At 39.7% G+C, this 72,089-nt stretch overlaps 2 protein-coding genes across 5 annotated transcripts; both read right to left on the bottom strand.

Annotated features, from left to right (window-relative positions):
• Positions 1-22,714: 22,714 nt before the first annotated feature.
• Positions 22,715-64,750, bottom strand: LOC131949432 (midnolin homolog). Of its 4 annotated transcripts, XR_009388161.1 has the most exons (7): positions 64,560-64,750; positions 35,635-35,742; positions 32,877-33,081; positions 30,753-30,939; positions 29,534-29,720; positions 23,926-29,009; positions 22,715-23,733 (listed from the first exon to the last, which is right to left on the bottom strand). XR_009388161.1 is itself a non-coding variant. In XM_059311338.1 (6 exons), exons 3-6 carry the CDS (start codon positions 33,026-33,028, stop codon positions 27,868-27,870), a joined length of 1,668 nt encoding a protein of 555 aa, XP_059167321.1. In that variant the 5' UTR covers positions 33,029-33,081; positions 35,635-35,742; positions 64,560-64,750; the 3' UTR covers positions 22,715-27,867. The 4 variants fall into 4 exon arrangements, 3 of the variants coding, with proteins under 3 accessions (XP_059167321.1, XP_059167323.1, XP_059167324.1); XM_059311338.1 differs by having other exon boundaries at positions 22,715-29,009; XM_059311340.1 differs by lacking the exon at positions 64,560-64,750 and adding an exon at positions 51,596-51,682 and having other exon boundaries at positions 22,715-29,009.
• Positions 54,264-61,022, bottom strand: LOC131949429 (uncharacterized). Its single transcript, XM_059311335.1, has 2 exons — positions 61,004-61,022; positions 54,264-54,946 (listed from the first exon to the last, which is right to left on the bottom strand). The coding sequence occupies exons 1-2, from the start codon at positions 61,020-61,022 to the stop codon at positions 54,264-54,266; spliced, it is 702 nt and encodes a 233-aa protein (XP_059167318.1).
• Positions 64,751-72,089: the final 7,339 nt, after the last annotated feature.

Raw genomic sequence — 72,089 nt, 5'->3', positions numbered from 1 at the left:
TACCCCACCGTCCAGTAACGGGCTCAACCCAGAGGCGTAGCGACCCTTCACGGCGCCCGGGGACAAACTTTCAATTTGGCGCACATCTCGGTAGCAAATTTTTAATTTGCATCCCCCCCCCCCCCACCCCCCTCAAACTTTCGATTTGCACCCCCCCCCCCCCCTCAAGCAAAGTTGCAACTAAAATGACATTTTAATTTGTTTTTACAACCCATTTTGGCGCCCCCTAAGGTCGGCGCCCGGGGACATATGTACCCCCCTTCCCCCCCCCCCCATCGCTACGCCTCTGGCTCAACCGTAGGGCTAGTCCGGACCTAAAAAGTTTGAACCTGACCTTCCCTTCTCCCCTGGTACATCATACCGTCTGTTTCGCGAGGTCGTAACTAACCGTGACGCCAAGATTTGACTCGGGCCCAGTCGCAGTTTTACTTTCCATATCGTTAGAATGTGTAATATATTTCATGACTATTAAATCCCACTCAAAAAAGTTGTATAGTGGGTGAAAAGTGAGGGTGTGTGGGGGGGGGGGGAATTCGGAGACCACCGTCCTGTTCGTTTACAATGATGGTTTATTGTTTGAGTCCACCTATATAATTAATATAAATAAACCGGGAGTGATCTCCCCTAAGCTTTCTTGAATATTCTTATATAACACTACGTGGGGTTGCAACTCGGAATATAGACATGATTTTTAATTACTTAAACTTTTAAAAATAAAATAGAATCTCGTAGAAAAAAGAACAGCGCACCAAGCGAACGCCAAAACAAAATGTGCATAATATTGAGGAATATTATTAGTACTTTATAAATTTACATGCGTTTTTTTTTTTTGAGAAATCGGAAATAGCGTAAATTACTACTTCCGGTCAACGGAAATTACTCAAAATTTGATTGAAGGTAGAGGATTAGAACTTTAACTTACAAGTGAAATTTCATTTATCTATCTAAAATAGTACTCAAGTTATAGGCTTTTGAAAAATTCAAAGTAGAAAAAGTACAACTTCCGGTTATCAGAAATCGCTCAAAAGTTATATGGGTCTACGATTTTGATAAAATACTTATATCAACCTAGCTGTAACGGTGCTCAAGTTATCGTGTTTACAGACACACAGACACACATACAGACACACACAGACACACAGACACACACACACACACACAGACACACAGACATGTGGACAAGATTGCAAAAATATGTTTGTCCGACTAAGGGAGTTGTAAAACGTCGAGATTTGTAAAAATCTCGATTTTTTTTTTGCACGATTACAAGACTTGCTTTATACTTCGTATATACGAGAAAGTAAAAACGACGAATTAGAAGAAATATTTAACCATAATAAAATGGAAAAAAAAACATCACATTTTACTGTATTACTTTTCATGTTGTATTGCCACGGTGAGAGTTCTAAATTTAAACCGATGACGTTTTGTACTTTTAAACATATGTGAGCGGGTGAATGGATTATTTATTTTGTATTTATTTTATTTGTTGCGAATCTGGGAGTGCATGGTGGTCCAATGGGGAACGGCACGGAGTCCCCTTCCGTCCGAAGCGGTCAGTATAAATTGACCGCTCGGAGTGATTTTCTTCCTTTTTTTGACCCGCGGCGAGATGTAGGTCGGGTCAGGTTTCTGCGTGGCGCACCGCACGCGTGGAGGTATTTGTTTTTTTATACTTTATCTTTATGTGATTTGTATGAATGCGACTGTCGATGTTTCTCGTTTTCTTTCATTTTCGTCTAAAACGAGATAGTGAGCATCGGCATGTCTGGTATGCACGTGATGTGTTATTTTGAATTAAAATGTATTTTTGTGTTTTCTAAACCCGTGGCGTGTGTTTCGGACCACGTGGTTTAGGCCAGTGTGTTTAGGAGTGTTTCCTAAACTAGTGTGAATGCGTGTGTGCATTTACCTGATTGTTTTATGATGTGTTATTGACTAGGATTGGCTTAGTCAATAGTCAGTTGGTTAGACAGTAATTAGATTAGTATATTTTAGTTGCCTCGAGTTTTAGGTTGTTTAAAATTAATGTGTGTGCTGTTTCGTGCAACGTCGTATTGAGTATCGCTTGCTTTGTGTCTGCCTTCATTGGGGCCTTAGCGGAGTGTGTTAACTTTAATGTTATCAATATGGATATTGTTTAGGTAGACCAATGGCTTCGGGCTTCCTTGTGTAGGAAAGATTGGTTCTACGATGAATTTGTTTACACGTTATTTTTAAGTTGCTAGTTCTTCTTTAGACAGTGGTTAGTTTTGCTTTTGAGAATTGATTTTAGAATTGTATAGTAAGGATTAGTTTTACTCGAGGCTTTAGCTAGATAGTAGTAGTAGGTAGCATTTTGAACTTGTGTATATATTTATGTATATATCTGCCATTACCATGCACTTTTCTTATGTTTTCCTTTTCTTTTTCTCTTTCCCCCCCCCCCCCCCCCCATTCCAGTGAGGTTGCTTGTGCAACTTGGCTGGGTGTTTTGTTATATATGAATTGTTTTGTTTGGTGTAAAAAGTTTGTTGTGTACGTATTGTGTTCTACGTAATGTATTGTACGTAACGTATTGTACGTAGTGGTTTTACGTAGTGTTTTGTTTGGTGTGGACTTTTGGATGTCGAGAATGGATGAAGGGAGGTTTCTGTGTGTCAGGGCCTGGACCATCCTAGACATCATAAGTCGGCGCAACACCAGCAAATGGTCAAACGTAATGTTTTGTTTGATGTAAAAAGTTTGTTTCGTTGGTTCTGTTTTGTGTCAGTTTTTTTATCTATTCTTTTTTTATAACTATTGGTTCCATGAAATAAATTTTATTAAATTGTTAAAAGTTTTTTTCGTTTTTTAATTTAGACTAAGGTTAGGTTATTAACCACTGTGGGTTCTACCACGGTTGCACTGACCGGACAGATTAGTTAGTTAAGCCTAGAAGTGTAGATTTTAAGGTATCCCCCCCCCTAGCAGGGCTTACAAATTGGTAGCACGAGTGGGGTCAGTGCTTTAGTCTAGTTAAATTTTTGTTTTTTACTAGGGCTAGTGTAGCTTAGTTAAATTTTTTTGTTTTTGATAGGCCCTTTATGGAACCATATGTGTTTAGTTTTTGTTTAGTGTAGGAGTTGTTTGTTGTTTAAACACCCAGTCAGGTTGGCGGAGAGACGTGCCTCGACGAGCCTTCAGTGTGCGTGGCTGGACAAGGCACGGTGTGTGGCACTGGACCTGGCGTGTGATGAAGATGGCGGCCTCGTGTGGTCTAGACTGGACAACACACACGGGCGTGGCGCGGATCTGGTGTGTACGGCAGACCGGTGAACAACGAGAGGCCTATGACGTCAATTCCTTGACCCACAAAGAGGGCTACTGGACACCCGCCCCACAGGTGTGTCGAAGCGGAGGCACGATCATTGGGGGCGGGTAACAGTCGGAGAGCCAGTGGGGCAAGGCGGTTGCGTCACCACCTGTCCCAACCAAGCGGACGCTCCCCACCAACGAGAGGCCAATGAGGTCAATTCCTTGACCCACAAAGAGGGCTACTGGACACCCGCCCCACAGGTGTGTCGAAGCGGAGGCACGATCGTTGGGGGCGGGTAACAGTCGGAGAGCCAGTGGGTCAAGGCGGTTGCATCATCTCCGGACCAAACAAGCGGACGTTTTACCGGTGGTCTTACGCTGAGGCCAGAACCAGAACACGGTGTGTTGTGTAGTGGACCCAGGTGGACGGGATGGACAGGCAATGTGTGCCATTAGTAGCGGGCGGGTCTAGCCTGACCCTCCCCCCTCGCCCTTCCGGATGAACGACCGGCAGGACTAGTAGCGCGAATCAGCCCTCAGTGAAGGGAACACTATCTTGGTGCCTTGAGTTTTTTTAGGGAGCACAGACGCAAGATTAATGTTAATGGAAATTGTTTTTTTCTTGCCTTCAATGAGATGGGTGCATGTTTTATTTTAAGATTGTTTTATGCATTTTTTTGTCTTACAGGGACTGTAAGATTTTTAAAAGGGGTGAATGTGAGCGGGTGAATGGATTATTTATTTTGTATTTATTTTATTTGTTGCGAATCTGGGAGTGCATGGTGGTCCAATGGGGAACGGCACGGAGTCCCCTTCCGTCCGAAGCGGTCAGTATAAATTGACCGCTCGGAGTGATTTTCTTCCTTTTTTTGACCCGCGGCGAGATGTAGGTCGGGTCAGGTTTCTGCGTGGCGCACCGCACGCGTGGAGGTATTTGTTTTTTTATACTTTATCTTTATGTGATTTGTATGAATGCGACTGTCGATGTTTCTCGTTTTCTTTCATTTTCGTCTAAAACGAGATAGTGAGCATCGGCATGTCTGGTATGCACGTGATGTGTTATTTTGAATTAAAATGTATTTTTGTGTTTTCTAAACCCGTGGCGTGTGTTTCGGACCACGTGGTTTAGGCCAGTGTGTTTAGGAGTGTTTCCTAAACTAGTGTGAATGCGTGTGTGCATTTACCTGATTGTTTTATGATGTGTTATTGACTAGGATTGGCTTAGTCAATAGTCAGTTGGTTAGACAGTAATTAGATTAGTATATTTTAGTTGCCTCGAGTTTTAGGTTGTTTAAAATTAATGTGTGTGCTGTTTCGTGCAACGTCGTATTGAGTATCGCTTGCTTTGTGTCTGCCTTCATTGGGGCCTTAGCGGAGTGTGTTAACTTTAATGTTATCAATATGGATATTGTTTAGGTAGACCAATGGCTTCGGGCTTCCTTGTGTAGGAAAGATTGGTTCTACGATGAATTTGTTTACACGTTATTTTTAAGTTGCTAGTTCTTCTTTAGACAGTGGTTAGTTTTGCTTTTGAGAATTGATTTTAGAATTGTATAGTAAGGATTAGTTTTACTCGAGGCTTTAGCTAGATAGTAGTAGTAGGTAGCATTTTGAACTTGTGTATATATTTATGTATATATCTGCCATTACCATGCACTTTTCTTATGTTTTCCTTTTCTTTTTCTCTTCCCCCCCCCCCCCCCCCCATTCCAGTGAGGTTGCTTGTGCAACTTGGCTGGGTGTTTTGTTATATATGAATTGTTTTGTTTGGTGTAAAAAGTTTGTTGTGTACGTATTGTGTTCTACGTAATGTATTGTACGTAACGTATTGTACGTAGTGGTTTTACGTAGTGTTTTGTTTGGTGTGGACTTTTGGATGTCGAGAATGGATGAAGGGAGGTTTCTGTGTGTCAGGGCCTGGACCATCCTAGACATCATAAGTCGGCGCAACACCAGCAAATGGTCAAACGTAATGTTTTGTTTGATGTAAAAAGTTTGTTTCGTTGGTTCTGTTTTGTGTCAGTTTTTTTATCTATTCTTTTTTTATAACTATTGGTTCCATGAAATAAATTTTATTAAATTGTTAAAAGTTTTTTTCGTTTTTTAATTTAGACTAAGGTTAGGTTATTAACCACTGTGGGTTCTACCACGGTTGCACTGACCGGACAGATTAGTTAGTTAAGCCTAGAAGTGTAGATTTTAAGGTATCCCCCCCCCTAGCAGGGCTTACACATACACAGCTGTTCTTGAATGACTTCACTCGTTCAAATGTGAATACCGAGCATTATAGTGATAAACAACTAAGATATAGTAACCAAAAAGTGCAGCTATCAATAACTGTATACATTCAGTAGTAATATATTGATAGAATTGAAAATAGTAAACACTGCTAGGTGCAGTGTTAACCATACCACCCCTTCATACGCTGAAAAGAATAATGTACTACAGCAGCGGCCTTATTGATCATGAGGTCTGAAAGGGAACTTTCACTTTGATCTTTGTACTGTATATTTTTATGTAGGTCAATGGGAGATGTTGGCCAATGCGCATATAGGCCGACTTCACCGTGACATATATATATATATATATATATATATATATATATATATATATATATATATATATATATATATATATATATATATATATATATATATATATATATACATAGATATTTACTGCAATTGCACAACCTAGTGCACAACAAATCGCTGCAAGTATAAAAATAACAATGTAATTCCAAATAATAATCAACAAAGACTTAATTTTTATGATTATTACGGTACAAAAAAAAAATCTGCTCATGATCTTCTAATTCGGACTGGCCGGTCCACCATGGCCAGTCCGCGGATTGGCCGGCCAAAGGCCGAAATGAAGTAAAGTTTAGGACTTTGGCCGGTCAATGTGAGGCAATATTGGCCAATGCGCGCATTGGCCGACTTCGGGCTTTGACCTTAACATATAGGCCTATATATATATATATAGTAGGATCATGAAATTAAGTCTTTATTGATTATTAATTAAAGTAAATGACAGAAACATTCACATTTTTTATTGTACTATGGTCTCAATCAATCAATATTATCATTTGTTACAACAAGTTGAACTTTTATGGCATTTAGAATTACATAGCAGCTTGTTATTTTTACACTTGAAGCGATTTGTTGTACACTTGGTTGTGCAATTGCAGCGAGTGTAGCCTTGGCCCCCAGTCAATGATTGTGAAGATGCGATGAAGATGCGATGGTTCGTAGTGATTTTTCCTCAGTGCCAACTGACGACAATAAGAGCAGTTTTTCGTGAAGAATTGAAAACTCACTTCTAGCATACAGTTGTTTTAGAACACCATGTTCCGTTCCTAATTTGTAGAAACCGCCCTCGACGCTCATGACAAATGCAATCACGCTTCGGGGATCACCGCGACCTCTGTCAACATCTGGAACACGGATGCGTACATTGTCACCCACTTCACCATCTTTAAATTTTGTATTTGATGTTTTAAGCATCTTAGCACCTTGATTTTGCAAGCCAGTATGAGCTGCTGACCTGTGTTCCATGATGTCTTGTTTGTTGTGACACAATCTGCAGGTAATGTTCCCTCCGTACCCTTCGTCTGCTTCATTGGGTACTCCACAAATAGCATGGACATCTTTGCCACAGGATCCACAAGAATGAGCTGCACTACAATGTTTTTCACAAACTATACAGAATCTGTTGGCCACATTATTGTCACGCAACTGGTCTGGACGTTCCGCCACGGCAGTAGATGTGTTAGCTGAGGATGTAGTTGCATTTATGGCAACCTCCATTTCTTGTTCAATGTTCTCAAGATCTTCCTCAGTAACTATTTTATTGAGAGCCTCTCTTGGTAGATTTGAAGTGCTAAGTCCCACTTTTGCTTTGCATCCAAACAAGGCTTCGTATGGTGATTGTCGGATTCCTTGATGAAAAGAACGATTTTTCATAAATTGAATGAATTTGAGACTCTCAGCCCAATGAGCTGATTCATTTGTTTGCATCCATGTCATCATCTTTTTTTGAACATCTAGGAACGCGGAAAAGTCTTTTGAACGTTCCGTCTTGTTGCACGTGGTCGGTGACGCCGACTGTCTTTGATTTTGTTCTTTGATGATTGTCTCACCTCGTCATCATGGAGGAGGCTGTCACATACAGTTGTAGCCCATATATGGCAACTAACATGGATTTACATTTTTTTCTTTTGACAGCCATTTGCTATGTCTGTCTCATGGTCTGGCGGCCCTTTCGATCCATGTCGCCTTGCATATAGAATGCTATACAAACAAGAGCTAAACAATACGTTACTCACAATGAAACCGCACCCAGAATAATTAAAACGCGATCACAACTTAGTCTAGATACAACATTGGCCAGGACATCCCGGCCAATGCGCGCATTGGCCGGCCAATGTACAAAATATGCTGTCAAGTTTAAGTACTTCGGACTTTGGCCAGTACGTCCCGGCCAGTGCGCGCATTGGCCGGCCAATGTACGAAATACGATCTTAGTTCTAAGTTCTTCGGGCTTTGGCCAAGAGAGCCGGCCAATCCGCGCATTGGCCGGCCAATCCGGGGTTTGGCCGCACTTCGGGCTTTGACCGTAACATATATATATATATATATATATATATATATATATATATATATATATATATGAGTAGTGTATGTATTTGTGTTTGTGTATGAGTGGGGGTGAGGTATGGAGGGGTGGGATGACATGGAGTCGTGTAGGGCTCCCCCGTAGCATTAACATGAACCTATATTAATATTTATAAGTACGTTGTAGAAGCCAATATTAACAACAAATTCACTTTAAATCTAGAATTATTGAATTTTATATAGAGGACTTACATTTTTTTTATGAATGATAAAGGAAGTGCTTATTTTATCCTTGTTATCGAAGTTATGTAGGCCTATGTGAATCAATTTCAATGAAACTCTTTACACCAATGTGTTTTTAAATAGTAGGACTTCAATAAATTAGTTAACAAATCAGTATTAGCTAACATTGTTTAATCATGAGCGCAGGAATTGTCACAGTCAATAATCATGTATGACCGAAAGAACTATTTCAAAGAAAACTGGTTCAGTGACTTACTTAACAGGTCTGTGTCACGCTTAATCCAGGTTCGCTCACATACTCGCGCGCACATCGTTATTTGTGTAACATGCGGCCGTCTGTTGCCACATGCGTGAGTTTTACGGTACATTTGTCTATATAGGTTGGTTACACGCATATGTAACTAGGTCTGTGTTTTGGGAACTTTTTAAGATCATGTCTATATTATATAATTTGTTTGTGTGCGACCATATCTAAGTATATATATATATATATATATATATATATATATATATATATATATATATATATATATATATATATATATATATATATATATAGGCCTGTATTTATTTATTTATTTATTTATTGCGTCGCTAGGCCGGATGTCACCGAATCTGTTTCTATGTAAATTTTGCGGTTGGTGTCACCCTTTCTCCGTTATTAAGATACTCTTTATGTAACTAAGATACTCTTTAAACATTCATAGAACTGGAAAAAGCATATTTATTCTATATATTTTGCATTTTTTTTGTTTGGTTGTAGTTTTCTAATTCGGATGAGCCTAAAGCTGACCACATCCATCTAAACAAATGAGATGTCATTGAAACAGATGGACTCTACTTCCTCTGATCCATGTGTTTTATGCGCGAACATTTTTTTTTAAACATTTTAAAATGTAGTTATACGACATACTAAATTTAGAACTGAAAGCGTCAAATCGACACAATGGGACTGTCACAATTTACTTCAATTTAATAAAAGACCAACTTCGATTTTGTGGTCATTAGGGCGGTTCTATCCCACTCAAGCACTATCACAACGCCCTTTTTACGTAAGGATGACCGCACCTTTCAAATTTTTAAGTATTTTGTTTTTGTATTAGTCATGTGAGTGTTTTAATTCCAATTATTGTTGTTAATTATGTTAATCGTATGTAGTATTTCGAGGGTGTTAAAAGATTAATGCGATTTAGTGGTGGATTATAACATATATTATTTGTGTAATTTTTCGTTATATGACATCAGTTGTAATTAATTTTAAAATTTTGAAAATTGGTTTTACAAAAAATAAAAATTAATGTAATACGATCATTTTAGTCAACTAGTTCATTCGGTTAAATATTCATAATTAGGTAAAAATGCTAATACGAGTTTTCGATAAGTGACTATGTGTTTACTTAAAAGACGAAAAATGAAATTCTGGTCTTTAATTATAATTTCGGACGGTATATTATCTGTAACCTTATAATGCGTCATATGGACCGTAGATTCCGATGTCAACATGTTTTCATTTATATATATATATATATATATATATATATATATATATATATATATATATATATATATATATATATATATATATATATATATATATATCATCAGAGGAAAAAACAACAAGACAGCATTTGATTTTGGCGTTTTCTCTCCATTATATACATATAAATAAAAATTTATTATGCAATGCAAAACGATTATCAGACAAATAAATTTACCACATTCATATAAAGGCCTATAATCCTAGTGTAATCCATGGCACAATAAATTTAAAAAAAAAACAACAGAAAAATATAACTATGGGGTTATTTTATATAAGGCCATAACGTCTCATGTCATTGGGTTATTTAAACTCGTGTCATTAGCCGCAGCTCAATGATATGCATCATAGGGCATAGGTACTAAATAAATAGGTAGCCTACTTGTTTATTTTTTATCTAGCAATCGGATATTCAACTTCGTGAGTGGGTTTTATTATCCCTTTTAGAAGTAAGGTAAAAGTTCCCCTTCAAAATCGAACGGTTTTATGTAGCAGGTGGAGTAGAGTTCACCTGTTTTTGCGACCTCGGCGTATCAAAAGATAATGTGGTCAGCACTATGCCCAGCCGCCTTTACTTTCACTAACGTGATTTAGGTACACATCATAGCTGAGTAGATTCAAGGAACGGTCTACTGACTTGAACCCGCATTCGAACTCGAGACTTACAGGCTAGAAGTCTAGCTCTCTACCGTATGACCACTCAGTCCCTCTTCTAGATGGATTATCCCTATTTTTTTTTGTAATAATTCCCGTCACAAAAATAAACAGCCTACACAAAAATATCTAAGTTTACAATTATGTATTATTTGCGTGTTATAACTAAGTCCAGTATTGATGCTATTTCGTTATCTACCCCCCTCCCCACCTCCTCCCGTCCTAGCCTGCACACAGGGATGCATTGTGTCCCAGTTTTAGGTGTGGGGCGGGAGGGAGTGGGGAGGGGGTAGGTAACTAAATAGCATCAATACTAGACTTAGTTATAACATTGCGTATCTCTCGTATATGCTCACACTGTTTAAGCAATACTTATTAGCCATGTAGATTTGAACAGGGTGAAGAATCGCGTATTGCGTTCACCAATGTAAAATGTTACAACCATCTAGACCATATCCCTCCTCTCGTGCACGACACCATCTAGTTTGGAAACTAGGTGCAGATCAGTCATATCTGGGGACTGTGTTTCCGAACTCACTACTTAAGGGTTAGCCACCGTCTGCTCTAATGTTGACCACGCCCTTCCCATTATATATTTCTATCGGCGTGAGTGTATGATCTTATATTATAAAATAAACTAGATGCGAGTTCTATGATGTGACTTTAAACTTATGTCACGTTATCATCATCCTCTTTTTACGTTCGTGCCCAATACACTTTTGACAGGTGAAGTAGAGTTCATCTGTTTCAATGCTCTCGGGATTCTAGAAGAAAGTGTGGTCAGCTCTATGCCCAGCCGCCTTTGTTTCCCTAACGTGAGACAGGTACCTGTAGTAGACCAATGGACGCCCTACAGACTTAAACTCGGGGTCCAAACTCGAAAAATAAATTCTTATAAGTATTCGGGGTTGGGGGGGGGGGGGGGGGTACACTAAAGATTGGCTCCCGTTGTGGTATTACAACACCACCATAATTTGTCTAATACACCTATATAGATTTGAACCCGAACTAATGAAAGCTGTGGCATTTGGTTCTAACACCTGGCCATGTACTATAAAATAAATGAGATGCAGTTAATTAAAATTAATTAATTAATTAGGCAACATTTGGTGAGCATACTGTGAATGTTTAATTAGTGAAACCGTGGGGTTTAAGCTAATTAAAAGTTAATGTATAGCTGTTTGGAAGTTTATGGATAAATATAAGGTATACTCATCCCTGCATTAGTATAACATTTCCCCGACAATTTCTTCACTGTATCTCGACATTTCCCCGACAATTTCTTCACTGTATCTCGATATGTTCACACTCCTAAAAGTGTCACTTGTCTGTCACTTTGTGATGAGTCACCGGCTATAATACGGCTGTATGATGTCATGGCTATATATAGCTGTATTATGTCATGGTTTAACCGGCTATATATGGCTGTATTGTCATTGATTAACCGGCTATTATACGGCTGTATGATGTCATTGATTAACTGGTTATATACGGCTGTATTATGTTATGGCTTAACCGGCTATATATGACTATTTGATGTCGTGGCTTAACCAACCATATATGACTGTATTATGTTATTACTTAATCGGCTATATACGGCTGCATTATGTTATGATTTAACCAGCTAACCAATGATGTGTGTACATCTTAAGACTGAATCCAGATGATATAGCAGGAATGGCGCTAAATTGGACGACTCAAGGAAAAAGAATTTAAGGAATGCCAAGTAAGACGTGGAGGCGCAAGGCGGGTAAGCAGCTCGCAGAGGCGGGACTGTCATGGGGGACTGCCAGGAAGCAGCTGGCAGAGGCAGAACTGTCATGGGGGACTGCCAGGAAGCAGAGGAAGGACTGTCATAGGGCACTGCCAGGAAGCAGAGGAAGGACTGTCATGGGGCACTGCCAGGAAGCAGCTGGCAGAGGCAAGACTGTCATGGGGGACTGCCAGGAAGCAGCTGGCAGAGGCATGACTGTCATGGGGGACTGCCAGGAAGCAGAGGAAGGACTGTCATGGGGCACTGCCAGGAAGCAGCTGGCAGAGGCAAGACTGTCATGGGGGACTGCCAGGAAGCAGCTGGCAGAGGCATGACTGTCATGGGGGACTGCCAGGAAGCAGAGGAAGGACTGTCATGGGGCACTGCCAGGAAGCAGCTGGCAGAGGCAGGACTGTCATGGGGCACTGCCAGGAAGCAGCTGGCAGAGGCAGGACTATCATGGGGCACTGCCAGGAAGCAGCTGGCAGAGGCAGGACTGTCATGGGGGACTGCCAGGAAGCAGCTGGCAGAGGCGGGACTGTCATGGGGGACTGCCAGGAAGCAGAGGCAGGACTGTCATGGGGGACTGCCGGGAAAATTTCCGGAGACCGACACAAGTGAAGAGGAGCTTTCTGTGGCGGCCCCATGTGCCTTGTGCAAAAAAAGGGTAAAGATGATTACTAATGATGGGTGTTACTAATTAACCGGCTATTCAGTGATGTATGGTGTCAGGAATTAACCGGCTAACCCCGGCTATATGACATCATTGATTATCTTAACCTGCTATCTACGGCTGTATGATGGCATAGATGAACTTAACCGGCTATGTACAGCTTTATGATGTCAAGCCTTCTATGACAGGCTGTAGTTGTCCATTAATATTTTTAACGACCCCAACCAAGGCGAAGGGATGATTTAGATTTAGCTTGAGCTTTCCAAAAGTATGTGCCTCTATTCCCACATGAAGTGATTTAACTCTGTATGTTACAAAAGAAATGTAATATGACACTTTAACTCTTTGTAAATTAACCTTAACTTGATGGATATAATGGATACTAAACCATGTAAGATGGGACTTAACTCTCCATGAAGTGAAGTAATCCTGTATTAAACCGTGTATGATTTGATTCGTGGGTTGGGTTTTCTTGCCAGTTAGGATTTCCTATCTGTTACCAGTATATTTGATCTTCGTATGCTGCTTTTTAATAATACTATAACCTTTTTTTTTACTTTCTCGTATACCAAGTATAAAGAAAGTATTTTAGTTGTGCAAAACATCGAAATCGATATTTTCATAAATCTCGACGTTTTATACCTCCCGGAGGTATAAAACGCTTAGTTTTGCAATTTTGTCCCTATGTCTGTGTGTGTTTATGTGCTTGTGTATATCTGTGAACACGATAACTTGAGTACCGTTACAGCTAGGTTGAGGAAATCTTTTATATACATGTATCAAATGTGTAGTTCTGTATCTACTATTCAGGTTTTAGGTTTTTCAAAAGCCTATAACTTGAGTACTGTTTCAGATAGATAACGATATTTCACATATAAGTAAAAGATCTAATTCTCTACCTTCTATCAAATATTGAGTAATTTTCGTTGACCGGAAGTAGTACTTTACGCTATTTCCGATTTCTTAATAAACGCATTTGAAACTTTTAAATTGTACTTAAGTTTAATTTCAATTAAAAAAATAATGTTTATCTTAGAAAGGATAAAGTAAGAATATTTAAATACTTCGTTTGAGTAGGTTGTGTGATCAGCGGAATGCCCAGCCACCGTGGCTTTTCTGGGATCCGAACTCGGGACTTTCAGGAAGGCAGGTTAAAGCTCTACTATTCAACCACGACGCACCCTAAAGTAAATTGTAATAATACTAAGTTAAAAAGAAGCTGTTTATTTATCTAAAACGTCGTCTGTCTTTTATCAAGAAAATGGGAGATAACGAATGACTATCCCCTTCTTATATAAACGAACGTTCTGTGAGTTAGTCTGAGTAATTTATTATTATAAACAGCATAGACGACATGTCTTGTCTCTGGCGCTATCTGTAGTTAACTAACTCACAGGTACACATCAAATACACGGTAAACACAGAGTATTCAAGGGACGCAACTACAATAGTCAGTAATAAAACATAAAGTAACATAGATAACGTGATGTCGAGAGACTTAAAAAATATAAACTAAAAAGAAAACAAAACTGCAGATGCCATGGTACCACTGTAGTACCTATAAATGGTACTACTGTAGTACCTATAAGTACAAACCTAAGGGTCTAGTTCGAGCACCTTTTCCGTCGTGTTTTTTGTGGAAGGCGACCGTCTAATTGAGCATTCTGTCTAGTGGTAATCATTTTGTTGCTGTTTTACAACACTGATTACCAACCACCCCGAATCCTACCTTCCCCCCACCCCATCTTCAACCCAGGATCATTAAAAAATACGTTAACACCTAAATTAAACCTTTTTTTTTCTTATTTCTGTCGTATTAATAACATTATAATATATTAATTTCATAACTAAGCTTTTCGATATTTTGTTTAAAATATTTAAACTAATCCAAACCCGAATCACTTCTTAACCCATCGCCCCAATTTTGCCTGTTTCAAAAATTCAATAACTAAAAGTTTCATGTTCTAGAGTTACCAATTTACTTTTAGATTTCTTATCAGTTAACTGGCATTTGGCACTGATAAGATAGACAGGGTTGGACGAAAGCTTCCTGGTCTAGTTAGACACGATAGACGCTACAAATGGCTGCTAGACTGAACATCCTCGCATTTGTAGCTTTCGCTCTTGTGATTCTGCTTGGTCATGTCAGCCAAAATGGTAGGGATAATGTTTTTATTTTATTTGTGACATCTTTATTAATTATTGCAGTGGCGTCGCTAGGCCGGGTTTCACCCGGTGCGGCACCTAACTGTGTCACCCCCCCCACCCCCAAGAAAACAGTATCAGTGTTATATATATATATATATATATATATATATATATATATATATATATATATATATATATATATATATATATGTATGTATATATATATGTATGTATATATATATATATATATATATATATATATATATATATATATATATATATATATATATAGCTGCATGTAATATAATTAGCTGGTTTACGTCCATGTGTCACCTTTTACGCCTGGTCGGAATCGTTGATTTGCACTTAATACGACTATTAAACTCTAATCTTTAATTAAGCTGGCAAAAAAAAAAGCATTTTATTATATACATATTTCACTTTTTTTGTCTTGGTGTCACCCTTTTAAATGGTGTTACCCGGTGCGGTCCGCACCCCAGCACCCGCCTCGAGACGCCTCTGCATTATTGCTTTATAGTTTAACATTTACAGTATCTTTCATTTTTTTTTTAAAGTGGAAGTTCTCTTTTTTTTATTAAATTGACGGTAATTAAGTAAAGCCACAATTTCATGGGGGGCAAGTGAAGTAGAGTTCACGTGTTTCTCTAACCCAGTGGCGTAGCGAGATCGGGTGTCACCAGAGGCGTAGCGACACTTCCCGGAGACAAACTTTCAAGTTTTCGATTTGCACACCCCGCTCAAACTTTCGATTTGCACCCCCCTCAAATGTTCGATTTGCACCCCCCCCCCTCAAGTTTTTCTCTATATTTTGCTATTTTTTCCCTTGGTGTTACCCTCCTACGCCCTTGCTCTAACCTCCCCATATGCATTATGCCTAGTTGCGATTCCTTTTCCACGTGCAAGTCAGGTAGCTAAGGCGGACTAGTGAACGTCCTACGGATTCAAGCGCGGGATACAAACTCAAAATATTCATATAAGATGTCCAAGGTCCTGTCATCCGACCACGCCGTACCATACACCTGAATGTCAGTGGTGAAAATGACGTACAGTTTACCTGTTGTTTCTGTCGTTTTTTTGTTTGTTTTTTTTTTTGTAAACATGGCAAGTGAAGTAACGGTTTGCCTTCTTAACTTAACCTAATTTCAGGCCGCTACCCATTAGGGCTGAGTAGACTCAAGTACGAGAGAGACTTTCGTGAATCAAATTTAATAATATAAATCTTCATGGTTAGTCATTGTACGCGAGCCAGATTAAGCACTTCTACTCATAAGAGAGGGACGTTTATCCTAATGTTCGTATTGCAGAAGTTACCTTTACTTGTAAGAGATAAATCAAGAAATTGTTACATTTTTAAAGTGAAAAATACCTTCCGTCAATTAGAATCTGATGAAGTCCTCAATAAGGCGAAATCCAATAATTTAGTTTGTTAATGTGGTAGTATGATAAGGGGAAATAACCGGTATAATATTTTAACAAACTAATTGGTGATTTGACAGGCTTGTTAGTCGGCCTTGTCGAAAAGTAAAAATAGCTATTTTGAAATTGTTATATTGATTATGTGAGTTTTTATTATGATGTATTTGTTGTGAGTTACAAGAGTAATTTTAAATTAAAACTAAGATGATAGCACACACCATTACTTTATATGCCGAGGTCAGGAATCACATGCACTCAACTTCATCAAATGCTCGTTTGGTCCGTGTGGCAGTATTTATTTTAAAAATTATTATAAAAATGTTATATCAAAGTTACTCACTTACCGCTGCAGGGCTCGTTAGATCACAATACAGCAATTGAATACACATAGACTGGTCCACATACATATGTGACAACCAATCAAATGAATGTTTACATCATCGTCTTGTTGACGTTTCCTCTCAGCTGACGGGCAATTCAAACTGACAGATACGGTTCAAAGTTGGCACGTGGGTCAAGACATGAAGACAATGCAATCTGACATTAAATTTGACTCAATTGGATGCCTAATTATTTTTTTATGAATTAATTAAATTTTCTCCCAGCTGAAGCCGCAGAGTGTGCCACGATCTGCCCCATGAACTACATGCCCGTGTGTGGTTCAGACGGACGCACCTACAGCAACAGCTGCATGCTTAGTTCGGCCAACTGCGGCAGGCCTGCGGACAGTCAAATAACCCTGGCTCATTCGGGCATGTGTAGCGTTGCTAAGTGATGCGGGTTGCCAGATCAATTGCATGAAAACAAACTCAAAATATTATTTTTTTTGTTTAAATTGTGTACGAGTTTGTGTATTATCTAATAAATGAATCTGGACTAATGTTTTAAGGATATTTTATTCATCTTTTCTTGAAAGGTAATCTACATAATAGTCATTATATATGTAATTTATTATACCGCATCTTCAGTGCAGAGTTTCTTCCAGGAATCCAGAAAATTTAGTCCGCCCATCCCCCCCCCCCCCCACCGAAAATATTAAGTGAAACCTATTTCCTTCTGTGTGTGATGTTCACATAGCTCAATGTTTACTTCTGTGTCGAATGTATACGTTTTCTCTGTTTACACACTGCCTAATTAAGACACAAGACGGCCTTGTTCAACTGCCTAATTAAGGCACACTAAAAACTTTTTAAACTGCCTAATTAGGACACAGGCAAGCTTTCTTTAGGAGCCTCATTAAGAAACAAGATAACCTTATTCAACTGCCTAATTAGTGCACAAAACAGCATTGGTCAACACAGGCGTACATAGGCCTATATATATATATATATATATATATATATATATATATATATATATATATATATATATATATATATATATAGTTGTAATTGGTCTCACCTGGTGAAGGCACACGCAGGTAAATTAAGTGTAATAATTCAATTGTCATATTTTTTTCACAAAGAAATAATTGCTTTTCAAACGAGCACATCCATTTTTTTAAATTATAGTTTTTAGAGACAGCGTGACTTAAGTCTTAAGAACAACAATGAACAAGTGAAGACCAGCCTTATTTGTGTTGACACAAATATTGCACATTTCGCATGTCTTTCTATTTTTGGTGTGTGAGTGCGGCTGTTTTGTGTGTGTGTGTGAGAGGGTTGTGAGAGAGAGAGAGTGTGTGTGTGAGAGAGAGAGAGAGAGAGAGTGTGTGTGACACCACTAGACATGCGGTTGACTCTGTCTAAGATTTGTATGACGCTTCACTTCTAGATTAACAGACGATTTCAGTATACACAAAAATACTGAAAGCGTCTGTTTGCTGTGTATACAACCGCTGCTCTAAGTAAAGAACGACCTAGCAATTATTGCGCCGCTAACTATTTTTATTCTTTCTATGTAAAATAAGAGAGCTGTGTGCAAGTTCAATTTTTCTTATTCAAATATCACAAATTGTTTTCAAACTAAATTTATTGATTCTTGTTTTGCTGACAAAATTCTAACGTGTCTTAGAAAAGCTAACTCTTAAGCAATAAATAAAGGTAGACAAGCGAGAAATCGGATTTGGCTTTTTTATATCCTTGTTATTCCCCTTCTTCAATTTTGACTGAATGTTGAATTTTTCATTATTCTATAAGTATGACATTTATATGCAGTAGCGAATTAAGGTGGAAGCTGAGAGGACTGCAGCCGGGGGCCCCCAATTTTTTTAGGCCCCCAAATTTCCTCTCACAAATCATAGTAAATTTCAATTTTACAAAAAAAAAAAAAAAAACAATACACCATAAGCTTATTAATTTTTAACGCAATTTCCATTCTGGAGAATTGCGTTTATTAACCCGTCATTTCTGGATGTATGAATGGATGAATGGATGGATGGATGGATGTGTGTCCGCAGCTTTAAGTCGTATCTCCTCCTCAACAAAGCAGTATCGATGACTAGTTCCAAAAGCAATTATGTTAAGCAAGTTACGAGGATGAATATAGGCCATAAAAATTCCGGGTTTCTTTCATGGATTTCCCGGAAAAGCCAAAAAACCTCGAAAAAAAGCAGTTTTTGGCCCATATCTCGGCAACCAGACCACTTAGCGACTTGAAATATGTACCAATCGATTCCTGCCATAATTTAGAACAATATTGCCGAAGAAAGTTTTCAAAAATATCCTTTCGTTCGGTCACAAAAAAAATTTTGAATTAATTAAAATTTGGACCGATTTAGTAGGCATATTTTATTTATCCAACCACACCACACGCGTCATCACGTTCAATAGCTGCGCCATCACGTTCAATGGCTGCGTCATCACGTTCAGTAGGCGCGCAATGGTTTTTAGTCATGTAATTCTATTGTAAATAAAACATGTAAAATACTGAAAAAAAAATTAATAAAAAACGTTTTAATAAATAACCAATGGTTTTACTAACCCTGCTCTTGATTTACGCTACGACAGATCTATTTTTAGATAACGTAAGGAAATTGCGCTTAAATGTCACTAGACTTTTTAATTAACTTGTTTTTTAAATATCTTATATACGGGCACAAACTTTAGTATGAATACCAGCTGTCATCCTACTCAGACATTGTTCGTATAAAGCCGGGTCCCTAAAATAACATTGCCTGTACCAGCAATTCTGACAAATAAGTTTTAGGCATAATATTGACACCCCCCTCCACACCCTTCAAAAAGAAACCAGTAGTTGAAATTTATATCATCAGTTCGGTAGCACCGTGGTAACCGAAATATTTTTATTCAAAATAATGCAATCAGAAAATTTCACGTGCACCCCCTTGTGAGGGGGGATGGTTTCGATGCTTCTCCGTTGCTCTACCAGTTCTGAGGGTTGGGATAAATAGCAACCACCCAGATGTGAGAGTGGGGTTATAAAGATAATACCAGCCTGGTTATAGTTTGGAATTAACACACACAAGTCCAATCCAAAAAATAAATGTCCTTTATTAAACAATCAAATTAATTCCCTACCAAACTAGCCTATTCTATACCCTCTACTACAGTGGTTCCCAACCTTTTTCGAGTGGCGACCCCCTTTTATAAAAAGTAAGTGACCCGCGACCCCCATAGAATTAAAAAGCCGAAATTAGTAGGGAAAATAAGCACTAAAATAAGATTTTCTAGTACACTTTCAATATGAACTACTCTTGATAACTGTTTTAATAGCATGAGTAAAATTGCATACTATTCACTAAACCTTCGTGGTTATTTAACATTTACGTACATGATGAGATTTTCTCTTATTTTTTTTTTTTTTTTTTTTTTGCTTGGAATTTTCTATCGCGACTTCATTTGATGCTTGCACTAATGCTGGTGAAAACTTCCTGTTCGATCAAGTCTCTGGCGTTTGCAACTAGCTTCTTACCGACGAAAGAACTCCATGTATTTTTTGGTGTGTTCCGAATGACTCTTCTCAAATGACGTTTTAGTTTTGAAGATTTCATTGATTCGTGACTGAGAACAACTTTGTACAGTGCACTTTGTTTCTTCTCTACTATATTTCCAGTGATGTTAATGAAGCCGAATTAAAAAAATGCTTCTAAATATTTATGTTTTGTTTCAAATTACTAAGGTTTAGTATACCAGTTGGCGACCCCCCAGAAAGACCTTCGCGACCCCCAGGGGGGTCGCGACCCCCAGGTTGGGAAACCGTGCTCTACTACTACTGTCTACCGTTTCCTAGATCTACCTAATTACGACCGCCTCTAACCGATACCTCAGAGGCGTAGCGAGGGGGGGGGACGCACCGGGTGACACCATTTAGGGGGGTGACACCAAGGCAAAAAATAGCAAAATATATAGAGAAAAACTTTAGGGGGGTGCAAATCGAAAACTTGAGGGGGGGGTGCGAATCGAAAATTTGAGAGGTGGTGCAAATCAAAAGTTTGAGAATGGGGGGTGCAAATCAAAAAATTTGAAAGTTTGTCGCCGGGAAGGGTCGCTACGCCTCTGGGGGGGGGGGGGGGGGTGACACCATTAAGTGCCGCACCGGATGACACCCGACCTCGCTACGCCACTGCGATACCTAACACCTTCTCTCTCTTCGCTAGCTACCTATCAACTGTTACCTAGCCCTAAACATCTCGACCGTCTCTAACACCTAACACTAAGTCCGCCGCTGATCTCACTACTGGCCCACGCCTCAGTGGTCAGCTGACCGTCCCACGTGACCGGTCAGCTCCTGTACGTCCATTGGTCTCTCTACCCAACTATCTTTAGTCTGTTTCTGCTAACCTCTATCTAATTGACCTAACCTTGCGTCATCACCCCCCCCCCCCTCCCCAACCCCGAAGAAAAAAGTCTGGAAGAAACAATGATTCTATTGAATCCAAAGAAGCAGAATGCACATTTTTTTAGCGCAATTTCCATACTGGACAATTGCGATTATTTCTCTTTTTAGCGCAATTTCCATACTGGGATTGCGATTATTAACTCGTTATTTCTGGATGGATGGATGAATGAATGAATGGATGTGTGTTCGCAGCTTTACCGCAGCTTTAAGTCGTATCTCCTCCTCAACGAAGCAATATCGAGGACTAGTTCCAAAGCAAATATGTTAAGCAGGTTACGAGGATGATTGTGGGCCAAAAATATTCCCGGAATTCCTTCTTGGATTTCCCGGAAAAGCCAAAAAACCTCGGAAAAAATGCAGTTTTTTGCCCATATCTCGGCAACCAGACCACTTAGCGACTTGAAACATTTACCAATCGATTCCTGCCATAATTTAGAACAATATTGCCGAAGAAAGTTTTCAAAAATATTCTTTCGTTCGGTCACAAAAAAATATTTACTACTTTTTTAAACTGAGCATCGTGTAGGCCTACTCGTTAAAATAAAACTATTTCCGTTGATATAGGTTAATATAGTTGTCTTTTTTTTAGCGCAAAAAAATATCCTTTCGTTTGGTCACACAAAATTAAAAATTGTTATGGATAACATAAGGAAATTGCGCTTAAATTGTCACTAGACTTTTTATTAACTTGTTTTTTCTTCATGTCCTTAAAGTCCTTATAGTAGGTCGTTGAGACCAGTTCGTTAAGTAGGTCAAGATACCCAGACACTGAGTCTAATAGCTATACTCTTGCCGGAAATTCTTTCATTTTAAATATTTTTAGCATAGGATACGGCACTAGCTCTCTAGTAAAGCTTTCAATGTAATCGTGCTAATGTTAAAAGTTGATTACATTGATTGGACAACGGACATCTAATTAAAGCTAACGACGCAGCTTAATCTTTCCTTGTTTATCTTTGAGCTACTATACTAGCCATAGTTCAAGTCTACAGACCAACCATAACCAACCAGTCTACAGACCAACCACAACCAACCAGTCTACAGACCAACCATAACCAACCAGTCTACAGACCAACCACAACCAACCAGTCTACAGACCAACCACAACCAACCAGTCTACAGACCAACCACAACCAACCAGTCTACAGACCAACCACAACCAACCAGCCTACAGACCAACCAACCACAACCAACCAGTCTACAGACCAACCAGCCTACATACCAACCACAACCAACCAGTCTACAGACCAACCACATGCACCCAGTCTACCAACCTTAAAAAAAAGCACACCAAGACTTAGTTTAGGTACAACCACCCAGTCTACCAACCATAAAAGGAAAGCACACCAAGACTTAGTTTAGGTACAACCAACCAGTCTACCAACCATAAAGAAAAACACACCAAGACTTAGTTTAGGTACAACCACCCAGTCTACCAACCATAAAGAAAAACACACCAAGACTTAGTTTAGGTACAACCAACCAGTCTACCAACAATAAAGAAAAACACACCAAGACTTAGTTTAGGGACAACCAACCAGTCTACCAACCATAAAGAAAAACACACCAAGACTTAGTTTAGGTACAACCAGCTTACAATTTATTTTCTGGACTGTGACACAAGAAACCAAAAATATCAAGGATTCTCAAGACATCAAGAAATCAGGACAGACTCACACAAACCAAATGACACGTGGAACTAAGGTCTTCTTAGTTCTGTTACACCTTCACACAAGCAAATAAAGCATCTATTTAAATTGTATGCTATTTTTTTAGCATATATGTACTTTATGCTACTTTTTTTTTAAGCAGCAATGTACATTAAATTAAAAATCAAATTCCCAAAATATAATTTCAGCACTATAATTGTACAAAGTAACAACAAAACAATAATATTTTTTTGGTTTAAACCATTATGTGGTACTGTACTGAACTTTTTTGTTTTGTAGATTAGGCTGCATGTACAAAGTTTATAGGAAAAGGCATACTTCAATTAGATTATGCCCACTATCTTTAAGATCTATAAATAAACACATGGCACATCCAATACCATTTATATAAACTTAATAAAAAATGAATCAAAACTAATTCATCAGGATATATGGATTGATATTTCTCGATAAAAAAATTTATACTTCGAAAATTATCTAATTTTTGCCTTTAACTCAATAGTAGCTTATCTAAGCATTTCTTCAATTACTACTGCAAATATAAGTGGTAATTCCCTAAAAGATAACTAGTAATTCCCTATAAAATACAACTATAAATAGAAATACTTGATTGTATGTGTAGCACCCACATGCATACTGTGTCACAGATACTGGGACAAAAGCGTGACATAACACATTTATAATTAGAAACAATAATGAGCCATGTTCCATTGTTAGCTACAATATGCTGCAGCATCAGCCTTCAAGTACACAATCCACATAGCAAAGACCCTCTGTAAACTATAGCATACACCTCAAGATTGTTGTAGCTGGGAACTAACAATATGCTGCAGAATAGAATTTGAACATAGCATTTATCAGATGCACAGTAGACTTCACTAGACCTATACTATATTAGCAAAGACCTACATTAGACTAGCAAAGACCTACACTAGAATGGTACAGACCTACATTAGACAAGGAAAGACCTACACTAGAGTAGGAAAAGGCCTACACTAGACTTGAAAAGACCTCACTAGAATAGCAAAGACCTACAATAGACTAGCAAAGACCTACACTAAAATAGTAAAGACCTACACTAAAATAGTAAAGACCTACACTAGACTAGCAGAAAAGACCTACACTAGTCTAGCAAAGACCTACACTCGACTATATAATAGATCCACTTTACTCCATGCATACAATAGACTATAGCATAGACGTACACTACATGACAGCATACACCACAGTATGCTGCAGCTTAGACCTACTGTATGCTGCAGAAGACATTAAATTGTAGAACAGAAGTAGAGAAAATCAGTTTGGTTACCTCAAACAGGGTAATAAACTAAACAAAGTGTGCAATTATTAGTAGAGTATCTTGTTTACTCCACATTAATTAATTAAATAAAAATTTATGCAAATCATTAACAACTCCAGCTTAATGAAATAAGTATTTAAATAAATGACAGTAAAAAAAAAATATTGACAAATCCTTAGTTTAAAGATGAGATGATTATGTAAAAATACAGAATAATTTATCTTCTGCTAAAAGGCAAACAAGATGAAATAGTTGTGATAAAAAGAAAGTTTTACAGTAATAACTAGTTGTATAGTGAAATTTAAAGATCAACTTCAAGATCTCAAAACAGACAATATAATTGTAAATTTCTTACCAAAAAATCCAGGTGATTAAAAAAAAAACTTTTTTACACAAATCACAAAATCAGAATCTGATATAAAAATGCCTTGTATTGGCACAAATGTACAAGTTGTGTACATAAGGTTATATATTTGTACAAAATATACTAAAACAGTTATTAACTTCTTAAATAGCACACACTAAAAAATTCCAGATTTATCTACATAAAAAAATTTATAAAAATCTTTTAATTTCAAGGCAGAAACAAAATATATTTCTATATTAATAAGTTCAAAGTAGTGATAACATTTCTGCCTAAAATTTTACCTTTATTATCAATAAGAAAAAAAAAGATTTACATAAAGTGTACATACATATATTTTACTCCACCATGAAACTGATTCAAAGATGTTATACATATTAATTAACTAACACCCTAACTAAGAGGGGAAATAACTTTACATAATTTAAAACATGGATTATTTCCCTTTGATCAGTAGAAATTGGTATCTCAAATAAATATGTAAACAACATACAATTATATATATATAACACAGCCCTGAATATCATCAGATCCTCTTTCAGACCATTTTTTCTTGTTGTTTTGTACCATAATATTTTGTTCTGAAACAAAGCCTAACTTAAATTTTTCAATTGATGTTTACATCAACTAAAGCCTACTTTAAAACCAATCAGTCCAGTTGATGTAATTTTATCACCAACATAATGCCTAACAACCTGTCAGCATGTCATTTTTTTTTATAATGCATTCAATAATTCAACACATATGCCATCTCTAGATAATACAAGCAGGTTTGTATGATGTTCACTTACTTTACCTAGGGCTGTGAAAATGGTTAGCCTTGCTTCAGACATATAACACAATGGACCACATTACAATATTTACACATAAAATTTACATCTCAAAACAATTTTTTTTTCAATTTAAAAGTTTCAAATTTTTTGTTCCTTAACAAAATTAATAATGCTTATATTCATTCATATGTAAGTTACAGCAAGTGTAAGTTTAACGCACAAAAAAAAACAAGTGTTTGCCATTAGCTACAACAAAAACAGTTACCATAGTAACGGAATGTATTTTTACACAAGTCAAAATTACTGTGATGGAGCTGACAATTTAAAAAACAAAAGAAATCTGCAATAGATGATTTAGCTGAATGCACATTCACTACTTATTGAGTATATTAGGTGTTTTAGTCATATAAAAAAAATCCATCAAGTTGATAGTAATAAATCATGTTGACAAACACCAACAGTGTTGATAAAAATGGTGATAAAGCTTATAAAAAGGCAGAAGCTAGGCCAAGGTGTTCTCATGTACATATGCTAAGTTGTGACACCAATTAGGAAAATTGCAGTAAAAATCATGGTAGGATGGTGACACAATGAGATGGATGCAGGTAACAGATCCTTGTCAAACTTACAAATGGTGGTGGAAGTTGACTGAAGTTCTAATAAGCTGTAATATTTATGGTCTTTAAGAAGAAAACACTTTAATTTAGCTTTGGTGTTTTACCAAAACAAAAAAAAAAAACTACGCCAAGCTAATGACAGATAGATTGAAACAAGATTACTGTCATAATTTTCAACATTAAAACACTGAAAAAGTGAATGTTGAAATGTGCTTGTGAAAAACTAACAGATATCCAGGAGCACAATTCTGCAACCGGCTAGAATACACAGAAGGAAAAAAGGGCAGGCATTTTTCTTGTGACCCATGGAAAAATACAAAAACATTAGTGGTTTTATTTTTTCAATAAATTTTAAAACTATTAATCAGCTTATATAGATATAAAGAAAAATTAGTTGAAACATTTTTTCTTTAAAAGAAATGCCAATCTTCACTTTCCAGGACAGTAGTAGCACTTTAGCCAGCACATCAAGATGTTATCCACTAGCTTCTATCCATCAGTCATATCCATGAATTGTTATATCCATTGTTAGTGATATACACAACAGTATCCAGTTTATTCTACTTATCAGCTATATCCATTGGAGCTAAAGCAATTCTAAGAATTGGCTAGGAACAATATTTTTCACCACATTAAATGAACACACAATCACAAACTGCTAGTTAATTGGATGATGATGATGTAAAGCTTGTATGAATACGTAGAGTACAGTTAGAAAAGAAAACTTGTACTTCAAAAAATCATGAAGTAGAATTATTAGAGCTCCACTCTGAATAACACAAGTAGTAATTTAGTGTTGAGGGAATGCTACTTTTTTTTTTATAATTATTGCAGTATTCTAGGTGAATTGTCGTATTTGCAATAATGCTTTGATGAGCTTAAGCTGGGGCCACACGTTCTTTGATAGAGAGCCATTAATTCACTCCAGCTGCTAATCCAACTCTGGGTGTAAGCTGTAAACAGCTGCAGGAGCTGTTTGCCTTAAGTCAGGTTGTACAAAAGCTGTGTGACTTCAGTCAGGTTGTACAAAAGCTGTGTGACTTAAGTCATGTTGTACAAAAGCTGTGTGACTTCAGACAGGTTGTACAAAAGCTGTGTGACTTAAGTCATGTTGTACAAAAGCTGTGTGACTTCAGACAGGTTGTACAAAAGCTGTGTGACTTCAGTCAGGTTGTACAAAAGCTGTGTGACTTAAGTCAGGTCTGTACAAAAGCTGTGTGACTTTAGGTTGTACAAAAGCTGTGTGACTCCAGTCAGGTTGTACAAAAGCTGTGTGACTTTAGGTTGTACAAAAGCTGTGTGACTTAAGTCAGGTTGTACAAAAGCTGTGTGACTTTCATCAGGTTGTACAAAAGCTGTGTGACTTCAGTCAGGTTGTACAAAAGCTGTGTGACTCCAGTCAGGTTGTACAAAAGCTGTGTGACTCCAGTCAGGTTGTACAAAAGCTGTGTGACTCCAGTCAGGTTGTACAAAAGCTGTGTGACTTTAGTCAGGTTGTACAAAAGCTGTGTGACTTAAGTCAGGTCTGTACAAAAGCTGTGTGACTTTAGGTTGTACAAAAGCTGTGTGACTTAAGTCAGGTTGTACAAAAGCTGTGTGACTTCAGTCAGGTTGTACAAAAGCTGTGTGACTTCAGGTTGTACAACAGCTGTGCTTCTGTATGTGTCATGGAAGTACTGACACAGGTCCAAGTCCCATGTCACTGAGACTATCCACACAGAAGATTAGGTTGATCCTTCATTACCAGGGGCATACCCTCTCAGTTGTAATTGATCCATAGATGACATTCAGACTGGTCACTGATCAAATAATCCTCTCAGTGATATCAGAATCACTACTGAAAGCTCACTGTCCAAAGAAACTAGTCAGTGATCACAGCATCATCCTCCACAGGTCAGGGACCAAAGAACTGATCTTGACTGGTCAGTTAGCAAATAATTAGATCAAAGAATGGTCTCTGATTGGCCAGCTATGACGTCAACGAGCAGGACGTCATGGCCAAACCTTCATGCGCTGGTCTCAGACTGGCCGGGGGCGGGGGCCGGGACATGGGAGCTGGAGGAGGCCGCCACCAGGTTGCCCAGCTGACCAGTGGAGCTGGACTGGCTGCTGACGGGGTGGGGCTGCAGGCCGCTCATCATCTGGTGGTTGACCAGCGAGGCCATGTTGATGCCGGACCCCTGGGTGGACATGCCTGCTCCGGCGCCAAAAGTGCCCATGGAGTTGGGGACCGAGGTCTGGAGCCCCATCCCGGAGCCGTTGAAGAGTAGCCCGTTGCTGCTGATGTTGGTGTTGGTGGTGCTGATGAGGTTGACCAGGTTTCCGCCGTTGTTGCCGCTGTTCACGCTCATCAATCCTGACATCATGCCGGCGTTGCTGGTGGCTGCTCCGCTGCTGCTGGCTCCGCCGTTCAATCCGCCGAGGGCGGCAGATGTCGGCACTAAGCTAGAGTGGTAGGGGTGGTGGATCAGGGTGGGTCTTTGGCGCTGGTTAGCGGGCAGAGAGAGGGTGTGGCTGTGTCCCGGTCCGGCAGGGTGACCCAACCCGTTGTTTTTGTTGATGCCCAATAGCCTGGGGGGCTGGTAGGGAGGGGGAGGGTAGTCCTCAAACATGTAAGGGACACCACGCATGTTGGTCACCTCCTTCGGCTGAGCCATGTGTGCTTGATGCTGGTGGTGCATGTGGCCGTGTGGGTGGTGGTGGCCGTGAGGGTGGTGACCGTGAACTGACCTCAGGGTCCGCATGTGGACGCCACCATTGGCCAGCCCCGTGTTTATACTCTCATAGCTCCTCCTCTCTGGAATAACCTCGTAGTAATTCTCAGAACTGCTTTGGCTATACTCAGCCTGTTCCCTGTCAGACAATGATGGATTCACATAGAAGATATCATCCTGTGTCATAGTTGCCTGAGACGACGTCACCGACCCTCCTTTACCCTTGGCCGCGTTCTTCATCCCCATAAACCACAGGCCGAAGAAGACGGCGGCCAAGATGAGGCCGAGGCCGGCAACAATTCCCAGCGAAATGGAGAGGTATTTATAGACATCCTGGCTGGACGATGGCTCCTGGCTGTTGTCCAGGTACCTGATGTAAGAGTTCCAACCAGAGGAGGGTTCCAGTGGGTCGTCCTCACACTCTCCATAGTAGCCTGTGGTCACACAAGAAACAAAGACAATCTCAGTTAAAAATTGAATCAACTTAAATTACTTTTTTTAAAAACCTAATAAAACAGTAAATACTATTAGACAATAAAATTAGAATAAAATACTATTAGAAAAAAAAACAAAGAAACATCTAATAAAATTATAATAAAAATCGTTTTAAAATTTAATATCATTACAAAGTACTGCTAAAATGTTTAATTTAACTTTAAAAAATACTTTTATAAAAATTTAATTTAATTACAATGAAATACTGATGGAAAATTAAAATAAAATAGTGTATACTATCCAAAGAACTTAATTTTAACAAAAAATGTTTAAATTCAGATTAAATTACTAGTAGTCTTGGAAAAATCTAATAAAAATCTTCAATAAATTTGTATCTGCATATTTGAATTAAATAACCATGGACCAAAAAATATATATGAGAATTTATGGTACTAAACAACATTTAGAAATTTTGTTTATAATTTATAATGTAAATATCAATAACACTAGCAAAGTAACTGACCAGTAATGTTAAAGACATAGTTCAGGTTGAGTGGTCCAGCCTTGTCGCAGCGACTGATGGCAAAGAACCAGGTCCTGGGGACAGATGACCTGAAGATTCTCTCCCCCAGGCAGACGTAGAAGGCTTCACCTGTCTCGTTCCACAGCGTGCAGCCACTGGTGTCATTGCTGGCACGGAGTGGGATCACCTGGACATAGAATGGCATGGGTTAGTGGGGGATGAGTAGAGAAACATCAAGTCACTGGACACAGAATGACATAGGTTAGTGGGAGGATCAAAACAGTATACTAATTATAAGTTTCAGCCAAGCAAACATTGGTTCCTTATATAGCCAGGCGCGATCCAAACACTATACACCCCACTCAAGGAAAAACTATATGGGGCACTTGCGGATCTGGAGACCACAGTCCAGTTCATACATGAAGCTAGACTTGTTTAAATCCTCCACCATAAACCAAATTAAGAACACAGAAGAAGAAGGTATTTTTTTAATTATTGAAGTTGGCTTTAAAATTTTAAATGTGTAGGATACTAACTTTTTTATTTTTATTTTTGAATTGTGAAAGCTAGCTCTAAAATTCAGTTGGGTCGTGATTAATATCCCTCAAAATGGCAAAAATGTGTGTGCATAATGTATTTTGTAAGTGCTGAGCTCTCAAATGATTTTACTAGGTAATATGAATTTTGCATCATGCCTGTGGGGTAGGTTTTTAACAACTTGGCAAAAACATGGCTTACATTGAATGTTGTTGGTGCTATCAAATAGGATGTTTTATGCGCAGAATGTGTTTTTACAAGCTCTACATTTTAAGAGAACCCCCACAGGTAATGAGGTATGATAGCAACATTTTTCTTTAAACTGTTGAATTATCTGTGTGGAATAATTTTGCACATTTAAAATAGTTTCTAGCTAACTGCAATAGAATTATCTCATATAAGTGTGCATATTTGGGATTACAGGTGTATTATGTATGTACGAGATGTTTTGTAAATATACACGAAACACACAGACAACACGCTGTGTTACCTGATTGACGCACAGACAACATGCTGTGTTACCTGATTGACACACAGACAACACGCTGTGTTACCAGATTGACACACAGACAACACGCTGTGTTACCTGATTGACACACAGACAACACGCTGTGTTACCTGATTGACACACAGACAACACGCTGTGTTACCTGATTGACACACAGACAACACGCTGTGTTACCTGATTATTGTCAGCTGGGAGGACTGCCAACCTCTCCTCACAGGTCATGGATGAGTGCAGCTGTTTGACCTGGTCGTCGTAGTAGATGAGCAGGTTGGCGCAGCACTCCTTCACTGGGTAGGTGATCTGGTACTGGATCTTGGCGTAGTCGCGGTGGAAGGCTTTGTGGACTATATATCCATACCAGCTGTGAGGGGATGAAGGTATTGGTCATTCAGTTATCACATGGCCACAATATAAAGTAAAGTACCCCTTCTAATCCTGACGGTCTATGGGCAAGTGAAGTAGAGTTCACCTGTTTCTGTCTTCTTCTTCTTCTTCGTTCTTAATTATTAGTGTTGAAGGGGATCGAGATTTATCTGCCAGTGGGTTTGAACTCGAGACTTTGTTCGAATTTATCAACCATGAGCTTTTTGCCGACTCGACCACGCCTCCAACACAATTAAGCGTTACGTGTCAACTGGTTATGCGCCATTTAGGCCATTGACTCCGATTTCAGCCTGCTTTTCTTTTTGGGTTTGCTTCCATAGCCTTTGTCCAACCAAGAACAAACTACAAGGCAGCAGTTGTTTAATTTTGGAGTTGTCTCTCCTAGAAGAGTGGCTGTCCCCAGCTAACGAGCCTCATCTGTCCGAGGGTTCGAACTCGAGACTTTTCGGTTTAGCAACCATGAGCTTTTACCGACTCGACCACGCCGACCCCCTACCTGTTTCTGTAACCTCAGCATATGAAGGAATAGTGTGGTAAGCACTATGCCCAGCAGCCTTTACTTTTTTAACGGAAGTTAGGTACCCATCAGAGCTGGGTGGACTCAGGGACAGCCTACTTACATTAACCTGGATTCAAACTCAAGGCTTACAGGCTAGCACTCTACCACTTAACCAGTCCAACCCCTGCCACAATATAGGATATTACTAAAATATGAACAGGACAACATGAACTATGTCACACATAAATAGGATACTACTGGGTTTTGGTAATCAGCAAAGAGTTTAACATAGGAAGTGACAAAAGAGACGTTTCTACCAAGGGGAAATGAAGGCTTTAGTGGTGCCGAGTGGTAGGCTCTAAACCTGTCTAGTAAAAACTACTCTGACTTTACTCAGACTATATTCTGTACATGTGTCTACCCTTGGCGTTGTAATAACACTCTTAGGTCACAATATAAACTTTTCAACATTATAAAGTTCACAAAACCGAATAGGCTATCCAACTTGGTTTTGTTTAATACACTTATTTTAAAAATTAACTTATAAATATTTTAACATTAAAATGCAATACGCCATTTCTAATTTGAGGAACACTGACCAGTACTTGGTTTGATTTTAACTAAAGTGCAACTGAAATACTTTCAGAACTAAGCTCTTCAATTAGATATTCCAGAACAGGCTTTCAAAAAGTAAATCTGATAGAAATAATGAAAGCAGATTTTTATTTTATGGCGCCTGATGAAAGAAAGAAAAGCCATGTTCACACCCAGGTCCCTATAGAACACTTTATTTACTATGCATACTAACTAGCAAGATCAAACAGAAAAAAATCAATCGCTGCTACCATTAATTTGGCTCCAACACATTTAATCCATTTCGGCCATTTATATTACCAATTTTTTATGTAGTGTTGTGAAGGGTTTATGCAAGATGTATAGTGTAAAAAAACTATTCACATTTTAGTTGAAAATCCATAGTTTAAAATTAGTCGTAAGTTCTATTTACATTTGATGCAGATTTCTACTTAAACTTAGAATAACTAATATTTACCACTGAATCTTAGATTAATCCCACCAATATCTGCAAATTAAATCTTAAAATAGTTCTTGAAATCTCTGCCACATAGTCATATAATAATCCAACCAATATCTGCCATTCAACGTTATTATTAATATTTTGCAATTTAAGCTTTGGAATAACACTACTAATTTCTGCCACCTAATCATAAAATAATACCACCAATTTTTGAAAGTTGACTAATCATAGAACAGTCCTACCCCTTTATTAATCATTCGTAAAGTAATCATAAAGAATCCTACCCATATATTTCAATTAATCATAGAATAATCCCAATCATATCTCTAAAATAATCACACCCATATCTCTAAAAGCATAATCCAACCAATGGACTTACTTCCTCTGTGTGAAAACCCTGCCCTTGACCGTACACACGCCCTGTGTGCTGTCCGATGTTGTGATGGCCTGGGTTTGAACCCCCACCAGCACCACCAGTGTCCTGATTACCACAGAGAACAAGGTGGGTCGACCTTGACCCTGATTCCCCATTGTGAGCACTGATCTGATCAAGGTGTGGATATCACAGCTTTGACACTGGCAATCTGTAGAGAGACAAGGGTGGTGGATTAAAGAATAATGCACTTAAAAATATGGCTCACATGATTTTATGTTCAGCTTGTTCAATATATTATTTATCAGTTGGTGTGTGTAAGTGTGGTGGGGGATGAAAGAAAAATGCTATTAATTATGTTATGGGGGGGTGAAAGAAAAATGCTATTAATTATGTTATGGGGGGGTGAAAGAAAAATGCTATTAATTATGTTATGGGGGGGTGAAAGAAAAATGCTATTAATTATGTTAAAATTATTTTATAAATTAAATTCTCAAGCTGAATTTAATAGTGTTTTTATGTGTGCATTTTTTAAAATCTTAAGTTTCACATAAATCAATAAACCTCAAGTACTAATTAAAAGATGTGCATTTGAATTTAATAGTGTTTTATGTGTGCATTTTTTACAATCTAAAGTTTCACATAAATCAATAAACCTCAAGTACTAATTAAAAGATGTGCATTTGAATTTAATAGTGTTTTTATGTGTGCATTTTTTACAATCTAAAGTTTCACATAAATCAATAAACCTCAAGTACTAATTAAAAGATGTGCAAAATCAATTATTGTAAGTAAGATTTGCAATTTAAAATAAAACATACTTGGGTTATTTTTTTCTAAATATTTTCAAATCACTTAAAATTACTTCAAGAAAAGCACTGAATATTTACACACATTTCTACCTTACATAAGAACAAAGTTTTAATTGTGAACAGTCCTCCATGTAAAGTAAGTGCATGTAAAACACATTAGCATGCTGCTAGATCTCTTTAAGTTAATAACCTCACTAAATCTATGAATTTCATCCAAATGGAGTTCATTGAAATAAATTTCAAGCGAAAGAAAAAAAAAGAGAACCTTTCAGTTTTAACGATCAATAACTAATTAAATGAAATAACATGTAGCCTGAAGCAAAGCATTTGTTTTACAGAAAAAAAAAAATTGCACCGCGAACACTATACCCTTGACAACCCTTTGCGATGTTAGAGATGAGAATCTTTAAACAGCCCATGTTTTTCCATTAGGTGTGTCTTTATGGGGGCTTGTTTGATCTCAATACATGAAATTATCTCTTCATTAAATCTGCTGTGGTAAAAAGAAATATCCTGGAGATGTTGCAAGCAGATTGGTGCACTCATTAGCACAAGAACATGTTTTAAGCTATCAGGGAATCTTTGGCCAGGTTCATTGATGGTTAATCTGTGTACTGGGTGAAGAATTCATTCCTGGATGGCACAATTTAGGCTTTAGTTAATAGAAGCTTTCATTCCTAGATGGTTCAATATTGGATAATGTTGGGTGAAGCCTTGATTCCTAGATGGTTCAATGTTAGCCAATGGTAAGTGAAGTTATGATTCTTAGATTGTTCAATCTTGGCTAATTTCTTAGATGGTTCAATAAAATGTTGGATAATGTTGGTTGAAGCTTTTATTCCTACATATTTAAAATGTATATAATGTAGTGTAAGGTTTTAATTCCTAGATGGTTCAATATTGGATAAAGCTTGTGGAATTCCATTGGAACAGATAAATACCATAATCTCCAGGTCTGACCATCCCTTTACTTATATTTACTACACTGTAGTCCAATCCAGTCCATCACCAATGGATATAGTGTTCTAAAGCCGTACATTTACACTGTTTTTACAATTGCAACATGAATACTATACATGTCAAATGGAAAAAACCTTGCAGCAAGGAAGTATACAAGTTCAGTGGTGAAAATGTTTTCAAATATTATTAACTTTCTGCTAGTTTTTTCCTAGACATGGAGAGTATAAATGAGGCAAGCGTAAACAGTGTAAGGGTATTGCTAATTGATTAGAAATTTAATATATTACTCTTGGTTTACAAATAAGAATAATTAACTAAAGCAATAGAGAAGAAAAAAAAAATACCACTATAGGTATGCTATGTATCACTGGATGAATGGCACAACTATCAAACTGACAACAGACTGATAATTCAGATGATACAGTTATCACTAAGCTCATTAGCAGCAGCAAGACTTGTTTCACCACAGGCCATTAATATTCCCTGCTATGTGTCTTGTTTACTTAATGATACATGCTAAATATCAGTGTTGATAACGTGACATGACACTGGAAGGATACACCTATTTGGGGATTCCCTATTTTTTTTTTTACATACTGACTAAAACTAATTAATGTAATTAATTATGGTTTTATTTTAGCGAAGGAAGGGGTAGATTGGAAAAATGAAGTTGTTGATTCCAGAAGTAAGGTAAAGGAGGGGTAAGGTGTAGAGCATAATTTTCAGGTATTTATGAAGGGTGGGAGTGGGTGTAGAGTGGTATAATATAACAATTAGTGTCTCAAGAAAGCTGAGGAGTGGGGTTAAGTGGTTGAGCTTAATCATCAGATGTTTAAGAAAAATGAATCACTTAGGTTAGCAAACTGGAGGAACAGTTTAGCATTATACTGATCACACAATTCTTACATTTTTGTGGGAAAAGATGATCAATTTCATAAAAAGCATGGAAAATACACAATTGATATTTTTTTTCTAATAGAAACTCAACTTACCAAAATAAATTCATCTAGAAGAAAAAAGTAATATCCAATGAAATGTGGAAACTGGTTTTAGAAGTAGATAACCTTGAAACATTGACCTAAATTAATTTCATCCAGAACCTGAAACAATAAAAAAACAATATTTTTTAATTAATGTTATACAAGAATAGGTGGTAAATCAAAAAAAATGTCTGAGTTTTATGAAAGTTTGGCTGTCACAGGTTGATTATGTCTGTGAGACAAATTAAATTGTCAGAAACTCACAGGGGTAGAGGAAACACTTCCAGGTGTCACAGTCAGGTAATCAAATGTAACCAGCAGCTCAATGAATTCCAGGCTAATGGAGGTGTGGGTGGCAGGTACAACAGGTATGTCTTACCACCAGGGGAGGTAAGAAAAATACCAAACACTGAAGAAGGGGAGTTGAGGAACCTGAATGGGGCATTTTTTGCTTGCAGGTTAAGACCATGATGTGTGGTGGGTTGGGGGAGGGAGAGGGGCTAAAACACAGCTGAGCAGGAGGGTAAACAGACTGGTGGACAAACACAGGGGGATGTGTCAACACCAGGGGACAGCTGCTGGATTGCTCAGACTGTCCAACTGCTAGGAGGGGGGAACAGAGGGGGAGGGGGGCTGAGATAAGGAAAGGTGGTGGGTGGAAATATAAACTTAGCACAACTCAAACCCCCTATCACAAAAGACTTGGTCAAATATTTGCTTAACATGACAATCTAGGGAAGTAGATATTTGTGAAATAGGGGAAATAGTGTTTTCTTAAAGTAGCAAAAATGTTACACCTGTGGGGGAGGGGGGGGGGGGATCCTGACACCCTCCCCACCACCAGTGGCTTAAATACATTGAGATAGAAAAGAACTTTAAATGAACATCTTAGGAATATAAACAGAGGTTTCTAAAGTAAACAAAGTTGATAAAAACCCAACACATTCTTCATCATCTTATCTTTATTCAAACAGTGTCTAAAGGGTGGTAGATTTTTACTGGCTTTTGGTGTAGCATTGTGTTGTTGGTAGTAGCAATATTTGACATATAGATCCATGTAGTGTTTTAAATACTATTTGAATACCTTAAATAATAAGGGTAAGATCTGGCATCAAAATTCAATTTAAGTTAGGATTTACTGTCATCACATGTTTAACTCCTAGAGTTTGAGTAGTTACATGAGGAGAGCGGGGGGGGGGGGGGGGGTTGAAACTGTATTGATTGTTATTTTGTTATTCATACCAACATCACCAATGCTAAGGGTAAGACTAAGAGTGTGGTTGAATCACGTCAAGTAAGCCCATGCCCCATTAGAGTTTCAGATTTAAAACAATTGTAACTTAAATTGCTGGATTTCTAAACATTGCTTTAGACTTTAGTGTATACTAGATCTAGTCACTAGATCTAGAATTTAACCTAGCTAGATCTAGATTAATTTAATTAAAAAAAAATTATAGTAAAAAAAAAATATTTAGAAAACGGGCCGTTGTGATGTCCTTAGACTTTACTTTTAGACCTTACGTCTAGCTAGCTAATACATCTCTAGACTAGATCTAGATCTAGATTCTAGATTAAACTACGCTATCATTATCCAATGACTAGACCTTATCTGCCCCACCATCGTACGCCTCACATTACTGAATTTAATATTAATGCCAGCCTGTTGTTATCGCCTTGTACCCCCAACAGTTGGGATAGGCGGAGCTAACCGGCGCCCCACGGCCTGCCTGGGTGTTTATGTAAACAGCGCTCCCCATTACCAAATGTCAACAAACACGTTCGACAATGACAAAGCGAACGAAAACATGACGCATGACATGTAAAAAACATGAGGCTATGCCATAACGATGTATGTATGTCAAGGCCTGCGTTTAGTTAGAATTCTTTTATCACAGCTTTGTGTTACCTAATTTGTAATCCGGAAGCTGCCTCGCTGTTTTAGGCCAAAGATAACTCGATCACTAGAGAGTGCCGAGTTTTAAAACGAGGCCGTGCACAGAAAAAAAAAACGATGTGTTGCTGATTAAAACGGAACAAATTCTTCGGGTATTTAACAGGCAATGGATGGGGGGGGGGGGGGGTGAACAAGAGAAAAAGATGGAAGGCACAGGAAACCCCGGAGCTATAATTATCTCAACCGATACTGGAACTTTGCTGGAACTGTGGAGCTGAATCATCTGATATTAGAGCTATGGGGTGTGGGTGAGGGTTGGTAAAGGGGGTAGTGCGAGTTAAGGGGGATGAACGTTGATGGTGGGGAGTATCAAGGTTTTCAGGAGGGGGAGGGGAGGGTTAACACCAAATAATGACAGTTTCAAACACCACTCGTCCACCACTGTTTGAAATATCAGGCCAACGTCAACCCAAATCCCCGAACCACCCCCTCACCCCCACCCCCAGCTCTCGTCACCACGACCAGAGAATCGTTAAAATTGATATTTCCTTAGTGAGACAGAGGGGGGGGGATCCTATTTTGTTTTTCTATCACTATAATAGGACAAGATGACAGAGTACTGATGACAAGCCCGTCAATCTTACACATCATTACATTACTAATACAAGAAGCCAATCTTATACATCATTACATTACTAATACAAGAAGGAAATCTTATAAATCATTACATTACTAATACAAGACGGAAATCTTATACATCATTACATTACTAATACAAGACGGAAATCTTACACATGATTACATTATTAATACAAGACGGAAATCTTACACATCATTACATTACTAATGCAAGCTGGTGACGTGTCAACTTGTTAGGTGCTATATAGGTTTGGTTATAGTAAGTGGAGGGGTGTAGTGGGGCTGTGTGAGGATGTGTGATGTGGGAAAGGGGGAGGTGTAAATTATGTCTTCAGAGAGTCAAATAACCGTTAACCTGGTCGTTTTTAAGACATTGCAAACTATGGCCGGTGCCTTATGGAGTGGCCACTTATTTCTAACTTAAACATGTCTTTTCAATGTGCGACTTATTGCATACGAAAAGTCAGCTAGATGTTTTAAAGCCTATATGGTTCAATTACCCTTTTTGAAACAAGGGATCTTCGTCCATGATCTTCTCACCAATGATGTGGTTATCACATAGACCCTTACCCCCATCTCATATTTGGGTTGCTTTGATATGGCCGTGATGTCCTGACCAACATCCTTTCATACACTACACACATAACTGTATGTTGATAACCAACCACAACAATTACAACTCTAACATGGACCCAAACATTGCCACTATAACATGACCCAAAAATTGCCACTATAACATGAGCCAAAAGTTGCCACTATAACATGAGCCAAAAATTGCAACTATAACATGACCCAAAAATTGCAACTATTACATGAGCCAAAAATTGCCATTATAACATAAGCCAACAATTGCAACTATTACATCAGCCAAAAATTGCAACTATAACATGACCCAAAAATTGCCATTATAACATCATAAGCCAAAAATTGCAACTATTACATCAGCCAAAAATTGCAACTATTACATCAGCCAAAATTTGCAACTATAACAAATGCCAAGGACGGCATTTTATGTATGAAATTAAATACAGCAATTAAAAGAATGCCTGTAGCTAGCTGTGCGGGGTGGTATGGGCGATAACTTAATTAAGAGGAATGGATCCTGACGCAGGTTGCGGCCCTTTGTTCCAGCTTTTATTGCGGTAATAGAAAATGATGGCGAGCAAAGGGTGCTTCACATCAGAGATCATAAAACTTGTCCGTTGTGTGAACTACACAATGAGTAGAGATGGGAAGAGAGTGTGTGAAGAGAGAGAGAGAGAGAAAGAGCGAGGGAGAGATGGATGGAGAGAGCTTTGCATGTCAGCATACATCTTGTCCATATATCTTGCCCGAAGGAGTAGGAGAGGGAGAGAGAGAGAGAGCGATTCACATCAACCTGCAAACAACTGTGTGCTGTGTAAATGACACATCCTCCTTTCAACAGTCACCACCGAAAGGACCTTGTTGGAGTTTGTTTTTGCATGCACGAAGCAGTTGATTAGCTGAATGAGAAGACCTAATCCTAACACTAAGACTAAAACAGTCGAATAAAAAAAAAGAAACAGCCATTGAATAATACTTTCTTGCTCTGTCCACGACTATTTAAATAATAATTAAATTTTAGCAATTAATTAAAAAGGCAGCTAATTTGTGTGTTTAGTCATATAAATAGTATTTGACCAGTGTATCTTACAACAGCTTCAGCCTTCTTAGACAAAATAACATAATTTCAATAATTTCAACATAACAGTGTTGTCTTAACTCCACATAACCTTTAACCTTAAATTACATCCACAACACGGTCATTACATAAAAAAAAATATGTAATACGATAATCCACCTTTCGTGTCAAATAAAAACAGATAATTTACACTTACAAAAAATCTAACAATACACCCACAGACGTCATAAATATAAGATACATACAAAAAATACCATAACTACCAGCTCATACGTCACAAGTATACCCCCAAAGGTCACGTGGTCGAGACGGCTGACCAAGCCTGACAGTCCACGCGAGCCGGCACTTAGACGAATGTGTGACCGGCACGCTCCCGGACCCGGCATTTCTCCCCTGGCCTTTGATCTCGACCAGGTAATTAGGGGGGAAAAAAACTTCGGTAGGAATTTTACTCGGACTCGACAAAATGTCTCCCGTCAGAGGACCCCGGCGAATAGCGGGCATACCGGGAGTTAGGGGGGAGCTTAGTCGACGTGGGGGTGACGGGAGTTGGAGGGGAGCTTAGTCGACGTGGGGGTGACGGGAGTTGGAGGGGAGCTTAGTCGACGTGGGGGTGACGTGAGTTAAAGGGGAGCTTAGTCGACGTGGGGGTGACGTGAGTTAGAGGGGAGCTTAGTCGACGTGGGGGTGACGTGAGTTAAAGGGGAGCTTAGTCGACGTGGGGGTGACGTGAGTTAAAGGGGAGCTTAGTCGACGTGGGGGTGACGTGAGTTAGAGGGGAGCTTAGTCGACGTGGGGGTGACGTGAGTTAAAGGGGAGCTTAGTCGACGTGGGGGTGACGTGAGTTAAAGGGGAGCTTAGTCGACGTGGGGGTGACGTGAGTTAGAGGGGAGCTTAGTCGACGTGGGGGTGACGTGAGTTAAAGGGGAGCTTAGTCGACGTGGGGGTGACGTGAGTTAAAGGGGAGCTTAGTCGACGTGGGGGTGACGTGAGTTAAAGGGGAGCTTAGTCGACGTGGGGGTGACGTGAGTTAAAGGGGAGCTTAGTCGACGTGGGGGTGACGTGAGTTAAAGGGGAGCTTAGTCGACGTGGGGGTGACGTGAGTTAAAGGGGAGCTTAGTTAACGTGGGGGCTAAAGGAGTCTTGTCACTCTGTGTGACTCACTGACGCAATTTTATATCAACGGGGAGGGGGGGGGGTATCCTGTATCTTGACAAAATGGAGACATATATCACAGATATATCCTGCAGCCTATTATAAAGGATAAGTAACATATATCCTGATTTAAAGCGAGAGAATCATATATCCTACAGCCTATCATCAAGGATAAGAATCAAATATCCTAACTTCAAGCTAGAGTATCATACATCCGCACAACATGAGATCATGTATCCTATCCTCAAAGAATAGTATCCTATATCCCGATTTTAAGTGAGAGCATCACATATCCTTACATTAAAAGAAAGCACCTTGTAGTATATTATCAAGGATAATATATCCTGACACAACTTATATCATGATAACAAGAGAGAGTATCCTACATCATGAAGGAAACAGACACAGAAAACAGTACAACACTTGACTTAACACCAGAATGATTGACAGTTCTATATTAGCGTAGGTAAATAATTTAAACCAAAGACAACCAAACTGACAGCGATGCGAGTTTACCCCTTCTACATCGACAATCGATGTCTTGCCTCCAAACACCAGATATTGAAATTCCTTAAGTAATTACTAACTAATGAACTGAACATAGTATCATGTATAATTAATAAAAACGTATACGAGAGTTGTCCTGAATGACAAATTGTTATTTAATTAATTCCACCACTCTTGAGAAACAGAAACAACTATTGGAAAATCAATAGCAGTACCAACTGTATGTAAAAAAAAAAAAAAAAAAAAAAAAAAAAAAAAACATCACCAGAGTAATAAGTTGGCTGGCTTAGACTGACTTGCACCGTGATGTAGCTCCAGGCGGGGAGGGAGGGGAGGGTGTAAGGGGGCGGGGTTATAGTCCGAGACGGCGGAAATGTCGAAAGTTAAATAAGTAATAACAGTTTATACAAGTCGCGTTGGTATGGCAACGAAACGGACCAATCATAGAGCCACGGGTGAGGTTACCCCCTCCCCCCCATAAGGGTGGCCATCACTTGTGTAAACACGATGTTAGAGACGTGTGTAGCGAGACGTGTGTAGTGACATGTGCTTGACACATGTCAATGAATCACGTGTAGGGCAATGTTTGGAGATGTGCAGACTTCATATGAAAGTGTAAACATGAACTTTAACCTTGTCAAGACTAGTTAAATAGGACTAGGAATAGACACAACATTGCATTAACTGAGATGGTGTTGTAACCATACATTAACAATACGGGTGGTGTACGTGGGGTTTACCTAGGCATAGTACTATCATCACTACCTTTACATGTGTACACACTCTGGGCATTATTTAATTATGTTGGTGGCAACTACCTGACGTTACATCTATATAGTGTTTCTTTTAGACTTTATTTCTCCAGAGTAGGAGGGAGGGCACTGACCCCCCCCCCCCCCTCACCCCACCACCACCGAAGAGAACGAGATTTCTGAAAGAAACTCTGCCTCTAATCCTGACCGCTATAGTTATAAAAAAAAATCTTAATGACATAATAAGTTGCTGTGGCGGAGTTTCAGCTGGAATCAGTTGATAACTAACACTACAAAACTTGCAGATGTGTAGCAGCCTATGATATATGCCTATGTATACTTTCTTTGATTAGGAAAAGCCCTGATTGCCCACACAGCTCCATGAACAGCCTGCCCACAGCGCCAACAACAGCAGAATAGGAAAACCCCCTCCCGAAACTTCAAACCGGCTCCAACAACAGCAGGTCTACAACAGCAGCAAGTCTACAACAGCTCACCTGACCAGTGTCAACTTAAACCTGAAACCAGTCAACATGTCAGGATACAAATCGATACCGGCACCATCGATTACTGACGCCATGTAACGATCGTGACGTCAGGTAACGATCGTGCCGTAAGACCTACAGGATCCCCGGTGTCTCCAGTTCGAATCAATCACGTGACCGGATGATTGACAGGTCCGTCAATACACGTTGGGTTCAGAGAGTGAGTACCCAATAAACCACCACGAGAGTGCCCTGCGGTAGATATGAGTGCCTGCATTAGAGCCCTCTTGTCAAGGGGTCACATGATTTCAACAGTCGTTACACGGCGTGACGTCGGACTGAAGGTTATTCAACCGTAGCACGCTGGCGCAGTCAACTGTCTGCATGCGTATATTTATCTTTTGGTAAAAAAAAAAAAAAAGTTTAGCAGTGTGTCGAACCCGTGACTAGTAGGAAGACTTGTATTCTGAACTTTTAAAGCTATATACGGCTATTTAAGCTTTGATCACATTTCAACAAAAAAAAAAAACTTTTGGCAGGGTTTCGTGACTAGCGTAGAAGACGTGTATTGGGGAATGGTACCATTCTACACCATATACGGCTATTTAAGCTTAGATCACATTCCAACAAAGACTTAAAATGACGTATCTATTGTGCTGAGTGACACCATTATTTTATTGATTGGGGTGGCTACAATCTTTTTTTTTTCGGGTATCGCTTTCTCTTTCTTGACAGACGTCTACATTACTAAAGTATTACCACATAAACAAATAAACAATATCACATTGACTAACTACACCAGGTCTGAGTTTACTCCAGTCGCCTTATTTAGATACAAACAATATCACCTTCCAGTGGTGTCGCTAGGTCGGGTGTCATCCGGTGCGGTCCACATCCCCCGGCCCCGCCTCGCGACGCCTCTATCACCTTCCATACTACCAAACTAGTTGACTGGCTAACACTTACATACCACACTCACCTATGATCTAATATTACAACTAAAACGTCTCCGGAACTTAATTCTTACAAAAGAATGTTATCAGTAACGATATTAACCACAACAGAAAACAAATTGAACACACACAATTGAAACAAACTAAACCTAGCAAGGAAATGTCAATTTGTTCAAGAGGTATTTCCAAGTTAAATAACATCCGTTTACTTAAATACGATATACTAACGGGCAACAGACACATTCCAATCTAGTCCAGGTTTTTTCTTCTTTTACTCAGCTTTAAAACTAATTCCGAAATCTGACTTTATAAATTCCAGGCCTCAGAATGTACAACATAAAACTGACAGTTTTACATTTAAAAATAAAAAAAAACGAGACATAAAAATATCACGCAATGCTATTGCGCAAAAAGAAACATCAATGTCACGTACGCATCATGAATTGAAATGAAAATCGACCAAAAAAATCTGGGCGATCCAAATTGGGTGCCATCAAATTAATACATATATATTTTTTATGCAAGTAGGGGTGGAGGTGGGTGTGATTACATTCATGTGTAAGGAATTAAAAAAATGTAATTACGTGTATTTATGTGGGGAGGTTGAAATCGCACGTAGAGATTGGGCACACGCGGGATAATAAACAAAATGTTGGGGGTCGTGAAGTAACGGCTGTGTTTCGGGATGTGGAGGTCATACAAATAATTGCACGTCAACCGCTGGCACAAACATCGCGATATGATGGAGAAAAAAATTGCCCCTGACGCAAATCTCGCAACAACAGGCCTTGACGCAACACGTAGAGTTAAGGTCCCTGATACAATTTTGTCAATATCCCTTATCGCACTGAAAACAAAGGGAAACTACCTTCAAGACAGGGCTATACTTGCTAAGCTTTGTAAACATAAAACACAATATTTCAAAGTTCATTCTACCACATAACAATAATATACCAAGATGTATAATTACTAAACCCTTCTCCCTTCACTTTTGATTCCAAATTGTGCATGTAACTTCCTGTCCCTTGAGCGCATCTGCAGTTGTGAGAGGGGGAGAGAGGGGGGGTCTGATACATAGGGCAATATCTGTCTCTACGCTTCTTACTGCCTTTGTGCTTAGGTTTCCAATGCGTAATCATCCAATGATATATTAGACTATGGCACCACATAGATATATTTAATTGCTTGGCAAATTATTGTACTAAAAACAAGCCGTTAATACCCCACTCCCTAAATACACACTAACACTAAACAGCAAAACACAAAGACCTAGTACAAATTAAGATATCAAGACCTCATTAACAAGGCAACAGTAACCTAGCTAACAAAGCAGCAGTAACCTCGCTAACAAGGCAACAATAACCTCTCTAACAAGGCAACAGTAACCTCGCTAACAAGGCAACAGTAACCTCACTAACAAGGCAACAGTAACCTCACTAACAAGGCAACAGTAACCTCACTAACAAGGCAACAGTAACCTCACTATAGGCAACTGTAACCTAACAAGGCAACAGTAACCTCACTATTAAGGCAACAGTAACCTCACTATTAAGGCAACAGTAACCTCACTATTAAGGCAACAGTAACCTAACAAGGCAACAGTAGCCTCACTATTAAGGCAACAGTAACCTCAAGGCAACAGTAACCTCACTTTTAAGGCAACAGTAACCTCACTATTAAGGCAACAGTAACCTCACTATTAAGGCAACAGTAACCTCACTATTAAGGCAACAGTAACCTAACAAGGCAACAGTAGCCTCACTATTAAGGCAACAGTAACCTCAAGGCAACAGTAACCTCACTTTTAAGGCAACAGTAACCTAACAAGGCAACAGTAGCCTCACTATTAAGGCAACAGTAACCTCACTATTAAGGCAACAGTAACCTCACTATTAAGGCAACAGTAACCTAACAAGGCAACAGTAGCCTCACTATTAAGGCAACAGTAACCTCAAGGCAACAGTAACCTCACTTTTAAGGCAACAGTAACCTAACAAGGCAACAGTAGCCTCACTATTAAGGCAACAGTAACCTCACTATTAAGGCAACTGTAACCTAACAAGGCAACAGTAACCTCACTATTAAGGCAACAGTAACCTCACTATTAAGGCAACAGTAATCTCACTATTAAGGCAACAGTAACCTCACTATTAAGGCAACAGTAACCTCACTATTAAGGCAACAGTAACCTAACCAGGCAACAGTAGCCTCACTATTAAGGCAACAGTAACCTCAAGGCAACAGTAACCTCACTAACAAGGCAACAGTAACCTAACAAGGCAACAGTAGCCTCACTATTAAGGCAACAGTAACCTCAAGGCAACAGTAACCTAACAAGGCAACAGTAGCCTCACTATTAAGGCAACAACCTCAAGGCAACAGTAACCACTGCGTCCTCACCCTCATCTTTACAAGTATTAAAAAATCGTCACACAAACCACCCCCCTCCCCTATAACATGGGGCCACAAATCCATGTTTGGCCGGGCTTAGCCTTCCCATGATCCGTGGGGTCGGGAGGAAATCTGTGTTTGGGCCAAGCATCACCGCCATGACGACTAATCAAGCAATATTTACTCACGGCCGCTACACGGGAGTGTGGGAGAGCTCTAGCGGCCGGATGCCACGATCTGCCCGGCTCCGTGTTGAAACGGGGATATTTTTAGAAACCAGCGGTCCAGGTTTGTGGTCAAGCTAACGGGAACTAAAGTGGTCAAACTAACGGGAACTAAAGACGTGGTAAAAACTGTTGGCTGGCTAACTTAAGGGGAATGTGTTTTGCCAGTATTCGCAGATGCAGCAATAATAAAAATTTAAAAATTAGGTGTTTGGTGGTAAAAATAATAAATAACTTGAAAATATCAACGCAAACCTTCATCCCTAACTCAACCCCTAGCCCTAATCCCACCTAATAGCTGACTAGAGAACAGAGTTTCTTCCAGGCATCTCTTCGGGGCGGTGCCCACCACTTCCTCCCCCCCCCCCCCCCCCCGGAGAAAGTCTAACGCCCCAAGAACAAAATGGAATTACCTTACCTTCCATGGGGCAGGAGAAATACAGTTCTCTCTTTCAGTGACCTATGCATATGAAGGGATAATGTGGTCTGCACTAAGCCCAGCCGATTTTATTATTTTCCTTAAAGTGAGTCAGGTACCCATTAGAGCTGGGTGGACTCAGAGACTTCCTACGGACTCAAGACTACACTTTACATTACAATAATACAAACAACTCGACAGATCTGTTTTAGAAGAGTCTATGATAGGAAACTGGTAAGGGGACTAACTCCTGTCTTTGTTCAACAACAAAAAAATGTACAGGCAATGGGTTGCACAAAAACTAATGGTAGTCTCGTGTCAGGTTTTGATTTGGACTTTCATTATCACAATCATAAAAGTCCTCCCCCCCCCCCAAAAAAACCCCAAAGTCTTCAACAATACGTTCCCTCAATACTGCGCAGTGGCTCCTTAGTAGTGAAAACACATAGATTCTACATCTTTTTTATTATTAAGATTTTTAGAACTCGACGCACTAAAATACACGATATACACTAGCTTTTTTTCCCATAAGGAGAGACGTTGGTCTTCAGTGATAATATTACTAAAACAAAACTAAGCAGTTCTATTGGATTATCGATCAATTTGACCATGTTTTCTATCGCCCTCCCAAAGGTCTACATCTGTACAGCACAAGTGAAACACAGAGCAGAAAGGTTACATCTGACAAATTGCTTGCTGTACTTCCATTGATTGCTTCACATACAACCGTCTTACCACACCGCAATATAGAGACATTATTCATCCATTCAAATTAAACCAGACGCCAGGGGAGTTCACTCATACGACCACCAAATGAACAATTATTCCCCTTGATTGCGCCGTAGACTAATGTAGATAAGTAATTCCCTACACAACAAGCTAGGCTATTTGTAGGATTAAGCCGAAAGTAAATATTCACCATTGGTTCTAGACAATGAGGTATATTGGTAGTTATATAAGAAGTCACACACCCCCCTACCATAAAATGTACACAGCTATTCAGTTGAATAAACTACCTTACACTTTACTAGCGATATACATAAAGCAAGCTAGTATAAACAAGTACATGATGATAGTGAATTTACGTGCGTGTTCTGTTTAGCAATACAAAAATATTTTCTCAGTACCGATTCTAAAGGTACCGATACCATTCGGTATCGTTTACCATTTGGTATCGTTTATAACGACACTCATGGGGATTGTATAGACACTGGTACATAAATAAATACATGAGCATATATTACATTACACTCGCTTACACGATGATCTCCCTCACGTTTCCATACAGCTACTGCCAGCTACAGCTATAAATCTGCATACAGCTACAGCTATACATCTACAAGCAGCCACAGCTGTATAACTACAAGCATCTACATTAATGGGTTTGTCTGTAGAACGTTCCTGAGTTCACCCAGCTGTGATGGGTACCTGACTCACGTTATGGAAATCAAAGGGTGGGCATGGTGCTGACAACACTATCCCTTCATATGCCGAGCTCCCTTCTTCATCTTCCCCATGTGTCTTGGGCACGAACGGGAAAAGATGATGATCTAGAACAGCAACCTAACCGCAACTACAGACACATATCTAAAAGCAGCTTAAGCTATATTCCTACAGCCATACACTATATCTACAGACAAGTTTACCGCAGCTACAACAATACATCTAAAGCCATACACTATCAGATACAGCCCGAAACCACTCCAATCTACATACAGAAACCACCCTAGCTATTGCCAGAAACCACTCCAAGCTACAGCCATAAACCACTCCAATCTACAAACAGAAACCACCCTTAGCTACATTCAGAAACCAACCTTAGCTACAGCCAAAAAACCACTACAAGCTACATCCAGAAACCACCACTAGCTACAGCCAGACACCACCCCTAGCTACAGCCAGAAACTAACCACAGCTACAGCCATAAATTACCCCCAGCGACAGCCATAAACCGCCCGCAGCTAATCGCCACCTCAGCATCAGACCCCGACCTACCGGCACCAGATCGATACCGGGCAACAATCGACTGGAAGTCAGGAGATATCTAGGTCACGCCAAGACAAACTAGGTCGCGCTACAGGAGCTCCAAAACTCACCAAAACCCCACTTTTACCCCACCCCTCGTCTTATATTCCAGCTCTCCATCAATACCCATCATTATTTTCTTAAATTTCTTGTTCAACTAACTTAATTGGAGTGTGGGTGGGGGGGAGGGGGGGATAACACTAATATTACCATCACATTATCACGAACGTACAGACAAGAATAAAACAGTGTGCGAACAAGTGACTTGATGTTTGTCTAGTAGATTACAAGTCGTCTGTGACAGGTTGCAACAGTCGCCTGTCTATAATATCCTACTACGTGCTGACACTAAGCCTATCTGGATACACTTGAAACAACAGGTACTTACTTAACAGCAATAGGGCACTACGGTGACTGATACATATAGGCTACCTGTAGGGTGGTGGACGGGGGGGGGGGTAGGATGGTGGAGTCGAAGGGTTTCAAACGAATATTTGGGAGGGGGGAAGTTTTGATACATATAGCCTACCTGTAGGTTGGTGGATGGGGTTTTTTCAAACATCCATGGGGGTGGGGTATGGTGACTGATACAAATAGCCTGTTGGGTGGTGGAGGTTTTTTTTTTTTGGGGGGGGGGGAGGTGTGACTTGTTGTGTGGTGGAAGTGGGGGTGGGTGGAGGTCTTACCAAAAACAGTACTTTTTTTGGGATGTAGGGGGGGAGGGGGTATTGTGACTCATACATTAACGTGTTGGAAGGAGCAGGGGTAGTTTGGTGGCTAATTCTGTCTATCATCTGAACTCTAAGTACATCCGGATAAACTTGAAACAAAAATGTAACACATCAATAAAGTGAGGTCGAAAAGGGGGTCGTGGGGGCTAGTTTGGTGACAGTTACAGTCAACAGTGTAAACACCAAAAGGATAAGCTCGCTACATTGGACTTAACTACACGCCGACTACACTGTAGCGAGCTCGGTGACCGTTACCACATCGAACCCTACCACCAGCGACCTTACCTTCATTTGTCAACATTGTTACAAACTCGACGTTCTAAAGCCGATTTGAAGCTCCCCCTGCCCCCATCTCTCCCCCCTCCCCCACCAGCCCGCCGTGTCACCAAGGTCAAGCAGGAGGGTCAAAGTTTTCGCTGACCACAGCAGACAACAGCTTACCCCCCGTCACATTCCTGGGCTGAGGTCAAAGGTCATCATCTCCCGCGTTATGTCCACAATGACACCCCCCTCCCCACCCGGCCAATCTTCTAAACCCCCCCCCCCCCCCCCACACTTTTTTTTCTAACCTAAGCTCCTGTAAGATTCACGAATATTTAAACAAGTGGAAATATAAAAAAAAAATCTCCTGAGTTGAAAAGTTTGTCAGACAAAACAGCCCACACGTACACGATCTAGTGTCAAACTCTGGGAGCTAGTGTCAAACAGTAGGACTGGTGTTCCACGTTATTTGAACGGTTTCTGTCAATATTAGCTGTTACACACTTTGTGACAAAAGGTGGGTATATAGCGGGTAGGGGTTAGGTCTATCCATAGGTCCCGTGAGCTAGATGAAACTTTGTATCGTGTGGTGGGTGTAGGTTAACCACACGTGTGGTGGGTTTAGGTTAACCACACGTGTGGTGGGTTTAGGTTAACCACACGTGTGGTGGGTATAGGTTAACCACACGTGTGGTGGGTTTAGGTTAACCACACGTGTGGTGGGTAAAGGTTAACCACACGTGTGGTGTGGTAAGTTAGGGGCAACATTCTATCACGTTTTGGTTTAACCACATCAGATGTGTGATGAGTTTTAGCATGTTTACAATAGGTTAACCACACAAGTAGATTATAGGTAGTTAAGCCAGTTGTGATGGAGCCGAATTTTTATCAGGTACACTAGTTTTAATAGCCTCTACAACCTCACCCCTCCCCATTTCCCCAAGCAGTATAATAATCCAATACATTTGCATAAAATAATAGCTTATTACAAACTGGACAAAGATGTTGTAGTGATGCCGCATAAAACTGACTCAAATTACTTAATAATTATTACAGAAAAAAAATACTTTTGAAAATTAAACGAAACATGTATATAACTTGCTTTAAGTTGTAATTCTGTCTTTAAAAACTTCTTAGACATGTTAAATAAATTAGTAGTGTTGAGTACAACTAAAGGAGAAAAAAAAACTGGTAATAAAACATAATGGATAAGTTTACCAATAACAAATTTCACAACCCGAGTCTACGATGTGGATTAGATCTAGAAGTGATTAGACAACAGAGTGGGGCTTAAGAATAAAGCGACATATATTCATCAATTCTATATTATCAATTGTATTTACCTCAAATTTCAATATATAATTAATTATTAATTAATAACAGGGCTAATAAACAGACTGAAATATTTAGTATAGCATTCAACTTTAAAGTTATCCCAATATATATTTAAATTTCATACATCTTTTAAATCTATCACGTGGTCGTGTTAACTATTACAACTAGGCCATGTAATATTATATTATTATACACTGAATCTAGATATAGGCCTACACTGTATCTAATATACAGCAATGTAATAAAAAAGTTCACTTTTTTATGCCACTAATTACTAACACTCATTTAAAGAAAAAAACGTAATGAATGTAATTTGTAAAGTTGAAAGCTAAAAAAAAATGCATCAACTCGAGATATAATTTCATTTCATTATGTTTCTGTATCGTTTAACGACGTATTTCGTTACATTTTAATTACATTTTGCCTAAGCCGAATGTAAATGTAATAAACAAACATCTTTAAAAAGTCTGTATCCTACTAAAGAAAAGCTAATTAATATTATTAGTTTTGCAATATCAGTGAACAAGCGTGTTAACCTACCAGCAACAGAGATCCAGTCGATAAATTCTACCAACTCACCGGCGTGTAAACTCAACACATGTGTGTGTGCCGTCCGTACGAGCACCCGGCTACACACGTCCAGCCTCGCTCAGTGCAAACCCCGCACGACAAAATAACAACATGTGGCGACTGCGCAGGCCGACGAGAGACGGCGGTAATCTCGCGCGAGACCTAAACACAATGGCGATGTTGATGAAGGTAACAGAATAAAAAAAAAGTTTTCTCTACAAGGCAAACATTCCAAGCTGGTAAAATAAAAATCTAAGACGTCTTGCTTATCGAGTGGGTTGCAAACGTAGGCACGAGGGTAGACAACGGCGTCGTCTGCTAGGCGAGGCACGGTTAATTACGTCCCCTGGTTCTCGCGACGTCCTTTGATGTCACTTCGAGGGCACTCAATTATATCGCATTCATACGATCGGTTATTTTTAGTGTAGTGGCCATGATTTTACCCCTCTTCTTTGACTGTTGGAAAGCAGATTCAATATTGATTCAGTTTCGCGTTTCAGTAAGTCAAAAGAATGGTCGCTAATAGAAAGTGGTATTTTCTTTATGCTGCATGAAGAAATAATAGCGGGGATTTAAAAAAAAAATGTACTAGTGTTTATTTAGTAGCGAATTGTAATCATCAGTGCCGTAGATTTAAGTTAACGTTAATATTTAATGTCAAGTTTAACGTAAACCTTAAATTATAACATAGAAATTTTTTTTTTCCGAAGCTTACTGCGAATATTTGAATAATGTAACACACAGTATTGCTGTGCCGGTGACAACGATTTTCAAATTAGATAACTTATAGGCCAATTTAAAATATATATAATGCATGTATGAGTGATGACAGATACAGATATGTATGTATGACAAGTCTATATTAACATTACGTGTCTGAAAGCAATGTGCAGGATCACAAAGAAAAAAATGTCCTTCTTGTACGTACGCCGATATAAAAGGGGCTCCTTTTAATTCCTTTTGGCGCCTTGCTGCTAATATGTGATTCATTTACCAGTTATTGAGACGCATCATAAAGGAACAGTTGAGACGAACGCACTTCCCGGCTCCACCGATCTTCTATTGTACGTCTTCATCCGTGTATAATATACGTCCCAATCCTTGTATAATATACGTCCCCAATCCTTGCTTGCTTTCTGACTAGCAGTGACAAAAAATCACCGCGGGTGACTTTCGCCCTACCCCACTACATCAAACACCCCCGTCCTCCAACACAGAAAATCACCACTACATCAAACACCTCCGTCTTCGTATACAGTAAAAAACACCACGGGTGACTTTCACCCCACCCCTACCCCAGCAGCGCAGAAAACACCTACACTACCCGACATCATGGGTTCAGTTCATTAATTTTCTAAACTTCGACGCACTCAAAGGGGCGTAATCCTTTCACTGCACTTGAGGACACCAAGGCGATTACGGTTCTTGCGGGGTTCACTACAAAAGGTACACAATACAACCGTGTGTCGCTAGCCATTCACCAGCGCCTATACGAGCCAGAGCAAATTTTTGTCATGTATTTAAAAATTACAAGCACGCTCCGCTAGGCTTTTACAATCAAGTCACGAAGATAGTTTTTGATAGGTGGGTCTTTTAAATTATACTTGTACTTCATAACACCGACATTATGAATCGTATTTGATATAGAGTTTCGGTCCGTATTTATTAGATCTATTTGTAAAACTGGTATTGCCAATATGTCTAGTTATTTATGACTCGTTAAGTTACCTTTTCGAACAATGGGGCAAGTGAAATAGTTCATCTGTTTCTGTGACCTTGTCATTTGAAGGGATAGTGTGGTTTGCACTATGCCCAACCGCCTTTACTTTCCCTAACGCGAGTTAGGTACCTATCAAAACTGGGTGGACTCAGTGACGATCTACTGACTTGAGCCCGGAATCGAACTAGATTTATGACTACGGTTTAGATTATGATTCAGTATTTTATTACATTACCTCTGTGTATGATACTAGCTATAGTAAAGTTTGGATACAGTTTTTTTACAGCGTTTTGTGATATTAGCCATAGTAAAGTTTGGGTATAGCAAAGTTACATTATACGGCTATGTATATGGGCTTAATACTAGCAATAGTAGATTTTGGGTATGTAGTAAATAGTTAATTTTCAACTTAAAATAGTATAAATAAATAAAACAATATGGGAGCGTGTACATTGACCATCCCTACTTCCTATGATGTTTAGAAAATGTGATTTTGTCATGTTTAAGTTCCATCCTGTGGTGTACAACTGCTGGTGGAATAAAAGATTTTAATTAAAATCGCCATTTCAACATCGCACTTAAAACCCCAGCTCTAACAACTTAAAGTATAGAGCTTTTTTTATTTAAACATGTTCATATATTGTCCCGTTCTCGTTAAATTACCATATCAGACACAGGTCAACACTCGGGGTCAGGACAACGTGACCGCGTGTCAAGCTGACCTGAACCGGACCATCATCAGATGACCCAACACCCGGACCCACAAGAAAAGCCGTCCACGCGACAGATCAGAGATAACCGACCTACACTCCGACACCAACTCACAGGTAACACTTATGTCATCCAGGGCCCTTAACTCCATCTCAACCGCTGCACTCAACATCGGCGCTGACAGCCCTTGACTAGGCGGCGCTATCTCTATTTACACCCCCCCTCTTCTCTTTTTTTTCTATCTATATCGTATATACGAAATTTCCCCTCACCACTGCCGTACCCCTCACCACTGCCGTACCCCTCACCACTGCCGTACCCCTCACCACTGCCGTACCCCTCACCACTGCCGTACCCCTCACCACTGCCGTACCTTTCACCACTGCCGTACCCCTCACCACTGCCGTACCCCTCACCACTGCCGTACCCCTCACCACTGCCGTACCCCTCACCACTGCCGTACCCCTCACCACTGCCGTACCCCTCACCACTGCCGTACCTTTCACCACTGCCGTACCCCTCACCACTGCCGTACCTTTCACCACTGCCGTACCTTTCACCACTGCCGTACCTTTCACCACTGCCGTACCTTTCACCACTGCCGTACCTTTCACCACTGCCGTACCTTTCACCACTGCCGTACCCCTCACCACCGCCGTACCTTTCACCACTGCCGTACCTTTCACCACTGCCGTACCCCTCACCACTGCCGTACCTTTCACCACTGCCGTACCTTTCACCACTGCCGTACCCCTCACCACTGCCGTACCTTTCACCACTGCCGTACCCCTCACCACCGCCGTACCTTTCACCACTGCCGTACCTTTCACCACTGCCGTACCCCTCACCACTGCCGTACCTTTCACCACTGCCGTACCCCACCCCCTCTCCTGGTTATCTGCCTATAACTTATGTTCCCGACTTGTTCACTTTTTATACCCTCAGCCCAAAGAGCTGTCTTGATTGTTTATATAGGACAGAACTACGTCAATGTCTACCTCCCCTCCCCAAGTCGATCATAAGGGTTTGTAGTTTGTTTATGACTAGACTTCTCTTGACTGAATTACACCCCTGTTCCACCTCAACGGCTGTCCCAATGTGTATAAGTCTTTACCTCGTCAATGTTATTAAGTGTTACTATTTGGGAAGACTTTACCAAGTTATTATTTATGTTGCTACCTATGTTCCACCCCCACCCTCAGCGTTCGTCCCAAATAGGTATTCAAGATTTTGCCACGCCGATCTTAAGAATGGGTATACGAATGTACCCAGTCCTTATCTAACTCAAAAATTTTTTGTTCCACCCCACCCTCAAAGGTTGTCTCATTGCAGCTTATAAGACAACGAAGAATACAACCCTACCCTTATAATATATTTGTAAGCCTAACTACAATCCCTATCCCACGCTAATTATAACATTTCTTGACCCCCCCCCCTCAACGCATACACATATCCTCTATCCGTGTATATGGCCCTGTACAAGACCTCACTCCGTCAATGCCTTAACATCAGACCCCCCCCCCCCCCACCCCCCTAACGTAACTATAACATTAAAGATTGATTTATAGACCAAGAAAACAAAGTGTATGCTTGTATTGTTGACCCCCCTCTCCCATCACTAAACAGAGGCGCCATTGTGCTTTACAAATCTAGAGAGGAAATAAAGAAATGTATTGTGGTGTTAATGGGCCGTGTGTTAACTAGATGTTAAAGTGTGTGGGGGTGGGGCATGGTAATATTTGTATTCACTTATTTATAAACAGACTACAGGTAAAAAAAAAATATGACAAGAAATTAGAACGAAAAAACGTAACGTCGGTATGTAAGGTTAAATGCTGCAAGTACTGTATCTAGACAGATGGACTGATAGGAGTCTTAAGCCTACACAGAGATCTACATCTTCTAATGGTAGGTAGGACGCGTATGTCTATTTATAGATGTGATTGCATCGACACAAGCTTATGCAAACATTTTTTTAGAAAGGCGTAGTTAAATTGGCGAAGTGAAGGGTGGGGGATATCGGGTGGGGGGGGGGGGGGGGGGGGGGGGGGGGGAGGTAATCCATTAATAAAATTTGCACCCACAAAAAAAAAAGAAATTAGTTCCTCTAGCAAAGATCGCACACGTTGATTATTATTACAATGTAATGAGTGGCGAAGACGTTTTTAAATATCAAATTATCGCGTGCATTTTACTGAAACTTTAAACGACAAACTCACTCGGTTGAACAAACGAACATGTTTTATTTGTACAGCTAGTAAGCGATATTTTACCCCTAAACCTGTATGTACAAGCAAGCAGGAAGTAACTAGGGATTGATGCTAGAGACGTCAAAACAAAACGGGGATCGCTCAATGAATGGTTGTGACAAGGTTGTCAGTTGGGAAAAACGACATCAAAGGAGGTGTTTACTCGTTATTTTAACTATTTTAACAGGTGTGAGAAGTGTGTTACGGTGTTACGGTGTTGTTTTTAACTTAAGGTGTAGTATTTAATTGTGTGGTGTATGTATTGGTGTATGTAGGGGAAAATCTTTGATTTGTAGTAAGTAAAGCTCCCTTTCAAACCTGACGGTCTATAGGCAAGTGAAGTAGAGTGCACCTGTTTCTCTGACCTCGGCATATGATGGGATAATGTGGTCAGCACTATGCCCAGCCGCCTTTACTTTCTCTAACGAAAGTTAGGTACCCATCAGAGTTGGGTGGACTTAGAGGCGTTTTACTGACTTGAACCCGGATTCGAACTCGAGATTTTTGGGTTAGCAGTCTAGCACTCTATTGCTCTGCTACGCCGTCCCATATTTGCAGCATGTAGTGTATGTAACTGACAATGTGACTTTAACATAAGGTATGCACTGTATGTAGTGGCAGGCGTTACTTTTACATTTGGTATGTGTCTGTGCACGAACGAGTGCTATTTTAACAAATCGCGGTATGTCGTGTATGTAGAGGCGAGCGTACCGTGAGTACATACCCGCTAACGAGCACGTGAGGTCACATGGCTTGTGACGTGGCAACACATACCAAAACAGAGCAGGGCTGGGGTGAGCGTAACTTTCTGTGACAGCATAAGGGGCCAGTGAGTAAAAGCTTCCGTGTCTCCACCCCCCCCCCCCCCCCTCCGTCTCAGCGGCTTCAGGACGTGGGGGTCCTTACGTAATGAGATCACACAGAGAAAAGGTTGAGTAAATAACCAAAGATCCGTCATGTAACTTTTTGGTATACAGTGTTGATACAGGCTGGGGGTGTAGGTAGACTGTAGATATGGTATGCAGGGGGGGGGGGGGGTGGGAGAAGTGAGGGGGTGGCAGGGCCAAAGTTCGAGGGTAATAGAATGATGGTGGTTGCTGGATGGGGAGTGGATTAGAAGAGGACGGGAGTAAATTGATGACCGTTGTTCTAGGCTTGTAGTGTTTGGGACAGTGGTAATGGGAATAGGGTTGATACAGGACCGTCGTGTGGGTTGTGTGGATGTGTGGGTGAGGGGGGGTGGGGGCAATGACAGCCAAGGGACGCGGGGTGCTGATATAAGGGCCAATGCAGAGGGAGTGAGGCAATATGGCTGAATCGTGATTCTCGGGAATTTAGTAATGTTAGGGTCTTAGTGCGCTAGGGAGGGAGGTGGATATGGGTGGGGTGGGGGGGCATTGTCAGGCCCTTGGTACCGAGGTGATGGCAGGACCGTGGTATAAACAGGAAGCCCCGCAGAGTGGGGGGGGGGGGGGGAAGGACTCAGGCCGTATTAAAATGTCAGCCGGGGTTTGTTTAAATTTAGAAGAAACAAAAAGATAAATGCCAACAAGGGAATCATCGCCGTCTGCTTGGCTAGCGCGGTATGCGGGGACATTGTGTGTGTATTTATGTGGGGGCGAGGGTGGTGGGAGTAATATTGTGCTGGGGGTCCGGTGGGGGTTGCTGGAAGACGGCCCTGGCTTTTGTTTTATGGCAGAGCAAACAAACAATAGAAGACGCACTCCGATGATGTATGTATGAATGTATGTATGGGGAGGAAGACCGCCTTTGTAGTTAAAATGTGAGAATAGAGAAATACCAAGCTGAACGGGACTTACATCGATGTGGGTCTTCAATGTGAAATCGGTTACTGTATGAAATAATAGGGAGAAAAATAGACACGGAGCGAAAGGCAATATCTTCCTTAAGACCTAAATGCAAAAGAAAAATAATAATATTCACTACTACAATAAAATTAACAACATATGGCGTTAAAACCCACCTTGTAAACAAAGAGGCCATATTAATGTTGATTGAATTTAACATGGATTTGTTAAAGTTGGGGGAGGGGGGGGTGGGGGGGGGGGGAGATGATCCGACTGCATAAGTAAAAAAACAACAGGCAAATGATCAAATAACTCACGTGACCTAATTTTATTAACCCTACGAACTTCTGCGGCGGTTACAAGTAAATTGTAATGCCATAAGAGCTTGAAGTAAAATATTCATGGTGAGCGCTGGTGATGTACAAAGTTCTCAAGTGATACACACTTATGGCAACTAGACTCTAAACAAATGTTTAGGGGAAACATTCAACATAAGAGATGTATACATAATTTATTTTACTAGTGGTACCAGCTACACTAGAATGTTGAATCCCTTTACATGAGCATAATTATTTTTTTCTCCTTTCAAAATATCGACTTATTTTAATACTTTCTCGGTATCGAATCCCTACTATTCACTTTCAGAGTATCGATTATCCAGCTTTCACTTACCCAGTATCGATTACCCAGCTTTTACTTTCCCAGCATCGATTACTCAGCGTAAAATAAAAACAAACCGGCTCCATCAAGGCACATACACAAACGATAATCGGATCTACGCATGAATTTTTAACCCGGCAAAAACAAATGCTCAGAAAACTATTAGCTCGATACCCGAGCAGATATCGATTCTGCCCGCGTTCTTCAGTCACTTAATTACCCCTGACAATTGGTCAAGTCCCAGCGCGTCTAATGAACAGATGGGGTCAGGTAGAAATTCTATGTGTTTTCCCTGGCCAGATTTTTCAGCATTTTGTTCGGATTGAATGTGGTTTGTTTAATGAATCGCGCACGATGATAGAAATAGAACAGTTATTGATTACAAAAAATGGGGAAAAAACTTCTATTCATCTCAAACTATGCACTTTTCTGTAATGTGAATAGATCGAATAAATATTACATCGAAAACACTGGAAATCAGAGTTTCTTCCAGGCATCTCTTCTACCGCCCCCCCCCCCCCCGAACGAAATGAAATGTATATAATTTATATAGAAAATATATATTTTTAACAGTGTCCGCCCCCCCCCCCCAGAAGAAAGTCTACCCCCCCCCCCCCCCCCCGAAAATTTCAAGTGCCCCCCCCCCCCCCCCCGAAGAAAAAAGTCTGGAAGAAACACTGCTGGAATTCCATACTCTAAAGTCAATACAATTTGTGATTGATGTTGGGTAATACAATTTATGTTAAGTAATACAATTTCATACCAAGCTTTTCAGTGTGCCTGACATTAAGACGCTTCTTCTTTTAACTTACTAAATTAAAATTCGTATCAAATAAACTATAGTTTTAATGATTTATCTAGTTATTTAAAGAATAATTGTTGGGTTGTCCAAGTTCTACTTCTATACACTGATAGTTCTTCATTCCTGCAAGTTTGACAGCTTAAAATATTCTTTAGCTTAATCTTGGTAACTTAGGAGATACATTCACTAAAAAGCACCATCCTTTAGATAATGTTCTACACACCATGCGTACTCACACTGACATTCCAGTTCTATACACACTACACATGCTAACACAGACTTTCCAGTTCTATACACACTGTACATGCTAACACAAACGGCTGGCGTCACTAAAGCATGCAGGCATGCAAGCAGGTGATCAATTAATTAAATAAGCAGCCTAATCACCTTCACACACAGGTAATGAAAATAAAAATAGATTCGCAAGACGTCGATGTTAAAAAGCAAGAGTTATCTCCACATGCAAGGGTTATCTCCACTAGCTAGATTTATTTCGGCTAGCAAAAGTTACCTCCACTACCAAGAGTTATCTCCACTACAAGAGTTATCTCCACTACCAATAGTTACCTCTACAAGCAAGAGTTATCTCCACATGCAAGGGTTAACCCCACTACAAGAGTTATCTGCACAGGCAAGTGTTATCTCCACTACAAGATTTATCTGCACAGGCAAGGGTTATCTCTACAGCAAGAGTTATCTCCGACAGCAAGAGTTACCTCTACCAGCAAGAGTTATCTACGCTAGCAAGGAGTTATCTTCACTAGCAAAAGTTTCCACCCCCACCCCCCTTCTACCCTCACCCGGCACACTCCACCTGTTACAACGTTCATTAACGATCTAAAACCAACATGGCCGCCGTCAAGTGGAGTAGCGATGAGGTTTTAAGTGAAGTTTTATCACTGATATATCTCACACTCCCAGTCTCCTGCGGGTTTTACGTAATTCAAAAAATGGCCGATATAGTTTAAAAATAGACAAATTTATTTGGTTTTTAAATAAATTATACATCATTTTTTTAAGGGAAACAAGTGATGTGTCTGAAATGTGATTTAAAATTATGGCAGGAATGTCGAGATTTGGTTCGAAAACAAATCTATAGTTCATCAGACATACTGGGAAGTGATGTGAATTTATTTTGTTTCCTAAATAGATTGGGTTTTACTTTTAAATGTGTGAGGGTGGGGGTGAAAGCAGTTTGACATTTAGATACGAGATATGAGCATATTGGCGTACCTAGGGGGTGTGAGGGTAGGTCAACCCCAGGTTACAATTGAGTGCTACCGCCATTACAGGAACAACAACCCGCTTCTGTTGACTACGCTGAATAAGGGTATCGAATGTGTTATCTAGCGACTTAAATTAAATGCATGGTTGATGATGCGGGCCTGTGTGTTACAATATGACTTGACAAGTTGACATATCGGTTACCTGCAAGTAATTGTTGCATTGTGTATGTGTATGTGTATGTGCATTGGGAGGTGTCTGGGGGAGTGTTAAAGATCAAGTTTTTAAAACAAAAGTCAGCATAGTTTTTCTATAATAAATCCGACTTGTACTAAAGTTGGGTAGTGTAATAAATAAGATGTATTATAATGAGTAAGTATTGTAAGTATTCAGTGCACACGTTATTAGCGTTCTATGGTGGGAGAGAGGTTACTCCAATAGGTAGGCTAGCGTTACATATATAATGACGTTAACTTTCTGCTGTATATATGTGTGTAAGTGGGGGGGGGGGGGGGTTCTGTTGTAGGAGGAAGTTCGATAAAGGCGAAGATTGACGTTAGAAATTATTTCATATCATTTACGTTCTGTTGTGTGAGTATCGATGGGGAAGAAGATACGTTTATACACAGAATATAAAAACTAAAAATTGCAACACATGTGTACATGCTCATGGACCATGCCTGATGGAAAACAGCAACGATCACGATCAGCTTATTCCCTCATCGATCACAACGCCGCCATTTTTAAAATATGCAGGTGGGGGAGGGGGGGGGAAGCACTTGTCAGCAGCGGTAAGCAGTTCGATACAGATCGAAGCATCGTTAAAATATCATGGCGCTTCATTAGCAGTACACAACACAGCTTGCCGTGGGCTACACATTAAAACACAACAAAAACTCATACATTTGGCACGACCTTATACGAAGCCTTATAATTATTTCGTCAATATTTTTTTTTGTTTGAGGGAAATAGCGCACCGCTTTTGCCGCTAAATAACGATCTAGCTAACCACATTCCCGCGTAATAAACGATTGTGCGACCGCACGTAGCCTCGCTTTGATCTCTGACCTAGATTTACGGCCACTCAAGCGAAACAAATATTTTCTACCAGAGGTCGTTAAGGGGGCGTGCTTGGTGGATACTCTAAATAAGGGGAGATTATACACGTGGGCAGGAGAAGAGTCATTGTTCAGAAATGTGTTAGGTCCCTTGGGAAAATACAATGTTGAAGTTCCTCCAAATGTTTAGGCGCCGTTGGGATAAAGCACGTTGGAGTTCTTCACGCGAAAGAGATTGAAAAAAAAGAAAGAAGCACTTCACTACCCTAACTAAATATGGGGGGAACGGCAGGCTTCGGTTCTACAGCTAAGGGAGGCAACTCGGGGCACAGGAGGGGAAAGGGACAGAACGAGACAGCTGCTAATGACAAGACGATGTGTCACCTCCCCTTGGGGACCCCAGTGCGACCGAGGTGGAAATAATAAGAGCTGGACGTTGGGGGCAGGGGGGAGTTGAGCTCCGGGCAGTTAAATTAAGTTGGGTGGAGCTGAGCTTAGATGGAGACTGAGCTTATGAACCGCTGTGGTGTAGCTAAGTAGCCTAGTTGTCCCCCTTCATCAATGCTAACAGGTGTATGTGAATGCTGAATATGATTTGGTTGGAATTTGACGATATAAACAGAAAAAAGGAATCATTAAAAAATGTGAAACGACATCAACAACTAAGGCTGTTAAGCATTGATTAAACATTTAAATGAATAGTATACGAATATTACGAATATTATACGAAAAATACAATTCAGAGAGTCTTAAGAAATCACATTTTAAAAAAAAACAGTATCTTTTAACCGACTATAACAAATAATAAATAAATGAATGAAAAACAAAATATATTAATACGTTTAATTACTTTAAGTATTAAATACCGCTACCATTAGTTACTATAGTCTTATCATTTAAATAAAGAATCCAGTTTTTAAGAAAATAAAGTTACTAATACAATACTTGCCCATAAAAGTACTTTATGTAACGTTTCAGTGCCAAAGTTTTCTATGTATGTTATGTTGAATGTTAGAATAAGTGAGGTATATTTAACCTATTATATCTACTGGTATACACCACTTCAAACAGGTGTACGATATAATACAACATTTAATAGATGAAGTAGAGCTAACCATAACGCCTAATTATTATAACATTAGGATTGACAGTTTGCGATAAACGGCCTCTTCAACTTGTCAAACAGTTTACACTTGCAGCAACCTACGGACTGGGGTCCACGCATGATCAAATAATGTTTTGACAACAGCGAACAAAGGCTCAGCTCTGCTTCAAGTGTTATATGACTTGATAAAAATATATAGGGAGATTATAGAAGGATCGGTGCCATTGACGGGCGTCAGACCGGAGCGTAGGGTTGGTGTAAAACACGCCAATGTCAGACCGGAGCGTAGGGTTGGTGTAGATAGAGCCCGTCAATAGCAGGCCGGAGCGTATGGTTGGTATAGACAGTATCAGACCGGAGCGTAGGGTTGGTATAAACCAGAGCGTAGGGATGGTGTAGACCGGAGCGTAAGGTTGATGTAAATATAGTCCGTCCGAAGAAATTACGATGAGGTATTTTGGTATAAAGAGTATGGGTTGGAAGAATGACGCGTTGGGTTGTGAATACATTTCTATTACATAAACGTAAGAAAGTCCTATACAGACTTGCATGAACGATTAACCCCGAATGCCTGTATTCTGCACGATAAATTTATTATAACACGTTATTTTACTACACATTTACATTAAACTACTAATTTTTGTAATACTTTAAAAAAATGTAACCACGAGTATATGAAATAGATATCAGACATAATACATTGGCGCAAATAAAGAGAGCCGCTCACAATGGAGAGGTGTGGCTGCAGCGCTTGGCTCCACAGGGGCCACAAAGGAATAAGTGAAGTCGAGTGAAGACATTGTAGACTAGTCACGGTAGTCAGGGTTAGTTACATCAATAGGAAATCAACATTAAATGAGATAAGTGGATGTTACAATATTATAGCTATACCTAATACAAGTTATTAAGTATTAAATAGGGCCGGAGTATGGGGTAGTATACAATCAGTACACTAATATTAATATACTGCACTGATAATAATTCTAACCTAACTGTATGTCGAATCAAGTGTAACATATTTTTTTTACTGTTTGGGCCATTAGTAGATTATATCATTTTATTATTAAATGTTAGCCTATACTCTCTATATCAGTTATAAGTTAGACTCAGTAATAACTATAGTGCTTATGATCTTACAAAATGTACTACTAAAATGGTGTCCTGAATGTACAGCTTAGGTGCAGTACCGACAGGTCATATCTGACACAATTTTTGAGTGACAGCACATGATTGCAATAAGGCCCTAGATCTAGATCTAGATCTAGATCCAGCTAGGAATTCTAATCATCAACCGATATGAACGTGGGCAAAACCATACGGTCATTTGAAAATCGATCTTGGGTGGCCATTATTCTTATTTAAATATTTAGAATACTATGGGATGTTTAGACGTGTTCGTAACTGTCCGTTAGCCACTATACCCATCATTCGTTAGAGTTAGATATTTAACAAAAGAACCTGCTCACATTCGCCATACTCATCCACCGCTTGTAGCGCCGTATCCATTATGTGGTGTTGTGGTGAGGGCTAGCGTGAGAGAGGGGCTACGACATCACAACAGCTAGACTACACTACAACAACAAACGTCAAAACTTACGTGTTAAGTTGTAACAGCCAGCCGTGAACAAACACAAACACAACGCAGCCGGTAGTCCAACAAAGAGTAGATATAACGTACGTCCTGAATATCACACTCGCACCGAATCTTGCCCTCGACAAGAAGACACCACTACATGAGCGAATCCCTTTTTCGCGGCTGGTCGCGAGGAAACACAAGACGGACACACACACACAGACACGGGCTGGGGCTACCTGAACACAGAGGCCGCCCGCTCCGCCACGGGAAAACCACTCGATATGCCAGCACAAAGCCAACGCGCACACACAACGTTTGCGGGCGTGCCGCGAGGAGAGGGAGGGGGAGGGGAGGGGTGCAGTTATGGAGGGAGGGTGGAGTAAAGGGGGAGGTGTGAGCAAGGAGGGAGAGAATAATTATGTGGGGTATGGATGAGGAAGGGGGGTGGAGGAGAGGAGAGTTATAAACTAGCAGGGCGTGGAACGTGGATTAGGGGGGGGGGGGGTAGTATGGATCAGGATCCACTGTGTGAAGTATAGAGACCAGATCACAAAAGAAAAAAAGAAATTCCTTAAAAAAAAAAACTAAACAAGACACATATAATATATGATGAATAATGCACATGATCTTTTCATGCTTTGAACAAAAAACTTGTTTAAAAACACATCTGTAAAGCATCAGGAAAGCTTGTTTTAATGGCATAATTAATCAGAATCGATTAGCGAATTGTAGGCTGCATGTATGTGTTGTTTAGCAGTTTGCTTATGTTTTAATATTTAATAACCCAACGTTTGTAAGTTGTTGTTTTTTTAATTAAATGTTGCAAGTTCACGCCTTGATTGATATTTTAATTATCTCGCTAACATGACAACGAGATAACCAGTTTAGGAGGGTGACAGAATGAGAAGGGTAAGGATTGGGTTTGATGCAGAGGCGTAGCGACGTGGGCGGGGGGGTACATATGTCCCCGGGCGTCGACCTATGGGCGCCAAAATAAGTTCATTTCAGATGCTTTTTTTTAATTATAAATATAAAAAAATTAGTAGGGGGGGGGGCGCCAATTTGAAAGTTTGTCCCCGGGCGCCGACCTAGGGGCGCCAAAATAAGTTCATTTCAGATGCTTTTTTTAAAATTATAAATATAAAAAAATTAGTAGGGGGGACGCCAATTTGAAAGTTTGTCCCCGGGCGCCGGGAGGGGTCGCTACGCCTCTGGTTTGATGTTATTCACGCGTACGATCGAACTTTGATGCTATTGAAGGGCGATTAGTCAACAATGTAGGGTGCTACTGTAGGGTAACATCATGTTGACACTGTGGTATAACATCATAAACTGGTAGTTGGCATAGTGGTATAACATCATAAACTGGTAGTTGGCATAGTGGTATGACATTATGGACTTGTAGTTGATATGGTGGTATGACATTAAAGATTGGTATTTTGTTGACATTAAAATATGACATTACAGAGTGGAAATTAGTTGAGAATGTGGTATGACATTTAAGACTGGCATTTTGTTGACACTGTGGTATGACATGTGATACTGGTTGTTTGTTGACATTCTAGGTTGACATTATCAGTGTAGGGTAGGTTTGCTTTAAATGACATACATTAACACTGCAGAGTGACGTTTTAAGTCAACGTAGATTTTTCGACTTTTAAAGATAAAGTACCTTTTCGATTCTTACGGTCCATGTGGGCTGGTGAAGTCGAGTTCACGTGTTTCAATCAGCTCGGATATGAAAGGATAGTGTGGTCAGCTTTTGTGAGTTATGTATCCACCACAGATGGGTGTACACGGGAAGGTCATAAGGGTTCGAACCCGCGATCCGAAAACACGATATTCTCGGGTTAGCAGTCGCACGCTCTACGTTTCGACCACATCGCTCCCTATTAGGTTGACAATATAGTAAGGCATTAGCTCAAATAACGTAAGTTAACACTGTATGTAGGACGACCTAAGTCAATATTGTTGATTGCGGACATCATCAAGGCACTAATCCTAATTAATTTGACGAGAATGCTGAGAAGTATTTCCTTTCTCTACCAACAGCTATCCTAGTCCTATCCTTATAATGTCGGGATGTTTGACGTACCATAGTATCAAAACCAGTGGCGTAGCCAGGATCGTCTCAAGGGAGGGGGTCCAATTTTTACCCGGGGACAAACTTTCGATTTGCACCCCCCCCCCTCAAACTTTCTATTTGCACTCCCTCAAACTTTCGATTTGCACCCCCCCTCATACTTTTTCTATATACCGAGGGGGTCTATGAGGGGGGGGGGGGGGTTATGACCCCCCTAACCCCCCCCCCCTGCCTACGCCACTGATCAAAACTATAATCTTTTGCTTATTGCTGTGACGTCATATGACCCTGACCTGAAGCTTCAACGGCCACATTATTCTGATCCCAGAAACCAAACCTCTAAACTACAGAATGGTGCTATTGTTTCACCACCGATCTCGCGAGAACTCCCCACGTTTGTGATCTATCCACGAGTTGTCTTGCGCATTTTTAAATCATCTTCTAGACCTTTTGACGAAACCCAGTCTAAGTTTGTCTAATCTGAGGAAATTATGCATTCAGCCATGCTGTCTGCTGTCTTTAGCCTTGACACGTCATTGAACCAAGCGTGTAACAGGAAGTTGAAACTGTCTACAAACATGGCGTATGCAACGATGTTATTTGTATTTTTAAAAACCTAAAACAAAATCTTCCTAACCTATTTTTTTTGTCTACAAAAACACAATATTTTGAATAACATTATAAAACCACAATGCAATAATTACACATCACCGCACACAATTACATCGATGTAAGCATCTCCCTAACTTTTACTTATTCAAACAATGTAATTATACCCCCATCACGGCCTGGCAGACCTATAATTGGCGGTACCATGAATGTGTTGTTTGCGTTAATGTTAAATTCAATGCCGACAAGTTTTCTCTGACGTCCGCGCTATGCAGTTTGTGTAGTCACGTGTCTCGCAGATCTCTCAATGGTACGACTTGTTATATTTCTACAGTAGGGCCATTGATTTGTCACCAACAATGCAACACTTTAAAAATAACGCATGGATTTTAATTATTTACTCATGCTATGATTGTTTTGTTTTGTGCGTGGGGGTTAAAACACACTTGAAAATGTTTGTTTAACAATTTTAAAAAAAACTTGTTTAGTTTTTAAATTGTAAAAATTTATTTGTTCAAACGTCAAAAATTGTATTGCAACATCTCATTTTTTGTTTGCCGATACAAATAAATTATGGATGTCTACATAGAATATAACGTAATGTAACAACGGCGGTTTATATAACGTACTTCACGGTATATCAACACGAATGTCTTTATTTTTAAAAAGCTCCCTTTTTTTTCGAAACGGACGGTCCATTGGGCAAGTGAAGTAGAGTCCACCTGTTTCTGTGGCCTCGGCATATTAAGTGATAAATGTATGACGCATTTTTTTATGGTTTATTTTATACCATCATTTCCCTACACTATACAACCATCTATTATGCTACCATCATCTACCATCGAGTTTACAACAACCATCAACAACATCCTCACGTTTTTATCGTCTGTGATCTTATATTTTACTCCTGTATAGACAAGTAAAGTTTCCTATTTAGACCTAGAGATCCATTGGCATCGGATAATGTGGTCAGCACCATACCCAGCCACTTTCACTTTCCCTAACGTGAGTTAGGTACCCATCATAGTTAGGTACCCATCAGAGTTAGGTACCCATCTGAGTTAGGTACCCATCAGAGTTAGGTACCCATCAGAGTTAGGTACCCATCAGAGTTAGGTACCCATAAGAGTTAGGTACACATCAGAGTTGGGTACCCATCAGAGTTAGGTACCCATCTGTTAGGTACCCATCAGAGTTAGGTACCCATCTGTTAGGTACCCATCAGAGTTGGGTACCCATCATAGCTAGGTACCCATCATAGTTAGGTACCCATCAGAGTTAGGTACCCATCAGAGTTGGGTACCCATCAGAGTTAGGTACCCATCTGTTAGGTACCCATCATAGTTAGGTACCCATCTGTTAGGTACCCATCATAGTTAGGTACCCATCTGTTAGGTACCCATCTGTTAGGTACCCATCAGAGTTAGGTACCCATCAGAGCTGGATAAAATCACGGACGTTTTGCTGACTAAACCTGGAATCTACCGCTCTACTGCTAGGCCACGCCACACCATCCCCCCATTTAATATTGCAAACGACATCATAATACACCGTGTACTATGCGTCTATAATTGTCTTAATTACTGGAAACACCTGGTCGGATGGTAAAGTACTTAACAGTTTACCCAATAGTCACGGGTTCAGATCTCGAATATGTACGCTGTCCGAGTCCACATAGCGCCGACTTTCACAGGTTGAGGTCACAACAAAAAACTGTTGATAATTTTGTTAACGAAAAACCATACATTTTTTTGTATGACTATGTACAAGCTTCTATAATTAGCCATGAGAAATTGACGACCGACACGGTGTTTTTTTCTTACGTCACAGGTGTCACTACGTCAGCGGTCACGTGATGGATGGGCCGTCCACCGGGGAAACAAATCCTCCAATCGGAGCCGAGAATGGATGGGCGTGTCAAGACCATCACGTCAAATATATCCCATAGTTCGACGTTTCGTTCGCTTGTCTCTGTCAACAGTAAAAAAAAATTGTGCGTGACTTTATGACACGACATACCGTATACAACAAATGCTGATTTGACCGCTTGGAAAAGTTTACATAGAAAGATTTTTTGGGCCAAGGACCCTGATCTTATTAGTTGGCATTAAATAGTGACTTTTGAAATTACCGTTTTTTTAGAAGAAAATAATATACATCCACAGTTATACAATGTGCCTTGAACTAAAAGATACATTAACACATAATCGAAAAATAATAGTATAGGCTTATATGAAAATTAAATATAATCCGAACAAAATATACCTTCTCTTAAAAACGCTAACTGCACAACACACACACACACACACACACACACACACACACACAAACACACACACACACACACACACATATATATATATATATATATATATATATATATATATATATATATATATATATATATATATATATATATATATATATATATATATATATATAATATATATATATATATATATATATATATATATATATATATATATATGTAGCTGTTCCTCTCTCTCTCTCTATCTCTCTCTCTGTCACTCTCTCTCCCTCTAAAACTCGAAATATGTAATCCTAACAATTGCAAGAAAATAGAAAAGTCAAGTCAGCAAATTAGAGCCTAATTAGAATACAAAAGACGAATTTACATTCATATTAGATTGTATACACAAACAAACAAACAAAAACACGTCATCTCGCTCAATAACTTGATTAACTTATACACCCTCATTAATCAGCAATTAACTGTAGTAAAAAAACAACCACCACGACGTAATAGCCCGGGGATGTGGGACATCCGTTGCATATCTCGGGGATCAAACACAGACGCCCGTCATCTCTCGTGGGTGCGCCTTGTGATCTTTTTAATCCTATCTCTCTATCTACATGCGTCATGTCACTTGTTTTTTTTTCGGGCGGTTGGCGATTACACGTATAGATCTACACTGAGAAGGTGGTGCTGTTTTTTTTTTCCTAATGGTTAGATGTAATCAGTCAGGTGATTGGTTGTCAGGGACGCCGAAAGGTTAGGTAACTCCCAATGTATTGCGGTTGAACGGTGTTTAGTAGCCAAATGTTTGTTGCAATCAATTTGAAATAATTTTATGAATAAAGAAAAACTGATCGTTAAAAAGAAGGATCTTGTCCAGATAAGCCTCGCCACTAATACGAAAAGTGCGCGGGCGAAAAGTTAAGCTCCGCCACTTGTGTCCTATTTCGGATGTCTAGACATTTGAATATACGCACGCCATAAACAACAACTTTTTATCTGTCTATAGGGCTAGGATTCGGTTTACGGTTTGGGGGCTAGGGTTTAATATTTATGGTTAGGGTTCGGTTTAGTGTTAAGGGGCTATGGTTTACTATTTAGGGTTAGGGTTCGGTTTAGTGTTAAGGGGCTAGGGTTTAATATTTAGGGTTGGGGTTAGGGTGAAATGTAAAAAAAAACAAACCAGACCTCTTCAATAACCATACTCACCAAGTAACCACCTTGATCAAGTTACCACACCGACCAAGTAACCACACTGACCAAGTAACCACACTGACCACGTAACCACACTGACCAAGCAACCACACTAGTACCCACACTGACCAAGCAACCACACTGACCAAGTACCCACACTGACCAAGCAACCACACTGACCAAATAACCACACTAACCACAATCACACAGACAAACAAACAAAGAAAACCCACAAAGCCCTCTAACAACAACTCCATACACCACCAATCAACTCGCCGATTCCTCCCAGCGTAGTTCCAGAACAGTCCGGATAATTCCCGCCGTCAGGTTGTGCAGAAGATAAAAGACACCCCGAGATAACGAAGCATAAATCCTAATTAACTTGACGTCTGCTGGCCGCACGGATTATGCCTGTAGAGTTGAGCTAAGTGCCGGGACAAACAACCCTCTAATTTGTCTGTCAATAATAACTGCCTTATGACATCAGGGAGATAGACCGCGTCACGTGGGTTTTATGTGTTGTATGACCGCTATTACAGACACGGGGACGTGTGAGTGGCTTTATTGTGGATATAGAACTGACAAAATCGTGGATATGAGATTGGCGTTAGCTTGAATATAGACAAGACAATCGAGTTGAGAGAAATGGCATAATCGTGAATGACGAACTGACATAATCTTAGATATAGACATGGATATATCGTGGATATATTATTTTTTAAATTAGTGCACATAGGCCAGGTGAAGTAGAGTTCATCAGTTTCAATGACCTGAGCATATACATGAATGATGTGGTCAACCGTGAATAGCTAACAACGATACTAGTTAGCTTGCAACAGAATAACGAACATCACATATAAATATGATGATTTTTTTTTCTTTGTCGTACAAAGAAGCGGTAGAGCGCTAGACTGCTAACCCGAAACTCACGAGTTCGAATCCGTGTTCAAGTCAGTAGAATGTCCCCGAGTCCACAAAGCTCTGATGGGTACCTAACTCATGTCAGGAAAGTAAAGAAAGCTGGGCATCAGTGCTGACCACATTACCCCTTCATATGCCGAGGTCAAACAAACATATGCACTCTACTTCATCAGCCCAATGGAGCTCTAGATCTAAAGAGGAATCTGTATACAACACACACCACACAAATTAGCCAACACTAATTTAGGAGGAATTAGAAGGTGTCTTATCATTTATAATCATTCTCCTTTTGGATAGGGGGAAGATCATATGCACACGGGGTTTTCCATTTTGGAATTTCCCCATAACTAGGTCGACAAGTTTAATCAATCAAAAATGTTTCGGATGTCACGTGGACATATATTTATAGATCACAGTAGGTGGTTTCCTTTGTAACAAAACCAGAACCCAAATATGAAGAGATTTAACGAATCAACAATTATGGCGG

This window comes from Physella acuta, unplaced genomic scaffold (genome assembly GCF_028476545.2).
Source record: "Physella acuta isolate Inbredline_101_S28 unplaced genomic scaffold, ASM2847654v3 ptg000696l, whole genome shotgun sequence".
Classification (NCBI taxonomy): domain Eukaryota; kingdom Metazoa; phylum Mollusca; class Gastropoda; family Physidae; genus Physella; species Physella acuta.
This window is presented reverse-complemented; position numbering and strand designations above follow the sequence as displayed.

Bases quoted from the DNA above. Each gene is read 5' to 3' on its own strand.
- LOC131949432 (XM_059311338.1), bottom strand. From the start codon at position 33,028: ATGGGGAATCAGGGTCAAGGTCGACCCACCTTGTTCTCTGTGGTAATC. The intron at 30,940-32,876 runs GTAAGTCCATTG...ATCCCCTCACAG, and splicing joins AGGGTTTTCACACAGAGGAA to CTGGTATGGATATATAGTCC. The intron at 29,010-29,533 runs GTCAGTTACTTT...GTGTGACCACAG, and splicing joins CTATGTCTTTAACATTACTG to GCTACTATGGAGAGTGTGAG.